This window comes from Aspergillus affinis (assembly GCF_023601865.1).
Source record: "Aspergillus affinis strain CMG 70 chromosome Unknown NODE_18_length_386147_cov_86_015627, whole genome shotgun sequence".
In the NCBI taxonomy this organism is placed as follows: Eukaryota; Fungi; Ascomycota; class Eurotiomycetes; order Eurotiales; family Aspergillaceae; genus Aspergillus; species Aspergillus affinis.
The window spans coordinates 116,079-182,680 of record NW_026515799.1 but is presented as its reverse complement, the minus strand read 5'-3'; the positions used below and the strand labels follow the sequence as shown (position 1 = coordinate 182,680).

The window sequence follows — 66,602 nt, the reverse complement described above, 5'->3', positions numbered from 1 at the left end:
TAATGTTCTGTGACTCTAAAGTAACGATAAACTTCCAACTGAAGAGCCTCTCAAGTCCTTTTCTCTCAGGATTCTTGACCCCCATAGCCATCATTGATATACGCAATTCGGCCGCTCTCACGTCTCTTGAAGCCCACTCTTGCTTCTTCAATTTGCTACATTGTCATTGTCTCAAAATCGTACATATATTTATCTCGGACAAACACACCAGCTTAAACACCAATTTATCAGCCTCGGTGGTGGTGGCTAAAATTAGCGCAAAGTATGCGAAGGCATATATTGAACAATACCTCAACCTGGACCATTTTGCGGCCTAATTAGGGCAGCTTGCCCTATAATGTAACCCAGAATCTCGGATCTACTATGTCATGATCTAGCAAAAACATGTACAAAAATGGAATGAATTAACTAAAACACCTGCCCAAACCAACACGGTCCGTCCGGGAACACATCAAACCCTGAATTCCACCTATGGAACGATGGCCTCATCATCACAGGACTAGTATCTACTTGACTTGAGTTGCATCACAACAAAGGAGTTACCGAGTCCGCTTAAGTCCCCACAGCCGGCACTCTCGAAGGATCAGATCATCAGAGGATTCAGAGTCAGATGACCTCACACTCAAACGCAGATGCCCAATACCGACGGAGTACGGAGTAGTATATCATACAGGAGAAAGACCCCATAATCACGACCCTAAGCGGTGGACCGCATCTAAGCATGGTCCGTAGAGCAATGTAGATGACTAAATGTCATGTCTGTCAGTGGCTGTCAAACTGCCAGTGTCAAGTACATACAGAGTCCCACTAGGCCCACTGCCCAGTTTGAAACGCTGGAGACCACTCGGTGAGGGTTGGTTTCCTGAGAAACAAGGTAATTCTCCATCGATCGCTAATGGCAACGTCAGAGATCAGTCAATCATTTTGTTATTTTAATCCATAGGAGTGGGGTGAGGGAGTGAGTATGATCCATTTTCTTGCAGCATGTAGTACGGAGTACTCCGTACATACTATCCATATACATACATAGTTAGGTAGTTATACAACCCCACAGTATTCATGATACAGAGTCATGGGTCCTCTCATGTCGATTTCATGACCAGCTGGTATCCATCACGCAACATCATGGTCGAAATATGAATCCGTAACCCCAACATCCAGGTATCTAGTTGTGGACGGTTTATCCTACGGTATGTGCACCACCTATTATCATTGCTGTAACTAAAAACTAGTAACCAACTACTGTACGTACGAAGCACGATACATAAGTTCCGGAAATTCAATCCACGAGTCGAACAAGTCCGCGTCAATCTGAGCCTTACTGGTTACTAGTGTTAAGAATTGCCAGCATGTTCCCTCGTTGGCGCGTGGGACATGCATGGTGCTAGTGTAACGGGGCCATTTAGGTAGTTCAAATGGACACGGTTGGGTGGGAATGCGCCAATCAGTTTATTTAGCGATCGTATACTTTCGGTACTCCGTTTCTACTGCCTAGTGGGTAAGTGGCTCAGTGGGCAAGTGGTTGATTGATTGATTGACTTGATTGATGGTTGGATAGCCACTTGGCCAGAGTGTCTTTGGCGGAGGACCGACTTACCTTCGGTGTACACTAACTAATGCATGGGGCCCTTTGATAAACATGCATATCTGAAAAAGGCCCGATATGGGGGGTAGTCAGATACTAGTTGGTACCAAGTCCTACGGAGTCGATAGAGGGGTGGATGGAGGGGTGGATGTCGATGAGATGAGGGCTGAGAGGATGTCTCGGGTCAGCACGGCGCAAGTGGCGCGCCTGTAGATCTTGTCGGGGATTAAACTGTCGGTTTTTCTTTTTTTTTTTTTTTTTTTTTTCAAATGGAGTCATATCTTGTCAGATTGAATAGGAATGTTAAATTAAGGGGGAGGCACAAGGGAAAGGTTACTCGTCAGCGTTGCATGTCTTTGGCTGACTGTATTTTGAATCAGCGCAAAACTCACTCAAAACCACGGAGTTAAGAAGGGGAGAGGAGCAGAGGGCACCAAAAAGGCCGCAATCTGTACGACGGACGCCCAGAAGAGGGGTAACTACTCAATTACATAGGGGAGGCCCCTCAGAGCCCAAGACAGCCCTAGTCAGTAGTCAGTCACCGTCGCGGAACACGGAAGGCTGCAGGGCGAACCGCAGTCACGGCTGGCGGTGCCCTTAAGACCGTCGAATAGGAACAGAAAGAAAGTCGGTTTGACCGCAGTCACTGCGCACTTCCTCCGGCGTAACTCTGTCTTTATTTTTAGTCTGAGCTCCATCGCATCCTTTTGGACTTTCAGCCGTCGCGAGACAGCTGAAATGCTGCTGACGGCACCCTTTAATTTTAGGGCTCAGGGCAAGGGCACCAGTCACGCGCACAGTTCCCCTTTCCCCTGTGCTTCCATTCCTTTTCTTAGGGTATTCGGTGCTTTCGCGTAAATCCTGGCCACTAATCATAGAAATCACACAGAATTGGACTGAATATTACGGGGTTCGTTTATTTTCCACCCATTCCAACCGACGCGATCGGCATGCGGCTGGCGACAGCACCGGAATCCCAGGCCCCGCGAGGAATTAGGAAAAGAAAAAGAAACAAGAATTAAATCAACCTTGTCGAATGATCAAAAATGCCTCGCCGAATCAGACGACCGAAACGGCATGGAATTCGTACCTTCAGGGCGGAAGTATGCAGGTAGACGAGTTTTTGGTCGAATTCCATGACTCTGGAGTATACCTCCAGGCATCCATGAATGGGTACATGAATGGGTACATGAATGGTACGGACCGGTGGGCGCGTACAGACGGGTCAGCGTAAGTACCGTACGGTACCGGTGCCAGTTCCACCAGACTGGATTGCTTGGGGAAGCAAAACAACAACAATCAGATGCGTCAGTCTAGATCGTTTCCCGAGCAAGGGATAATGAAAACTCTGCCGGTGGGACCTCAACAGTGGAGCTTCGGCTTGACTTTGATTTTAGCTAGCGTTTCTTGGTTCGCACGGAGGAAGGAGTCTAGTAGACTGGGCTTGGAGGTCTTAGAGCCTGAGACCAATCCGCGTCGGTACTTTTTGACGGTTTTTCAACATTGTGGTCGCTTTTTGAACGGGTCCGGACTCGTTTCTGGTTGATTAGCTGGATTTGACTTTAGCGGTTGATATCATCCCTCGTCTGTTAGTTTGGTGGGCTCGCTGGAATGACTCCGAACGGTGGAATTAATAATAATGCGACGCCATGTACGACGTCGCTGAGTTTCTCTTGGAAATCAAAATGAAGGATTAGGCGAGAGATCCAGGAGATGAAAAAGCAATAATGCCAAATATTTTGACGGGTCAGGGGCTCTTAGACTTTGACCCTAGTGTGTGATAATGACACCGAACTCTGAGCCCTCGTTCTCCATTAGGAGATTAGGAACCAAGGGTGGCTTTGAAGATATCCTCTCATCTCTTTCGCTCTTGATTTAATTTTGAAATTCTACGGTCTGCGAGTGTGCGTTTTACATTACCGCTTCTGGGAAATAGTGCATCGCGGCGCTCCTCCGTCAGCGATATCTCTCATGTATGTAAAGTCCAATGGACCGCACGATTGGAACCGGTTTTACTCGCTGCATAAATCATGTTCGGTTTGCTATTTGGATTGTCTTCAGTCCCCATTTTTCTCAGGATCCGCCGTTAACTCACTAAATTGCGGTCTGTCCATCGCCCCATCGCCGTTGGCCAGAGGGTGTGGTTGCTGCCCAGCAAGATGGGCGGCGATAAAGCCCATCCGACCAACTGTTGCCCAACAACCATGCTTTTTAGTTGATGACATCCGCTAGAAGTTTGATGCCATTTGCCATTTGGTTCCACTGGGACAGTAGAAGAAAAAAAAGTGGACGATGAGCTTGTTTACTGGCTTCCGGGTTAGAACCATGGAATTCCTGCGGGCTCATCCGAATCCAGTCCATGGGACCGGCCCTTTCGGTGGTTTTGTATACCCTCAATCCTCACCCGACGCAGGCAGTTCCTGTCTCAGGCTTTCGCCACGGCCGACTTGAACCCTGACTCAACACCATGGCTCTGATTTGGATATTTGGATCATCCCTTACTTAGTCACAAACGTGGCCAAACAAAGGTCTGACTCATCGATCGACTGTGCCTTGCCTTTCATCTCGTTATCCAAGTATCGGCGCCGCTCGCCCACCTTGTCCGTTATGTATGTCCAGCTGGTTGGTACCTGTTTGAAGCCGATAAGACACCCCGGAGGGGACGTAGAATATCCCCGGCGAATCTCCTCCTTCGGATCCGGACACTGCAGCCGGCGAAGACCCTGGTGTAGGGACATTGGGCCAATAGACTAATGGAGCTGAGGACGAGCCTTATCGATCTGTGGAGAGTGGTTGCGCCATGGAATTTCCCCCTGACGTAGGGACATGTTGAGGCCCGCTACTGGGCTTGTAGACTTCAGAGGGATCGTAGATGCTATCGCTGTGTCAGAAGGTATAGTGGGCTGTTGGAGTCAGTTGATAATCTCAGGATGGGAGGATTACGGGGTATGCCCAACAGGCGCTTAGACAGGACTGCGAGGAGGCGGTTTTTTAATTTCTTTTTCTTTTCTATTTGGCTCTGCTGCCTACGGCGTCCTGCGTAGGTGCATATATATGGCGTAGGCAGTGGCACAGCTCTGTTCCCCCGTACAGTCGAATAAGGCCTCGTCATGATGACTCTTTGTTTCTCATCTGGACAGATCCAATAAGTATACCTAGGTAAACCATTCGTGACTGCGAAGTAGATTAATATTGGCTGCGCGTTGGGCTTTCAGGCGAAACGGCGTAATTACTAGACCGGACGCCGTACGAACCGAAAGATACGCCCCCACAGCCCGACGTCCCGTGGTCTTTTCCAATCTTACAAAACCACCTCCCGCCTTCTTCGCTCCCTTCCATTTCCCTCTCTTTTCCTCTCCCATTTTTTTCTCACTCTCTCTCTTCCCTCTCACCCGGTTGGGGTTCATAAACAACCAGTCGCATTATTTCCTGGATATCTTGAACCCCTGGGTTTCGGTAGATCGAGCTCCATCTACCCCCAGGAACCGGTTGGAAGAGACTCCAACCGTCCCGTGGATTCTGGGTCTTTCCCAAGGATCCCTCTTCGCTACCAAGTTGCCTCCCGCATAGCCGCTTTGCTTACCAACTCGCGATCGGTGGACCGAACGACGTTCAAATGCACTTCCAGTACATACGCTCCTGTCCCTCCTCTCCCCTTGAATCCGTCCCGCGGTGACGGTTCTCTCTTCTTATTCCTCATTTCTTTTGATTTATCATCACTCCGATTTCGTTGTCCTTTGCATCGGCGTCGATCGGCTTGTTCTGAACGATATCCTGTATAATATATCTGGGTTGTTGCCTTTCTTCTTTTTGTGATATCTCTTTGCCGTTTTATAGCATTGCCTTTTTTGCCTCATCCGGGAAATCTGCCCATAAAAAGTCCTCGATTTCATTACCTTGTGATCTCTTCCTCTTTTCCAGCGTCGTGACGGTCGATTCTTATGCTCGCCTTGCGATAATGTATCATTATACCAGTCCACCTCCCGGGTGGTCTTTCGACTACATGACCTCTCCTCCGACCTCTCCTCATTATGCCTACTATGCCACGCAGTTCGCCAGTCCCTACGCATCCCCGCGCGGCCCGTCGAAGCGTCACAACCGCAAAGCCAGCTACGCCGGTCCCAAAGACACGGGAGGGTGGCATCCGGGATATGGTCCAGGTTTCTACGAGGCGATGCCCGAATATGGCACTCCGCCACGCAAGCACGAGCCTGTAAGTGCTTCTTTTGGTGGCTATCATCGTCGTCGTAGCACCATGTCCGGTGCCCCGGCAGATCCCTGGGACAACGCTGGCCCTTCCCCGTCCCCGTCGCCCTCGTCGCGAAGGAAATCCGTCTACGTGGATGTGGTTGACGATGTAGTCGAGGATGCGCCGCGATACGTTTTCCGCGAGGAACCCACCAGCAAACCTCGACGATACCCGTCTACGCCTCAGCGCAAGCCAAAGCCACCCACTGATCAATATTTTTACTACACCCAGGTCCCTCCTTCCTATGATGATGCCGATTCTCCCAAGCGGTCTCGTGCGCGCCGTCAGTCTACTTCCACGCGGACCCCACCCAAGCCCAAGCCCGCCCCGCCGTCCAGCAAGCCCACCCCCAAGGCGACCGAAGAAGACGCCGCTCGAGCCGGCATCCCCCCGGGCTATTCGATCAAGAACTGGGACCCCACCGAGATGCCGATCGTCCTTCTGGGAAGTGTCTTCGACGCCAGCTCGCTCGGCAAGTGGATTTACGACTGGACGGTTTTTCACCATGGCGCTTCTACTCCGATGGCTGACGTGGCGGGTGACCTGTGGCTGTTGCTGATCAAGCTGGCGGGCAAGGTGAAGCGGGCCGATGAGTGTGTGGATCGCATTCGTCGCCCGGAAGCGCAGGAAGTCGTGGAGGACTTCCTGGAGAGTGGTGAGCGGCTTTGGAGTCGCTTTAAGAAGTTACTGAGAACCTGTGAACAGTTTATGTGGAAAGCAGCCAAGCGTGAAGGCGGCAAGGGCTCTGTGTCGATGGGCCGCAACGCCGGATGTGAATTTGTCGAATCGATTTTCGGACGCGACCGCGAACTGGAAAACACGGAGAAGTTGATGAACAGCATCCGTCTATGGAACATGCGCTTTGACGCCAACTGCGAGGACATACTCCGACGACCGACCGCGATATAGATATTTCCGATATCCTTCAGTGGAACTCTAGAGTGAGACCTGACCAAACATCCAGGACAACCTTTTACAACCGATCTACCGACGGACGTGCGACCGACCGTCGAACCTTACAACATTTCAATTCTTTTCGATGCATTTGTCGACTTTTCATTTGAGCGCGTTTGGTTTGGCCATTTGGCTGGATTTGCTCGTTTGCGTTTGGATCATCTCGGCGACATGGGCCGCTATCAGCGCGGACATTTGGTTTCGCTTTGAGTTTTTACATTTCCTTTGTTCTTTTCTTGTGTCTGCTACCTTTTTATCCTTCTTGGTATGGAGAATTTTGCTTTCTTGCCCGGCGCTTGCTCTTCTTTTAGGAGTTTGCATTTTTCTCTTCTTGCAAGCCTGAGCCCTTTCCCTTATGGCTTTCTGTCTTTCATGATACCATTCTGCGAACGCATCTTTTAATTGCTTGAGGTCTCGGGATCGGTTGGTTTCATTCTTTCATTTAATATTTAATGTTTCCGCACAGTGACGTGCGACCGAGACAGCGTATATAGACCACCTACTACCATCGTCCGATAGACAGTTCAATTTATTTACTTTAGATTTGCCATACACCAGATTATACTAATGTAGTTACCAGCCTGATCGATCTCATCCATCTAAATATACGGAATACTCGGCTATCCCCGGCACCCACCCCACCTCCATCCAATACGATATACCTAGGTAGTGTAGGGTACCCTACATTAGGTGTGTGATTGTGATAGCCTAAACATCCCCTCAGCCTAACCTACCTATCAACTTCTATCTAAAGTCAATCTTTACCCCATATGACCTAGCTCTCTGCACCTAGTGCAGTAGACGCGGTTGACTCCTCACTTACCGAACGATGCAGAGTACGGAGTAACGTAATCGGACACCGAACCGCCGCTTCTTATCAAAACGCTCAATTTTCAACCATTTGATCAAAAACGAGGCAATTCAACAGTATGGAAGGCCTCTCTCGAGATAGGAGGCTAGCGCTCGCTACTGAGGCCTTTCAAAAAGGCCAGTTCTCCTCTTAATAGGCTTGCGCGCCGCTTTTGACGTCAAAATAAGCACTCTAAAAGGTCGCTTGAAAGGAATCAAATCGCGCAACGAAATAGGGGCGAATTTCAGAAAGCTCTCTAGTAATGACGAATTAGTATTGAAGCGAAAGATCCTCGATATGGACTCTCGTGGATACCCTCTTACTATTGAAAAAGTCCGCTATCTCGCAGAGATCCTCCTTGCCGCGAAATTGAAGCCTTCCGCTCCGAATAACGCCTTTATAAGCTATCGCTAGGTCAACCGATTCATCAACCGCCATTAAGCTGAATTACAGTCAAAATACACGAGGCGATACGATTACCACCGAGCGAAATGTGAGGGCCCCAAGATTATAAAACGCTGGTTCGATTTGGTGCAGAATACCATACAAAAATATGGGATTCTTGAACAGGATACTTATAATATGGATGAGACGGGTTTTCAAATGGGGGTTGCCTCTACTGCAAAGGTTGTATGCGGCGCAGAATCACGAGAAAGCAATGCAAGATCAGTGCAACCAGGCAATCAAGAATGGGTCACGGCGATTATCACGATCAGCGCCGCAGGCGTCGTTTTACCTCCACAAATCATCTTCGCAGGTAAAATGCAGCAACAGAAGTGGTATGAAGATATTCCCGAAGACTATCGGGTCAGAGTGAGCGAGAATGGATGGACGAATGATAAACTCGGGTTTGAATGGCTTCAATTTTTCGATAATTTCACTTCTTCAAAAACGGCCGGTCAATATCGCCTTTTACTGCTTGACGGCCACGGGTCCCATTCAACGCTTGAATTCGATCAACTTTGCAAAGAGAAAGACATCATTCCTTTATACATGCCGCCTTATTCTTCTCACAAATTGCAACCGCTTGATGTGGGCTGTTTTTCGCCGCTAAAAAGCTACTACGGCCGGCGAATTAGCGACGCTATACAGAACGGTATAGAACATATCGATAAAAGCGATTTTATTAATCACTTCAAGCGTATATACAGTAAGGCCTTCTCTGCGAGCAATATAACAAGCAGTTTCGCCTCTACAGGCCTCATCCCGTACGATCCAGATAAAGTGCTTTCAAAACTGAAGCCTTTACGATCTTCAACGCCTCCTCCACCTTCAACTTCATCGGCCAACCAGTCCATGTATCTCGGTAAAACGCCCGTGAATTTATATCAACTAAATCATCAAAAAGCGGAGATTCAATCGTTGCAAGAATCGGGATTATCATCGCTTATTGTGGACCAAGCGCTTGAGAAGGTGTATAAAGGCACGGAGATGGCCATGCAGAACGCCGCCCTACTTCAACAAGAAATACGCCAGCTTCGCGCGGTAGAACAGTATAAAAAAGGCAATAAAAAGGCCTCACGACGATATCTTCAAGAAGGAGGCACTTTGGCCAGTCAAGAGGGGCGGGAAATTGCGAATGAAAAGGCCGCTGAAGAGGCGAGAAAACGAGCTGCTCAAGGGCCTACAACACGTTGGCCATCGCGCTGTAGTAACTGCAATCAGGAGGGTCACAATCGTTTTAAATGTCCTGCCTAATTAGAGAATAGAGTCTGATTCATTTTTATTGCATTTTTCGCATTTTCGCGCGTTGAAATCGCTTCATTTTTGATCAAGTTGTTGAAATCGAGCGTTTTGATGATGAGGGGCGGCAGGTGACCGGCGGTTCGGTGTCCGATTACGTTACAGTGTAAACACTAGACAGTAAGGTAGGTAGGTAGACTCGGATTACTGTCCTGTATGTATGTACATACACTGGTCATACATATGCCATGCTGGCGTTGGCGGTGCAGGTGCATCTTGCTGCAGTAGTGTGTGCACGTGCACGTGCACGTGTGTTTGGTGTACAGCGTCAGCATGGTATTGTCTTTGTTTGATGGATGGTGGGTGGGAGGTGGGTTATGTACTTGTAATTTAACTTATTGGGTATGGTGTATATGGATCTGCTTCTTTCTTGGTGGAGGAGTACCCGGTACCAAACAATATCCATGTAGATAGTAGCTTGGGTGTTGATGACGTGGTTGAGTAACAGAGGTAGTATGCCCATAGATAGATGTATGCACGTACCAGGTACCTGGCTTTTGGTAGATAGCTATAGGAGCTACTATTATGCGCAAGACACAGACTTCATATCTAGTAAGGTAGGCGTACATAAAGTATTGGATGTGTTTGGTTAATTAGGTGAGGCGGGTGGGCGTCTGCGGGGTTATCCCTTACCCTACCCTACATATGTACATCGTATGCATGTACATACCGTATGTGTGTGATGGGATGTGATGTGTTCTTGTAGGGTAGGCTAGGCTGCCCTGGGTAAGAATAAGGTAGGGTAGAAGTGGGCTGACCACGTGGGTGATTATGTTATGGGACATATATTAACTATGCTATGCTGCGTTAGGAGGGCTAAGGGTACCTACCTTTAACTACTCGGTAGTTGGGTCGTTATTACTTATTATTAGGTATCGGTATTATAGCTTATTGTAAGTTTGCTCATAAGAATTCAGATGAAGTCGAGGTGCTTTTATTAATGCGATAATCTGCCCTTAGAAGGATGTTTTGAGAGGGGAATGTCTATTGAATAATTTTACAAAGTTTTATAATGTCGCTGTATAGCCAGCTCCGATCAACTCCAGTCACTCTGGCTGCGAGTTCGATACCATCCTGCCCCGAAACCTCCCCTTCCTCGCCGTCCTCGACCAGTCCAAATTCAGTGACCAGTTCTTTTCGCAGAGGAACCTCTTTCATAAAGCAGGCAATGGGCACTGCAATGACAGTAAAAGCAATGAGAACCTGCCAAGACTCCTTGATGCTTGTAGTGTAGATGTTGATGAGCTTGGACTTCGTCGTAGGGTTGTTATCGAATGATCTGATGAAGGCGGCCGTTGCATGCTCATACGCTCCGCCGCGCCGAAGCTGCTCCCGAATCGCCAAATCGCTGACTTTATGCAGCAAGGAGTCGACACGCGAGTTGAATATAGCTGCGGGAATGGCTGCGCCCCCAAATAGAACCGAAACTCCGAACGAAGGCCCAGCTCGCTGTAGCGATCGCAACGTCGGAATGGGCAACGGCGCCTGGACCGCGGGGAGCGTCGCAGTCAAAGCCAATCCGCCTCCAGTACCGCAGATCAATTGGAAGATAACCCATTTCACCGTGGACGAGTTTCCGTCTAGGAGCGTCAAGCAGCCTACTCCAATGGACAGCAATGCGTAACCGGCTACCATTGTCGGCTTGTATCTGCCAAATTTGGCTATTACCAGGCCTCCGGCAATATCGGCGGGCATTAAGGGAATGACAATAGCCAACAGGTTCACGCCGGACTTGAGAGGGCTGGCCTCCAGAAGAACCTAGAAGTAGACAGGCAGGAAGAAACTGAGCCAGCTCATCTCGATGCCATGAAGGAATGTCAGGATATACGATGAGAGGGAGGTGCTGTTGCTGTAGAGCCGTAGCGGCATAGTCGGCTCGGGGGCGTAAAAATTCTGATGGAAGAAGAAAACGACGAGATCGACAATGCCAACGAGCAATGGGATGAGCACGCCACGAATCCCAGGGGTGCAATGTACCACCCCATGTCAGGGCGATGAGGACTGCTACCACAGCTCCTGTCAAGAGTAGGTTCCCTGAGAAGTCGACTTTTCTGAGGCGAGTGGTCAATGTGCTTTCGGGTCTGTAGTGGATTCGCCGGAAGAGCCACACCAAGATCAAGGCGGCGGCGCCAATGGGAAAGTGATGTAGAAGATCCATCTCCAGGATGTTTCAGTGACAATGACACCTCCAATTATAGGACCGATGAATGTTCCCATGGCGAAAGTGCCCATGACAATCGACATATAGAGCTGGCGATCGCGCAGCGGCACAAGTTCGGCTACAATGATGTCGACCATGACGAATAGGCCACCTCCTCCCATGCCTTGGATCATGCGAGCAGCAATCAGCATGGGCGTGTTCTTCGCGCCACCGCACAGGCCGCTACCGAGGGTGAAGAGGGCGATGGACAGCAACATGGGGAGACGACGGCCAAAAATGTCCGAGGCTTGACCGAAGAGTGGCTGCATCGCTGCCGTTGTGAGGAAGTATCCATTGATGGCCCAGATGTACAGGGCCCCGGCTTTGAGGTCTGCCGCGATTATGGGTAAAGCCATGGCTACAACTGAAGTATCGAGTCCTGCGAGCAAGATGGAGAAGCAAAGTCCTGGGAACACGGCCCAGAATCGCCAACCGTGGGTTCCATGTCGAGGGGTTGGAGAAGAGGATGCCATGGTGGATAACCCCAGGGTCTCTGCGTAAAGATATCACGCTCTATTAAAAGGGCTCACTCGAATAGCGCGGCGTTGATCGATTTATCAGGCAAGACAGAACTAGAAATGTATGAGCAGGGGCGGCAACGAAGCTTTTTAAATAGTGCTGCAATCCGTTCATCACGTCGGGCAATCGGGCTTCTCGGATTTCTTTGCGTTGGTATTTTTCTGTCACCCCTCCTGCACTACTCATGCTGCAGGATTAGACCTGTATCTACATGACTGGGTTAAGAGCCGCACAGGTACCCAGATGATCCAGTTTACCCATACTACAATAGGCAGAGGCAATGGATGCCCTGGCCTTTGTATTTACTGTACCTTGTCCTAGTGATACATATCACTTAAATATCAAGGTTCTATTTGCATGAGTAATCTCCGACGCAAACTACAACTGTCTTACAGCTAAAACCGGATCATTTTTGGCCCCAAACATACCGCGGACACCAACACCATTGAAACCAATTACAAGGGAGGTATAACTCACTACCATATAGAGCTAGCCCACCAAGGACTAATTAACCTACCTAATGAAGAGAAAACTCAGGCTTGTTGTCTCGATTGCAGAATGATTTCCTAGGTTGCAAAAGTTGAGTTGGTAACTAGTTAATATTTACCAACAGTCTAAACCAATAATCTAAAACAAAAGAGAAAATCACTGTTAGATCTCGAATAACCTTTATAGAACTATTTTTTTATTTGGTTACTACTTACTAGCCATTGTGAGACTAATAAATTTGAGATCTGATAAGATTATACAATCTTACAATTGTATAAGATCTCAAAACTTATATACTTGATCTCTTTTCAAATATTCCCTCTTTGACATAGGCGTAGCTAAATCATATCAATCAGTTACTCCTAGCCCCGTCCCCTACTCCATAATAAGTTGGTGAAAGTAGATATTTGAGATGTTTTGATCGAGGCGATGGGATGGATATAGATACCTTCTGTGTATATGCATGTCTGAATGGGTGAGATGGTAGGCAGTTATATTGAAGGTGTCGGTGGATGTAACTATAGTAGTTTATAGTCAGCTTGTTTCTGATTTTGAGTTACTGTGCCTATCTAGTCGGAGACTCGGAGTTGCCTAGATTGAAATTTAAAAATGTTATGGAGTTAATTTTGGGCAAGGTCTTCTACCCGCCATTGTGATACATCAAACCTTTTGTAGTTTGCAGGATCTCTTAATTTATATTGGGTAATATGAAGTAGAAGGGTGTTCAAGCCGTGTTCGTGCAAGGGAATTGGTAAGGACACCCCAACTTTTTAGTAGTTAGTTAACGGCACCCCAGTTGATTAGTTGGGGTGTCCTTACCAATTCCCATCGAATCCGTGGAAATCACGTAGCAGAAACCAGTTGGGTTCGACGCGCTAAAAGCTGACATCGACGCACTAGTCTGCCTCAGGCAACAAGCCGGGTGGAATTTGGCCCGTGCCCCAAATTCCACGTGGAATTTACATGTGTATCCATTTTACTGTTTTATTGTTTTCAATACCTTTACCATCGAATCTACACACATTATAAACAGCTACCAAGTGGTTGTCAAGTACTTTGGGAGCAGATCTTCGAGATTGGGAGAAAAGGAAGCTGAATTCCCATAGTGAAATTCAAGGAATTTACTGTTATTTAAATATTTTACTTACTAGCGGTAAAAGCAAATTCCACGTGATCAGCTGACCCGCGGGTGGCGGGACCCGCTTTCAATGTCGATGCCACCTGCCCTCTCATCACGTTAACGTTAATTCAGCGCTTTAGTCATCCCTGCCAAGCCCCCCGAAACTGCCACATTGAGCTAGTAGAAAACATCACATGACCGGAAGATTGGCACGTGCTGCTGTCTTTCCCCGCTCATTTTCCATTCAGGCTCATCCATATTTCAACATCACCTCCATCGACTCCTGCGGTGTTCACAATGTGGGAACCAGTGGCTCTCCCCTTCCAGAGCTCCCACCCTTTGCCTACTCTACCTACAATAGATGAAATCCGTGCTTGCACCAATGTTCTGTGGGAGACCAGGGCCTCCAAAGTTGTGGCGGTGAACAACGATATTGTTGTGAAATATGGATATCGTGTAGAAACCTGGGAAGGCCAGGCTTTAATTTACCTTGAACGACACGTCCCAGAAGTTCCGGCCCCTCGCCTGTATGCGATGTACTACGATTCCGAGCAGCTTATCTTGATCATGCAACGCGTTCCCGGGGTGCAGCTGAATTCCATTTGGCCATCATTGGCGCCCTCTGAGAAGGATGATATTATCGCCAAACTCCAGCGAGCATTCGACGCAATGAGAAAGGCCGAATGTCCATGGCCCGACTTCTTCGGAGGCTTAGATGGGGGCGCCGTACATCACTACCTATTCTATAGCCAACGTGGCGATGAGGGATTTCTCGGGCCTTTCTCCGGCGAACCTGCCCTCGTTGCGGGCCTTGTCGGGAATTATAGAGCCTTGGTCGAAAACAATAAACACCCAGACTACAAGGCTCGCTTTTACGAAAAATACCTCCCTCGCGTTCTTCAAGGTCACCGGCCCACACTGACGCATGGGGACATTCAGCAGAAAAACATCATGGTCGCGGAGAATAAAAATCGCCAAAACGATCAAGGTGGGCGATCATTTGACGTCGTACTCGTCGATTGGGAGAATTCCGGTTGGTTTCCTGACTTCTGGGAGTGCTTTTGTGCATCTTGTCCCCTACATTTCCAATGGGATGAAGACTGGTCCTGGCGAGTCCAGGAGTTTGTTCAATTCTGGCCCGCCGAGATGTCCATGATGCACCTGGTTGACAGGGATTTAGGCTGGTGAAGTACTCTGGTATGTTTAGAACGAAATAGATGAATTTTCTTGAGCACGCAGGAAAAAAAACCAAAACAAAACAAAACAAAACAAACGACATTCTAAATCAATTTGCAAAACCTTCTCCCAATGGTGACTGTAACATTGACAAATCGATGCTTCAAATTGAGTTATGTAAAATTCCTTCGCGACGCAACTTCGGAATCGCAATCTGATGTGTCCATTCATTACACTTCATGATTGGCCGTCGTTGTTCGCCTGGCCCGTAAAGTTCCCCATTCTGCTTCGTCCAAGTAAGCTTATTCCAGTGAGCTGGATCTTTGGTCCAAAAGTCAATTCCCTGCTGCTTGGTCGGTTTGGGCAAGGCTTCCAAGATACCACGTATTCTCGGAAAATCGGCTTTGCGAACCCATCCAATATCCGTGGTTCTGTGAAAAAATTTGGATGCTCCAGGATCATAGTCGGTTTTAACTTCGAACCGCATGCCGCTGCTGGCGATGATGTCGCCGGTGACGTGAAATAGCGATCCTTTGAGAGCCTTCGGGTTTGTTTCAACGAAGATACCTGTGTGGTATCGCTTGGGAGGGTCCAGAGGATCGGGGGCGACTGTGTCGAACTCTGGCGTGGAGACTTTGTACCATTCTTCCCCTCCGTGAGCGCGGGGAGGTGTTGTTCTAGGTGTCGCCCTAGGTGCCGCTCTGGGTGTCGCTCTGGGTGCTAGGGCCGAATCACCGTTCATGTCGGTCCTTCCCCGAGAGCTGGGGGGAGGTGCTGCTCTCGGCGCTACTGCAGGTGCTGGTCTGTATGCCCCTCTGTATGCAACCGCGGGTACTACCGCGGGTGCTGCCGCTGGCACTGTTCGAGGTGCTGCCGGCCTGGGTGCTGGCAGGGGCCTGCGCTGCACGTTGCGGGATCCTTTCTTGTCGAACATGTTTGATATTTAGACAAGGAAGTAAGAAGAGTATAGCGCTAATGAAAAATAGAGTATGTCAAAGTATGAAGACACTAGATAGTGAAGATATGGTTGTTTCACTCAGGATAAAGATAATGAGTAGTGATCTTTCACTCGCAATTGAACCGATATCATCTGCCTTTTATAACTCAAAATCTTCGTTCAAATTGTGAATGGAAGGTTATGCTTCGACTTAATCCCTGAACATGAGATATTTCAATTATCATCTCGCGCGCGCCAGCTGAGGAGTCAGCAAGCTGAAACAAAACAATTGGACAGCAATTCGTGAGGAATCTCAAGGAGTACCTAAAAATAATCACCGTGGCATTCCTCAAATGTGTAGAAATTATAGTGTCGTAACAGTTGATAAGGCTGAAACAAAGCAATTGGATGACAGTACAGCCCGCGGGCCGCCATAGCCAATCGTTTAGAAATATTTAGCGCCCGTGACTGTTCTACTCCTTTGCATAGCTCGCTATAGGGCATGAGACTTTCGAAGAAGTTTTACTAGGGATTGCGTTCCAATGACCAAACATTGCGGCGAAACAAGTCGTGATAAGCCCTTCACTCGCAATCGCTCGTGCCAGGTGCATGGCAGCGTCACCATGAAGGCTCAGAGGCACTTGGTTATTCGCTATCAGCTTCCCGTAGCCAAATGCAATGTTAGTATACGGTCATAGAGCGCATAAATGAGGGGGTGTCCTCTCGGCAGGCCTATCAGGGTTCAATATTGCGCATTTACGCATGATAACTCAAACAATGATCATTCGTGGCCGCTCACCATGCAGCCTTGGAAGAGTCACCGAGGTGACAACACGGAAATAAATCCTGAGACTCATGTTACTGGTGACGTTGCATGAGTTATCCATGGCAATGACTCAATTAAGGTATTGCTTCAGCCTATTCACTGAAACAAGACAGAGTCGGTCAAGGTACAGCTTATTGGTTCGCCTAATAAAAGAGCTTCGCTGGCATATGCTTCCTGTAGTATTTCTAATTCCGCAGCGGCTATTTTCTAGGGAAGATCGATACGCCCGTGGTGAACTCTTAACATTGTAATTTCCTGGTTGGGGCTTCGACATGCCTATACAATCGCTATCCATATTATAATTAGCTCCTATATAACAACTGTGCGGTTTAGAGACACATAAGGAGAACCCCGTATCTAGTGCATGGTCCGCTTATTTATGAGTTGACGGTCCAACACCGAACATTGGAAGTCAATAATCAGGACCCGGCGCAGCTTATCGCTCCACAGAAAATTATCTTCCTGTTCCCTCAGCTCTGCTGCACGTCTTCGCTCAGCCTCGAACCATTTCCGTACTTCCTCCGCTCCTAAAAAGAGCGCTTCGTGGTCTGGTGAGCTGCTGTTCGCCATAGCTCTATAGCAGGACCAGGAATGGTGTTCAACCGTTGATGTTAAGGTGGGGATGGTGCGCGCTGGAAGGGGGCAGATGTCAGCTTATAGCGGCGGTCGGTCAAGGCATCTTCCGTATTATTTTGTATACCCTCCGGCTAGGCACTAGATACCCTCGGTGTATAACTTCGCGGATAAGTATAGCCTAAGCCCTTAATAGCCCTTGCTGGTCCTAATAGAAGCCCTCGTGAATTATAGAAAATAGAACTTCGCCTGTATCACTTACAGTAAAAAGAATTATTGCTCTGAGTAGGTGATGCTTTGTTCAGAATATCCTGGACCCCGTGGGTGGACATCTTCTATATTTGGTTGAATACGCTATTCCATGTTCTGTAGACATCGTAGGTTGAAAAAGGCAGCCATTTGGAAGTCGTCTATATAATGACTCATGCTATTCAGAAATTAACACTAATTTGCTCGTCACTGCACAGATAATGTGTTTCGGCTGCCTTGCAGAACAACTCATACCTGCATTACCCCGCATTCTCGCTTTTCACTCACTTAATGTATCCTCGTATATCAAAAGTCTCCTAGCCTTATAGATGATACAACTCTAACAGCCAAGACTGAATACGAGCCTATCTAGTCTCTTCTAGTAGCATTCACCGAGCACGAGTGCCCTATTTGTAACTTGCATTGAACCATAATCTAGAATGTCTTTATGATACGAAATTCCGTCCGGTAACCTAGTAGGTACATAAAGTAGAAGAAACCTAAATCAATATCACATACTCAACACACCTCTCCCTTTCCGGTAGATAAGCACCACCATCACCATCAGCAAGGCCAAAACCAAAACCAAAATGTCCATCCCATTCTTCATCATCGACGTCTTCACAACCACCCCCTACAAAGGAAACCCCCTCGCCGTAGTTCCAACCTTCGACTCCCCCCTCTCCACAACCCAAATGAAGCTCCTCGCTCGCCAGTTCAACCTCTCCGAAACAACCTTCATCTGCCCCCCAGCAACCGCCCCCGCCACCTACCGACTCCGTTCCTTTCTCCCCAATGGCGGAGAGGTCTTCGGTGCCGGACACAATGCTATCGACGCGTAGTGGTACATCGCCTATTCTGGACTTCTGGAGAGCGGGAGCGAGAATGTCGTCGATGGTAAACAGAGCGTATATCATCAGGAGCTAGGGGGCGTGGTCTTTCCGGTTGAGATCACAGTGTCCCAGGAGAAGATCTGTATCTCCATGCACACCCCGCAATTCTTGTCTCGCCATCCTGACCCCGCTACCCTCAGCGGGGCGTTAGGTCTTGAATTATCTGAGATTGGATTTCACATCCCTGGTACCGATACCTCTGTGTCTGAAGCCCGTGTTGTAACGACCTCGCCGGCGCGTCATCTCCTTGTCCCGGTGCGCGACGTGCAAGTTCTCCTTCGTGTGCGTTTCTCAAGCGAGGCGGTGGCGACGGAGCTAGAGAAGACGGAGAGTTGGAATAGTGGTGTTTATGTGTTTGCGCCGGGGCCAGGCTTTTCTCCTGAATCTGTTGATCAAGAGCTGTCGGGTGGGATGAAAGTTCGGCCGCGTTTTGAGGCGCGGTTCTTTAGTCCGGGGATGGGCGCTGAGGATCCGGCGACTGGGTCAGCGGCGGGGCCATTGGGGGCGTATCTTTGGGAGAATCGGGTGGTTGATCGAGGAAGACTGGATTGGGGTCGTGTGGAGGTTGAGATTGTGCAGGGACGAGAGAAGAGAGGGAGTGTTTTATGGAGGTTCGGCTGGAGGTGGAAGGGGGCCGTGCGGTGGAGGTGGTGATTCATGGGACAGGGGGTTTGGTTGCGAAGGGAGAGGCTGTTGTCCCTGGGGAGGAGGTCGAGTTTTGACTGTGTTCTTGTTGGTTATTTAGGATTGAATGGAGGGTTTGAGGACTATATTGGGATGATCACTGGTGACTGCATGTAAGCAGACAATATGTTTCTATAAACAATAATGACGAGAGAACGAGATGCGTTTGTCTTCTCTATGAAGGGTAATTAGATCAATAGTTACAAACGGATGTTGAATTGATAGAAGAGAGTTTACTGTGTACCATGGCCCTCCACGTGGGTACACGTGGAACCCCTGAAATTGGTACAGAGCTATGCCAATTCTTCGGATTAGCCCTCCAAAAGTTGAAGTTGAAGTTCGTTCTAGTGCTTACTTCCAGCTGGAAGGTGCCTGGAACTGGTTCCCTTGTTTTCCAAAACGGTATAAGTGCCGAAAGAAACCAGGGTCGACATTTTGCGCTTTTTATAGTAGTGCATCCAACCAACCTACCTGAACAGATCTAGCTGATATCTTTTTTTATATTCTTGAACGCTCAAGAGCTTCCCATTGCGGTTCCTGTCGTGCTTCAGTGACTGCACAGGAAAGGGGTAAACCAACGTGCCCCCCCCCCCCCCCCCCCGGAAGCTTACCTTGATAGGACACGGATGATGCCATCGCCAGGATCAGGGTCGTCAATATTCTCCGAGGAACCAAGCGCGATGCAACCCGGCTTCAATGAACTGGCTTTGCATAAGAAAAAGAAAGGGTAAACCTTATTTTCGCCTTCTGGAACTAAAATTGCCCCATCGCGGCCACATTCATAATCAAGGCTTTTAGCGTGGCTTGCCTCAATTTCAACCATTCTGGTGGCAAGATAGTCTTCGTTTCTTTTGGATCTGGGTTGTTCCTGTTGGGTGTAACATTAATGTCTTTGCATGGTATCATCGAGCGAGACTTTCTGGTTGTAAAGTTGTAGGCGTTGTGGTTTGAGTTCCAAGGGGAGCGCAACTTTCCGGTTAATATCAGCGACCATAGCGCTGCGGCGATTCTGATAGTCTGCCATCCTTCGGGTAAATATTGGGAAGAAATTCCCCCAGGTGTCACTGGTTCGCGGTTCATGTAACCATACTTCTTTGGTTGAAAGGATTCGGCCTGAAAAATGGTTAAAGGAACCAATGGGTTATTGTGGCGACGTGGGGAGGATACCAAGACGACTTGGGATGCTTGCTTTCAGCTAAGAGGATTGGCTTCTCGGCTCAAAATTAACCAACTGTTGTATACGGAGTTTGTTGGGAGAGAGTAGACAGAATCCAGCCAATGTGTAGTTGGGGATTGTTTATCTTGCCCTGTAGTTCGACCGGAGATCGTAAGCGCATATGCGATTTAGGTTCGTTATGACGCCTCACTTCCCCCCGTTGACAGATGCATGGCCAGACCCAAACAATTCCATACTCATATCCTGTTTCCTTGTTATATCAAGGTTTTTCCAAGGCATAAATCAATTCCCTCAGGCGTTGAAGACGCATCTGGAAGTCTTTAGGGCTTGCGCGGGATTAGTCATTTGGCAGTAACGTCGTTCTCTTTTGCTCTTCATCTTTCTGCTTTTCTTTCCTCCCCCCATCAATTTCCCATCAAGAAGTTACGATGGAATGTCATATCTCTGGGCCGATCGATAAGTGGAGCCTTCTGTGGCTTGAATTTTCATACTCCGACGTTCGCTTTGAGCCAGTCGCCTGTCCAGTCTTTTAATATTGCCACGCCGAGTCGTTCGTTGACTTTCGAATAAATCTCAAATAAATTAATTGCGAAAACCAGGATTTACAAAGGGATCGAGCGCCGTGAAGACGGAATCATCCTAGGCGCCGATTTCGAAATGCTGTTAGGTAAATTAAATTGGAGAGGGGAAGGTTGGGAATAGGCCGGATCGCGTGATAACCGACTATAATGAGGCCAAGTATTCAGGCCAGTCTGCCTGAGTGCTCAGGATGCTGATAAGCATGCAGCAGATATCTTAGTCTCCTGAGCACACCAATTGCAAGGAGCCCCAGGCTGCACTACTAGCGTTGCATTGCATGACATGGCCAATGATGTCGCCATTTACCCTGGACCTTGTCCTATAGTCTAGTGGTCACTCCGTTCTGTCGCTGCGCTGCTCTATCCCTTCCAGTGCACTCGGTGTCCACTTTTGCCGGCGCGGGAAGTCCGAGTCGTTCTGGCCATAGCTCAGTGAAAGTGAATTTATTATAAAAGACGCTCGTCTCATTTCTCACTTCTCGCTGTTTTGCTCCCAGATCGACAGACCTCTTTCCCAAAATAAACATCCCCTGCGGGTGATTCTTCCGTCAAAAATGTGTATGTCTTCATCTTGCACTGAGCGTTCCCCAATGACAATGACTGACTTGGAGGATTATGGATATTAGCAGCGCTTGCTACCGGGGATAAAGCACCTGTCGACTCGACAATCACCTCGACAGAGGCAGTCGAACCGGCTACCAGAACTTCTGTGACTGCTGATCCGGAGAAGAATGCCTACGAAATCACGGCTTTGAGTTCGGCTGACAGTGATGAATATCCCGCTCCCACCGAGGATGAAGCAAAGGTTCTTCGCAAGGTCGCAGGCAACCTGCCTCTTGTATCCTTTTCGCTGTGTCTGGTCGAGTTCGCGGAACGTGCATCGTACTATGGAGCAAAGACCGTCTTCTCCAACTTCATCCAATTCCCCCTGCCTGAGGGTATGCTATTCTTCCTGGCGTTTCGCAACATTGACAGTAGCGCTAATCAATTGCATTGCAGGTGGCAATGGAGCTGGTGCTCCTCCTCGAGGCACCCAGAAAACAGCCGGCGCTTTGGGAATGGGCCTCCAAGCTAGTTCTGGACTTACCTTGCTCTTCTCCTTTTTGGCTTATGTCCTCCCTATCATTGGTGGATGGTAGGAAACCCCAGTACTTATCAACCGACAGTAGATCACTAATACATGATAGGTGGGCCGATGTATACGTCGGTCGATACTACGCCATCTGCGTCGGCGTGGGAATTTGTGGTGTGGCTCATTTGATTCAGATCTTCGGCGCCCTACCTTCCGTGCTAGCAAGAGGGACTGGAAACTCTGCTCCGCCATTTATTATCGGTCTGCTGTTGCTGGCAGTTGGTGCGGGTATCTTTAAGCCTAACATTGCACCCGTTGTTCTCGACCAAAACCGTCACCAGAAACCCTATACCAAGGCCCTCAAGTCAGGCGAAAAGGTCATCGTGGATCCCGAACTGACCAGCCAGCGTACGATGCTGATCTTCTACGGGTTTGTCAACATCGGTGCCTTCTTCATGCTTGCCACCACATACTCGGAGAAATATATCGGCTTCTGGCTTGCTTTCTTGCTTGCCGGTATCATCTACTTCCTTCTCCCCATCCTTCTTTTTGGGGTCTACCGGAAGACATACCGAACGCCGCCCAGTGGACACTCCGATCTTGGCAACGCATTCAAGATTATCGTCACAGCTCTTCGACGCAACAATTTCAAAGTATGGAAGAAGGATTTGTTCGATGCGGCCAAGCCCAGCGTTCTCGCGGCTGAAGGCATTCACGTCAAATGGTCCGATAAATTGGTCGACGACGTGCGCAGAACTGTCGGTGAGTACCTTCCAGACCCCTATTGCAACGCTCCCTCCGCTGTATGTACAGACCTAACCAATCACCAACAGTGGCCACCGAAATCTTCTTCTACTTCCCCATCTGGGTCATGAATGACGGCGGTATCGGCTCCGTGTCCTCCAACCAAGGCGCCTCGATGGTGACCAACGGCGCGCCCAACGACCTCCTGAGCAACTTCAACGCCCTCACCATCATCGTCTCAGTCCCCTTCCTCTCCTACGTCTTCTACCCCTTCCTCACGCGCCACAACATCAAATTCGGCCGCATCAGCCGCATCACCTGCGGGTTCATCATCGCCGCCATCTCCGGCCTCATCGGCGCCATAGTCCAGTGGCGCGTCTACAAAACCTCCCCCTGCGGCTACCAAGCCTCCACCTGCGACGACGTCTCCCCGCTCAGCATCTGGTGGCAAATCCCCAATACCATCCTGGGCGCCTTCTCTGAATGTCTCTGCAACGTGACCGCCTACGAGCTCGCCTACGCCCGCTCCCCACCTAGCATGCGTGGTCTCGTCATGGCCATCTTCCTGTTCATGAACGCCCTCTCTAGCGCTTTCGGCGAGATCCTCATCCCTGTCACCCAGGACCCCTATCTCATCTGGATCTGGGGTGCGCCTGCCGTCGCCCTGGCCCTGCAGACTATCGTCTTCTGGTTCCGGTTCAAGCATCTGAACGATGACGAGTACATGATTGACGAGAAGAATTATGAGCAGGATGATACGGCTGCGATTGTAAATGAGACGCGCGATGAGAAGAGATCGTGATTGCTTCCGATTCGGGTTTGATTTTATTTGATACCCTAGGTGTTGTTTGTTGGGAAGGTTAAGTGGGATGGATGGATGCCTTGCAGAGTAACCTATTAGCTCGATAATTATGGCTGGATTGATTTCTGGGCCTAAAGGTCGGATAGGACTCAGTTTATTTAATGGAAATGAGATTTGTTACGCTGATTGCTTGATTGGTTGATTCAAATTGCAAGTGTAAACGTGAATGGAATAGTATATCGTATAAATTCGATAGCCTGTTATCATCATACATAAATATTTACATGCAAGTTCAGATCTCGGGATTCTCTTGAAGAAAGAATATCAGGGAGTCTGATATAGATAAGTATAGTTATGGGGTCTTGTGGTGTGGGTATCTTGGCGTATCTCTTTTCTAGGTATCATATACATTACACCTCTTTCCACTGGGAAAGGGAAGGGAAGGAGAGGGGTCATACGACCGCATACTCTCCCTCGGCGCGCTTGGCCTGCATCACCTTGTGCCATCGGAATCCTTGTTCCCTCGGAACGCCGGTCTGCGGGTAGGTTGAATACACGGCACCTAGGGGACCGGTATAAGCGACAGGGTATGCGGCTGAGGGATCATCTTCAAGCTTAGAGAAGGCGGGACTCTCGGCCCAGATCTTCTCTAGGAGTTCCAGACATGATAGATTGTTGAGGAATCCCGAGTCTTTGGATATGTCTTTACAGCGCCGCTGGATGACGGTGCGGTGGCTTTCGAGCACACTTTCGGATCCGACGATGAAGAGGGGCCAGAGAAGGTAGACGTCGGATTTGACGGCGAGGATGTGCCGCATCGTACGGTGGACAATGTGTTGGATGCGCGGGTTGTGGGATGGGATATCTGGGTAGGCGAGACGCTCGGTGTAGAGAATCGCGGCGTGGCGGAATGCCTCCGAGGTGTGATACACGTCGTCCAGATTCTCGGGTGCCACGGTGGAGTTGGAAGATGGCGATGAAGGCGGCGAGATGTAGGCCTGGGTTATAAGAGGAGCAGGCACAGCCGCAGGTTCGAAAGGCCCTTGGGATCCAGCCCGGTGAGAGGGAAGGCTCCATGATTCCAGTTTTTGCCGGTAGGAGAACCATTCGGCCCAGAAGGCCGGGCTCAAGGCTCGTCGCTCGTTGTCACTCGATCGTGGTGGTACCGGTAATGGAAATAGATACGGTTGGTTTGCGCCAGATGCATTGAGCATCGAAGGGTCTGAGGGCTGATAGACCATCGATGGCGGAAGCGTGGTCGATGGGACATACACCTCAGGCAGCGCAGGGGCATGAGATTCCTGGTTCTGACTCAGCATGTTCAAGCGACCTAGCTGCGCAATCAGCTTGAAAAGTCCGGAGTCACAGCCTGCGAGATTCTCGAGACCCCATTCTCCGTCAGAGGCCGTGGCGATGTCCAAGCAGGTGCCACGGAGCTGCACCTCACGATCGTTCGTCGTGGCTGTCATGGTATCGTACCACGTGAACATCCGAATGAACCATTTTAATTCCTCCGACACTCTAGGAGAGGCACGCAGCCTGATGGCCAACAGCTTTGTCACCCCGGCGAACTGGGTTTTGAACTGAGCAACTCCCGTGTCGCAGACATGGAACAAGCAAAGAATCAGAAGGGTGGCGAGGACCGAATCAGAGAGTCTCTGATGCGGATCGGCCAGCTCCATATTCAGTGCTTTGACCGCCATACACCGATGATATTGTTCCTCTTGCGCGGATCCTACCGATGCGGAAGTGCCATATTGATCCCCTAGAGCTTCGTCGGTCAATGCCCGAAGGGCCAGTGATGACATCCGGGCAGGCAGGGTTCGTTCGGTGGACATCATTCTTCGCTCGCGTCGCTGTCGTATGTTGCTTGTCGACAGAGTGGCAATCGCTTCTTGTAGAGATGTGCTCTCCTGCGCTAGCCGCAGGACATGGGTGCGAAAGGGATTTGTAGGGCTATCGAAGGCAACGATCATGGGCGCAATGACCTCGGCGTAGTAACTGATCAGGTATTGCAACCGCGGCGTACGTCCAACAGAGCGTGCTAGAAGCAGTTGTGAAAATGACGGCGAATGGGAGGTGCTAATCCACGAAGGACTTTTCCGGCTCGTTTGTCTTTCCAACTCTTCACGGCCCGCTTTCGTTTCCTGGGTTTCTAAAGCCTGTGATGCTGTGGGCCACTGCGATATCTCTGATGTTGTGTGTATCTGTGCTGGCAGCATGCCAATCATAGGGGGCGGAATTTGTGGGTTTATCACATCCTGTGCGGCTCCCATTTGCTGATAGTACGGTTGGTTCCACAATTGGTGACCCGGAACATATGGAGCCGGTGAACCAGGCCATGGGTGACTTTCAGGCAACCCCGTAGACCCCGACGTATCGCTGACGGCATCGGATCGTGGGGATGATTGCTGTTCTTGCTGAGACCAGGGCACTGTCGGTGTGGCGACGGAGGAGAATCTTTCGGAAGAGGGGGCTCTCGTTGTCGCAGTCGGGAATTCCGAGTTGTCAGATTGCTTTGGGGAGCCAGTCGAGCGACGAGAATTTGGCGACTTTGAGGCTGGCTGGGACCCCGTGACAGGTAGCGATAGGCCTCGGAGCTTCCCGCGGCTTGCGACGCCGACACCCCAGGTCAGCGTGGTTTTGTAGCCTGAACACTCTCGACCAAGAGTAAGGCACTGGGAGCAGTACGGCCGCCGACGGTCGCATTTTGTGCCTTCCCGGGCACAAGTGAAACAATCATCGGCGGCGCCGCTGACCACCGTTCTCTTTCTTCTTTTCCGGGGAGCATTTTCCGACCCCGATGGTGCTTTGCGGGTTTGTGCTTTGGTGGTGGGTGCCATGTTCCGGTCCGTGTCAGGCATGGTCGGAATGTTATCCGAAGGCGTACAAATGGTCGTAAGCCAGAAATGCGGAGAGCTGACCGGCGCTGCGGGGTCGCATTGATAGTAGAACGATGGACTCGTCAGCTGCAGGGGGTTGAAATTAAGAATGGATAGAGGAGACAAAGAACGACGGAAGCGGCGGTGAGGGGGCAGAGAAAGAAGAAGAGAAAGAGAAAAGAGGAGGGAAGGGAGGATGTGACGATGAAGTACAGTAGTTAAGGAATGGTCGAATCACAGGTGATCGATCCAAGTCCGTTTGGTGCTAACTGCTCACATAACACGCGAGTTGGAGAGAGCACGATAAGCGACGATCCTTGCGGCATGTCCCGCCCGTTTAATATGAATTGATTTTATTCAGCAGAACCGGAGGGAATTGGCAGCCAACGGGTGCGGTGGAAGAGGAATCCACCCGAGCATGAACCAGACTTGGCTTGAAGTCTGGCCGGTGGAGAAAGAAAGATCATGGTCCGGGTGGATAGCGAATTGTGGATAGTGGATGGTTTCCGAGGAGAGAGACGGAGAGAGCGAGAAGGGCAACACCGAGAAAGAGAAAAGAGCGAGAGACCGGGAGGATCACGGGAAATCCCCCGGTTGAGCACGTGTCGCCCGCTTCAGCCACGACTTTTAACCTCTTGTCTCAACAGTTAGCTCCGTACGGCGTAGTTGACTGTTGACTCGCCGTTGAGGCCGTTCTGCTTTCCAGCAGGCCGATACTTTTGCGCAGACGGCGCAGTGTTAGACCGACAAGTACCCCGCCTGTTTACTTTGTCCTTCGTCCTCGTCACGAAGTCCCATGATTACTTCCGCTCGGCCTCATTTTCTTCGGTCCACCGTAGCACTTCCAGTCCTTTCGTCCCATAATTTCCTATCTCCGTGCCAGGCAAACTCATAATGACCACCGCGATGGGTCGTTCTCAAACTTACTAGTTGGTAGTCGAGGTTAATTGTGGGAAGCAAATTGCCTCCGAAACCTGACGCCGGTCATTGGGCCAAATGGCGGGAACTAACGCCGCTGCCCCATCGGTACTTCGGAGGCTGCGGCGGGTGCAGCCACATTCAGGTACCTGCCCCGGTAACTTGTTCATCCAGGGATGGTCGGCCTGGATCAACGTCCTCATTCCGCCACGGGGATTGGAGAATTGCTGGGGATGATGGGCGAGCTAGCGAAAGTTTCCTCCTGCTCCACGGTCCACCATGTGTCTCTAACTCTCTCGGTGTAGTCTCGATACCTTTGAAACCTTCCTCGCCTGCCGATTATGTCCGAGTATATCCTGTTCTGGTTGATGCTAGAGACCTGGTGGCATGCATTTCTATGGAACAGTCGATCACAGAAGAGATCGCCCTCGTCAGTGGTGCTCCCCTTTCATCTCCCTTCCGGAAGGGAAGAGAAGTGCGAACCAAGGAGCCAAATCTCTCGCTGGATGGTACTTTGTACTCCGGTGAAGGTCCTTGCAGAGATGACTAAATTTAGAAGCGGTCAGATTCTGCCGAGTACCAATTCAGCGAAAAGACGAGATGACGAGATGATGACCTTACGCAGTCCAGAACATTCCTGTCGAGCTTCTCACTCCGTGTTCTACATTCCTACGATCAGCTTTAATCTCTATACGGAGTATTTCTTGTTCTACTCAACCACAGAGACCACAGTGACCGCCGCTTATCACTCCCCCGGTCATTGGTCTCTTAGCTTCTCGGATCGTCGCTCTGGGCCTCGCGCGGAAAGCGTCTCCTGAGTCTCGCTTCTCATTTCCTGCGCATCACCCCCAGGCCCGGCCTGTCATGCTGCTGAGGAGTCTCTGATACTATTCTGACTTTTCGATCGGACTGGATACTCGCGTGGTCACTGTCGTCCAACCTGATATCGAAGCTTCATGCGTTTTGTCCGGCGCAGCCGAGCCAATAACAAACACACAGCTCTTCCTCTGCCGGCAGCTTAACGTCCGCATTGCCTTAGCTCTGTAAAAAATTTTCCCCAGACCCTGAATTCGGGCCCCCGAAAAACATTTCGCGAATAATCCTGCCATGCCGGTTCTACGACCGGGCAAGTTGAGGACCATCCTCTCCATTGCCGGCGCATTGATCCTCATTTGCACCGTCTATTTCAACTGGACCCCCACTCCAAGTCCAGCCTCCGTCGTCCCCAGCACGGCCTTCGAAGTCCCCCTCACCGAACGCCAGCACGTTTTTTGGAAAGTCCTCAGACCGATCCTCGAGACGCACGAACCGAAATGTCCTTCTCCCAATCAGCTGCACCCCGTCGGCGCCATCGGTTACAATGCCACCACGACCGACCCCCGACCGGACCTCGTCGAGCTCGTCGGCGATAATGACCTGACTATTTTGGAAGAGGCACATGCAAGCTACGTCCAGAATATTACCGAGTCGAAGAAATTGCGCCCGGTCCATTCTCCGGGGACCCGTGGTATCGTCTCCACGGCCGGGGGCTCTTATCTCCCGGTCTTTCTGTCGTCGCTACGCATGCTGCGCCGCACGGGGTCCACTTTGCCCGTGGAGGTTTACCTGAAGGATAAGACTGAATATGAGAAGAAGATCTGCGAGGACCTGCTTCCCGAGATGAACGCGCGGTGTTTGGTTCTCTCGGATGTCGTCGGCACAGACGCTATCGAACACTACCAGCTCAAGGTCTTTGCGATTCTATTCTCGTCCTTCGAGGAGGTCGTTTGGATGGATGCCGATTGCTTCCCGCTAGACAAGCCCGAGATCTTGCTCAATCACGAGCCGTTCCAATCCACCGGAATGGTCGTCTGGCCCGACTTCTGGACGTCCACGGTCTCGCCACTCTACTATAACATCTCCCGGCAGCCCATGCCGCCCCTGTCGGAGCGACAGTCCTCGGAAACCGGCGAGATCCTCATTTCGAAAAAAACACATTACCGCACGCTGCTCCTAGCCGCCTATTACAACTACTACGGGCCGTCGCACTACTTCCGCCTTCTGTCCCAGGGCGCCCCAGGCGAGGGCGACAAGGAAACCTTCCTGCAAGCCGCGTCCGCGGTCGGCGAGCCGTTCTACGCCGTCAGCGAGCGCGTCCAGGCCATCGGCCACCCGAAGGAGGAGGGCGGCATTGCCGGCTCGGCCATGGCGCAGTCGGACCCGATCGCCGACTTCGCGATGACCAACCAGGGCAAATGGCGAGTGAAGGATCCCGAGGTGGACCGTCCGCCGCGCGTGTTCTTCATCCATGCCAACTACCCCAAATTCAACCCCGCGGAGGACGTCTTCGGCAACAAGTGGGAGACGGCTCCTACCCTGCGCCCCGACGGCACAGACGGCCGTGCCTGGATCGTGCCGGAAGAGGCGCTGAAGCGGTTTGGATCCGACGCGGAGCGCGCCTACTGGGAGGAGATCAAATGGGTCAGCTGCAACCCCGAGATCGAGTTCAAGACGTGGGCCAACAAGCCAGAGACCTGCGAGAATGTCGTCGGCTACTGGCATAATGTGTTTGCGGAGCCGCATGACAATGATCCTAAGTTCTTCGAAGAGGGTTGATCAATTTGACTCTTTGACGTCATGAACAGAAGACTGAACCAGCATCAACTAACCCTACCACCCGAGACCCCCCACATACACACATCCTGAACTTGAACAGCTGTATAGTGGATGCTACCAACACTGGGCCCTGCTGCCTCCAGTGCATGATCTGCATGCCGATTACGAGACAACGACCTGGAACTTAAGGTTACCCGAACATATATTCTTTTTCTGGTTTTGCATTCAATATATAATACTTATAATCCGGACATAGACCGATCAAGCCAACCATTCTACGGACTATATTTTTTTCTCTACCATCTAATCAACTTAAGACATATTTCAATCCAAAAAGAAAGATCACATCAAATAGTCCATGGACTCATAGGTTTCATTCCTAATAGTTAGCAAGCTAATAATACATAAATGCTAAAACAATGCCCCGAAACCGAAACCGAAAAAACCCAAACTCATCAATCAAGCAATCAATGAATCAGAAATCAGAAATCATATCATATCTCATCACCCGGATGTCATGATTTAATTTATTTCTTGAGACCCTTCTCGCGCAGGCGCTGCTCATCCTCGAGCTGGAGCTCACGGTCGATCTTGGCTCCCTTGGAGGGCTCGTTGCCGTGGTTCACGGCAGGCTGCGTGGGGTTCTTCTTGCTGAGCTCGGCCTCGGGGTCGTAGACGCCGTTCTTGTAGTTGCTCGGGTCGGGCTTGCTGCCTTGCGAGGCGAGCTTGTTGGCGATGGAGCGTTGGTCCTCTGTTGGATATTTGTTAGCATCGCTCGTTGTGGATTATATGAAGAGAGGTATGTAACGAGAGGAAGGAGAGGGCGCAGGTATGAAGGGGGGTCCTAAGGTTGGGAAGAACATACTAGAGTCAAGGTTCTGGTGGCTACCAGGTTGACCCTGCTTGTAGTCAGGGCGGCCCTGCTCGGACTGGGGAGCAGTGCGCTGGTCACCGTCCACGTAGAGGTTGCTGCTTCCGACGGAAGATTGGCCCTGAGTTCCAGTCATGATGGCAGATGGAGTTGGTTTGTTGTTTTGAGTTGGAAGAAAGGAAGAAGACGGGTATTGGAAGAGATTAGGATGATTAGGAATGAAAAGAATATGATGAAAAACTGTTCATGGTTGACCAGGAGAACCATTCTTATACTACCATCCAGAGGCGGATGTGATGTCATGGCCGAGTCGCTGAGATCATAGTGGGTCGCAGCGAACAAGGTCTGGGTATGATGAAAAGAATGAGGTTATGGTGGGGTGGAGGATTATGGAATGCTAGGGATTTGTTTCTAAAAGATCATCGGAGTGGAGGTGTGTCTCGATCGATCGATTTGGTTTCGGTGAGGTTGGAGGTTGTTGTTGCAGTACTGAGTGGTGATGGTAACTGTACAGAGGAGGTTAGGCTAAGTTTAGTGTTTAGTGTCGTGGAAGCCGCCGCAAAGTGTGATCTGTGCTTGTCCAGGCGCATTGGGAAACAGACTTGTTGGCCAAATCAATTTGATGTTCTCATGAATTAATTCTATTACCAATGGCTAAACCCCCTCTACAAATGCGCCATCTCCTTTCCGCTCTCCGACCACAATTCAGGGCGCCCTGCCGTTCTCACGATGTCCGTAATCGGAGGCTAAATTCAACTGCATTTCCACGTCCAATCCTCACCTCTCATCCTGAACCTTTACGTCAACCCTCGATTCTTCACCACGCCTCAAAACCTCACACCCAATACACCCACAGTATGTCCACCGCCGCCTTCCCCGCCACCGACCCCGTCGTCGAACCACGCTTCCAGCAGCTCTTCGAATCCCTCGAATCCCGCTTCCAAAGCACCACCTCGTCCCTCCCCTCCGAGAAATGGTACATCCTAGCCATCTCCACCATCGTCGCGGGGCCGGACCCCGAACGAGCAGACCAACTCTACCTCTACCTCATCAACCAGGAACCCTACCGCACCGCGCTGGCCCGACAGGCCCTCGTCCGCCGCCTGCGCGAAGCGCTCTTCAAATCCGTCATCATCGTCGGGGTCTGCAAGCCCATCGAGGCCATACTGGCCATCGGCAAGCTCGAGCGTCCCGAGGATAAAGATTACAGTTTCTCGCGCGAGGACTGGCAATGCGATCAGGCGAACCATGAGCGCGGCACGGCCTGGCTGGAGCGTCTGTATGCGAGAAACACGTCCGGCACGTTGGATTTGTTTGCGGCGCATAAAGACTTCGCGTGGTTGTCGAAGGAGATTACCTATGGGTTGTTTTTGTCGGATCGGCAGGCCCTGGATGATTTAGATACCCAGATGGTGGTGCTCCCCGCGATTATGAGTCAGAATTTGAGGCTCGAGACTCATTGGCATATTCGGGGGACGAGGCGCTTGGGGGTGAGTAAGGAGGATGTGAAGATTGTGTGGGATGCCGTACAGTTGGTGGCGGAGTTCTTTGGGGGGAGGCTGGATAAGGTGCCGACTGTTGAGCAGGTCGAGGACGATGTTTAATTTGCGATCTCTCTCCCTCTCTCTCCCTCTCTCTACATGTGTGAGGTGGATATATATACTGGATTTCCTGGCAAGTGGTATATAGATAAAAGAGTGGATTAGCTGGTCTATTACATTCTCTGGACATTATTGGCATTGTTTGATGAGATGAAGCATATTCCATGATAAACATAAACTGTCTCCCGAGGTTAACATTCACAGTCAGGCATACAAACGATGTAGATGAATCTTTATGCGCCGCAAACTAATCCAACGTGCCGCAGCCGCTACTGGGCTCGACCATCAAGGTCGATGGCAAGGAGTCGGAGCAGGTGGTCAAGTCGCATGGAGCTAATGATATGCGCGGGCAAGCGTTAGACTAGAAACAGCCTCGCAAACAAACGGTATGTCAGATAAATTTGCAAGCTCCGTGCATCCTAATTCTTTTTTTAGTTGCTTATTGGCTATTCTATCGCGTAATAGAATTTGCAACAAGAATGGAGTTGGTGGAAGAAATCTTGATGACTATACTATACGAACCGTCGACCAAACAAGCTTCACTCACTGACAATACTCGCATCTATGAGTCGTTGGGATGACCGATACAACAACGCACTACAGGTAATTTGTATATGCTTTTCATGGCCTTTCATTTAGTCGATTGTAATGCTGGCATCATCGATATGTCATTCATGAAGCAGTCTGTTACACTTCCTGGTCTCTTTCTGAAGTTCTCCAACATAGGTGGCTTTTTAACCTTAGCGCTTTCTTGCATTCGTCAAATACTGTATAAGCATTCTAATCAAATTTGAGTAATCGCAAGCGGGTTCAAAATTAGATTGACTCCTATTGCATTGCACCCGATGTCTAACCATGAGCATTCATCGCTGCTGCATCTGACTACATCTGCATCTCTCCATCTCTCCTATGATCTCGATATCCCGATAAAGGGTATAAGTAACCCTCTCCTCCTCCTATCTAACTTCCCAATCCCATACTCGAAAGCAAATCAGCCACACAAACACCAATCAATACTTCACCACAAGATATATCATTTATCTCTTCTAAACCTCAATCAAAATCAACATGAAGCTCATCTACCTCGCGGCTCTCCTCCAACTCCCCGCCCAACTTCTGGCGGCACCAGCAGTCCCAGCCCTAACTGATCTCGAAACCGATTTCGAAACCGATTTCGAGCAGCAGGACTATGTTCTCCGCATCACCGAGGTCTTCGAGCAACCAAGTATGTGATTCCCCTACTGGAATCCACCAGCCAGGTAGCTAGTTGCGTTATTCTAACCGAGACGGTGAATTCAGGACATTGCCGCAAATACCGCCAGCGCTGTGACAAGAGAGATGGACATCCGCATTGCTGTAGGGGATTGTACTGTGCTACCCATGATCATCATCATGAAGGTGTCTGTTTTTATGATAGACAGGATCTTTGAAGGGCTTTTTGGGAGCGATTTGGGGGGGTGGCAGGTTTTCAGGCTGTTATGAAAGGCATGGTGTCTGTTTGAGTTGTTCGAAGATGTCATGCTGGGGATGAACTTGTCTCGATCCATGTCTGTTCTTGGTTGGAGTCGTCAAGGGCTTCGTATGCAAACAGTGTGTATACAGACTCCGATCAATATATATCAGGAATAACAGCGCAAGTTGACGTGGAAAGAGGCAATCGTGGTGTAGTATCAGGACTGATTACCATTATAAGATAAGAGTAAGACACTTATTTTACTCCCATGTAGTAAATGAATGAGTTTATAGTTATGATGCGTATATTCCCAATCCTTCCCTCCAAACCATACTTCAAATAAACTCCGCGGGGACGTTCAAAAACGGTTAGTCCGCCGAGCAACTTTTCCTGCCCGCCGACGAACAAATCCAACTGCAACCACTCCAACAACTCACTTCAAATCAATCCCCAACAAATATCCTAATCTCTCACACAATGGTTAAACGCAAGCAACTCAAAGACGGCGACGTCGATATGGCCGGCACCGACCCGGCCGTGGGCGGCGACGAGTCCGACGAGGTGTGTGTTCTTCGAACTTTTTCTTTTCCCCGCCGCATTGGGTACCGGCATCGAGATAGGCGAGTGAGTGAGTGACTGACCGGCGCAATACCAGGACATTGACATGGTCAATGTGGAATTCGAATGGTTCGATCCCCAAGCGGTGGATTTTCACGGCATCAAGCACCTCCTGCGCCAGCTCTTCGACAACGACGCTCAGATCTTCGACATGTCCGCGCTATCGGACTTGATTCTGTCGCAGCCGCTACTGGGTTCGACCATCAAGGTCGATGGCAAGGAGTCCGATCCGTATGCTTTCTTGAGTGTGCTGAATCTTCAGGAGCATAAGGTACCCTCGCCTCCTTCGTACCGTTCTTGCTTGCTTGCTTGCTGGGTTAGTGACTAACAATCCGCCCCGCAAATCCAGGACAAACCCGTCATCAAAGACCTCACAACCTATCTCCACCGCAAAGCCTCGACAAACCCCTCCCTCGCGCCCCTCGCCACCCTCCTCTCACAGACCCCGCCCCCGGCCATCGGCCTGATCCTGACGGAACGTCTCATCAACATGCCCTCGGAGGTCGTGCCGCCCATGTACACGATGCTGCAGGAGGAAATCGCCTGGGCGTTGGAGGAGAACGAGCCGTACAACTTCTCGCACTATCTGATCGTCTCGAAGACGTACGAGGAGGTCGAGTCGAAGCTGGACATGGAGGATTCGCGACCGCAGAAGAAAAAGAAGAAGGCTGGCGAGACTGAGCGATTCTTCTTCCATCCTGAGGATGAGGTCCTGGAGCGTCATGCTCTTTGTGCCGGGTCTATTGATTATACACATAAGCATGATGATGGACATTCGGATTCGAAGCGCGCATTCCAGGAGCTGGGCATTCGCACGAAGGGGAGCTTGATGTTGATTGAGGGGGGGAAGTTGGGGGGCGCGGTTAAGGATATGGTTGATTATTTGAAGCCTCCGGTATAGATTTGGGGAAGAATAGATCTATCAGGAATCTTCCTTAAAAACAATATTATGACATGTTCGGAAACACGGGATGGTTATCATTTGACTTCAAATTAATTTCTAGCGTCAGGTGTATGCGGGAAGGTTGGATTCCCATTTATTTATGATTCTATTCCCGGTTGTCCTGTGTCTTCTATTTGGTCCTTTGTGCTTCTTGGTGTTTACAATCGTGACATCTAGAATAATCGTGCATTACCGTCATAAAAGCTCTCCCGTGTTCACTCCCATTGGGTGCCCTTCAAGCGCTGCATGAGGTAGTCAACTTCGACGACCTTGGTCAAGGGGATGACATATTCCTAGACAGATCAGCACACCATTCATAGAAAAAAGGAACACGGAGAGACAGATAGGGGAGAGAGAGAGAGAATACCTTATACATAGCCACAACAGCATCGACATGAATCTTGGGCGCCTCCGTCTGAAACGCGGGATCAGTACCATACGTCCTGGCCTTCAGCGCCAACCGCTCCAGAACCTTTTGCTCGACCTTCGCATCCGTAATAGCATCGTCGATACCCTTGCGATCATTCTCCTTAATCATCTTGACGAACCGCTCCGGTTCCTTCTGGAACTTCGACTCCGCGACAAACTTCCCGAAATGGATGCGTCGCGACAGCGCCTGCAGGCAGTTCACGTCGCACGTCGCCGCAGACCCGTAGTTCTCCTGCGTCTCGCCGCGGTCGGCGCGTCCGAACCCCGGACACACAGCGGGGAGGATGTCATTGATGTATCGCGTCTTGATGGTCTCGTTGACGTTGACGTTGTTCGCGTGCAGGATCTGCGGGTATTCTAGCGGTGCGAGGATGGGCGTTTCCAGTGCTTCCGGGAAGAAGGGGTATTCGTCGGGGGACTGGTAGCGGCGGACTCGCGACTGGATGCGCTCCTGTTCGCGGAGAAGGTAGTCGAGCAGGGTTAGGTCGCTGTTGGGAATCTTGACCCCGTCGGGGACGTAGATCGGCTGGTTGAGTGGGAATTGGACACGCTCGATGAGGTGGAAGGTGATGGTGTCTTCGAGGCGACTGTGTAGGTTGGGTGTACCACACCCCCTTTGCTTCCTTTCCCCCCGCGACCCCGCGGAAGGAAGGGGGGTGGGATTTTGATTAGTTTTAGTTCATTGGGATCAGAGTAGATCGGAAATTGAGTGGTCGGGTTTCAAGCCACCGGGAGATTTGGGTGTAAAGGAGGATTCAAGTACGAAGGGAAGATGAACATACATCAATTGGAAGCGAATATTGGCCAGATCCAAGGCCTTGGAGGCGTCTGAGAGATCAATGGCGGTGTCCATGGTTGCACGGACGTCCTGTGGGAAATTGGACTGGGGCTGTAATGCTGTATACAACTGCAGGGGTAACACTTTCTTTCTCTGCTGGAGGAACTTGCAGAGGAAAAAAAAGGCGGGAGAGATAAGCGTAGAACTAAATAGGATTTTGGAGACAAGTTCGGAGCTGCAAAAGAAGATTTGGCCTCAAAAGTTTGGCTCTCTCTGGCTTTTTGGTTCTGGCTCTGTTCTCCGGACGGAGTGGGCTCGTTATGTAAAGAGAGAACCACTGGTCAGGGAAAAGCGCTAGCCCGCCGATCTCTGGAATGATTTGAGTTGATGCGAGTCGTGGTGCTCGATCCGGAGAATATGTTGGGTCGGATCGAGACCGCCTTTTTGAACGAGGGGACGTGTGGTCTCCATCTGGAGAATTGAGTCATACTGGTCGATTTGTATACGGCGTCATTCTTGGGGGATTCCGGAGTACAGTAGGTGGTTGCTGCAGAACTGCTGCAGAGTTGCAGTCTCGTACTCCCAGAGCGTAAGTTGATACAGCTGGATACCGCTGGTAAATTACCGACGGCAGAGGTCAGGTGAATGCCGGTATTGTGACTAGGAGGAGAGGTATGTAAGTCCCAACAGTATAGTTAGAGCATGACTAGGTAGGTATGAAAGAGTCAGTTGACCACATGGAGAAAGTATATAAGGGCCAGTGTTTAACATTCCCTTTTATTCTGGTAGGAGGCCACCAAGCGTAGGTAGCTTCCCTTGCATCCTCAATCCTCAATACTCAATATATTGATGGCTCCCTCTTATCCTCGGTAATGTGACGGCGGTAATGCCAGCGAAACCTTACGTCTGCTTGCCATCTTCTCTTCTTCCCTGCTCCAGCCCAAAGTCGAACTACCCGCAAGATTAATTCTCTCCCTCCCCCGAAGAAAAGCCACCATCTCTCGTCTTCCTCTCAACCCCAGACCACGTATGGGCGTCTAAAGACTCATCTCGCTCTTCTGCTCTCATGGACAGATACCGCCGCGATGAGTCCCCTTCTGGTCTGTCGGACATAGTCGAACAAGACGGTCTTCTGGGGACCGGCCTGACGGTAAGGCCTTCATGAGCTTCTGTTTCTTCTTCTTTTGCTTTTTGGCCCTAGTGCTTGGCCATTCAAGCTTCACGCTGCTTATTTTTTACATTACTATCGCCCTCTCAAACATAAATCTCCCAGAAAACCAGACTCTCGCTGATATGCCCTCTTCTTCCTCCCACAGACCCGACATATCGAAGCTTTCGGTCGGAAAGTCACCACGACCGCCGGCCACTTGATGGGCCCCAACGGCGAGACCTCCGGCGGCGGTCACTACCACAATGCCATGGCCGACATCCAGCGCGAGCTCCGACGACCGACCAGCCAGCGCAAAGTCTTCTCTCTGACCCAAACCACCCCGACCGACCTCGTCCGCTCCAAGCTGTCAACCTCCGAAATCCAGTCGCGTGCCATCTCCTCCCTCCCCGACGACCTCCTCGCGAACATCCCCGACGACGCCAGCTCTTACTCCCTCTTCCAGGGCTTCCAGGCCTCGCAGGACGACCAGGAATACCGCAAATCGCATCGACGGCGCTCCTCGAAAGGGAAAAAGCTGCTGAAGGATGGCGGTGACCGGGCGGCTTTGCCTTCCGCTCCGGGCGACCTGAAGAAGGAGCGCGAGCTGTTGGCGCGACGGATGGATCTGATGGGCGTGCGCAAGAACATGTGCAGCTCGGAAATCCACGAGATCGACAACAAGATCGCAAACCTTCACAATATGCGCAAGATCGTTCTGGATAGATTGGCTGGGTTGGAGATGGAAGAGGCGGAGCTGGAACATGAATGTGCGTTGGACAGCTTTTCTCCTCTGGTCATAGCAGTGGCCGTGCTCGCAAGAATGTTCTGACCGTGGACTTAGTGACCGAGATCGAGAATAAGCTCGAAGATACGCAAGAGGAACCGCCCCAAACGCCGGCGCAACCGGTCACCCCGGCTTCTGTGGAAGGGAACGAGGGCTCCGTGGCCTCGGAAGATCCGGCGATGGATGCGTCGTTCATGTCGGAATCGATCTATCAGAAGATTCCTTCGCCAAAGAGTATAAAACAGAGATCCATACGTATGTTTCTGCGCGTGGCTACATGACAAGCAATTCACTGATTGTTCGGACCAGGGAAACGATCTATGCCAATTCTGCACGAACACTTCGCCCCCGGCTCGTTGATCAAAGAAATGCCAGCACACTCCGACATGGTCACCGCCATCGATTTCGACTATCCGTTTGGTACTATGATCAGCGCAGCCTTAGACGATACCGTACGGGTTTGGGACCTCAATGTGGGCCGCTGCACCGGGTTTTTGGAGGGGCACAACGCCTCGGTTCGGTGTCTACAGATCGAGGATAACATAGTTGCCACGGGCTCTATGGATGCCTCCGTCAAGTTGTGGGATCTGAGTCGCGTTCGGTCCGTGCCTCGTAATAACCGTCTGAGCCGGGGTGACGACGGCGCCTCCCAGGCATCGCACTCCACCACCCTGGAGGACTGCCATGTGTTCTCGCTAGATGCACACGTCGACGAGGTGACCGCCCTCCACTTCCGTGGGAATACGCTGATCTCGGGCTCTGCGGATAAGACGCTGCGGCAATGGGACTTGACCAAGGGCCGATGCGTTCAAACACTTGACGTCCTGTGGGCCGCGGCCCAGGCGGACTCGCTGGGAGGAGATACTCAGTGGCGACCGACCGGCCGAGTTCCAGATGCGTCTGCGGACTTTGTGGGAGCCGTTCAATGTTTCGATGCGGCGCTGGCGTGCGGCACGGCCGACGGGATGGTCCGCCTGTGGGATCTGCGGAGCGGACAAGTGCATCGGAGTCTCGTGGGCCACACCGGTCCTGTTACGTGCTTGCAGTTTGACGACGTTCACCTGGTGACGGGAAGCTCGGACCGAAGCATTAGGGTATGTTTTCATTTTCTTTTGTCCTTTACATTCTTTTTCCTGATACTGACGTCATCTAGATCTGGGATCTCCGAAGCGGATCCATCTACGACGCCTACGCCTACGACCACCCCATCACCAGCATGATGTTCGACGCCAAACGCATCGTTGCCGCCGCCGGAGAGAACGTGGTGAAGGTGTACGACAAGGCCGACGGGCAGCACTGGGATTGCGGTGCCGGCGTGGGCGCCGACGACACGGGACCGTCTCACGCGACGGTCGATCACGTGCGACTCAAGGAGGGATTCCTCGTCGAAGGCCGCAAGGACGGCATCGTCGGTGCGTGGACCTGTTAGACAGCGATGATTTGCATGAGGCCGCGGTCATGGGCTAATGGATTTGTCTATTTCTCTCTTTTTTTTGTATATTATTTATCATTCATACTTGGAGTTACGATAGAAGCGCCGGGATTGCTGTTTTGGGGGGGGGGGGGCAGCTGTAAATGAAGCCTGTATGAAATATGAGTTTAAGTCAAGAATAGAAATCAAAAAGAAGACAAGGAACGATAAACACAAAGACTCGAAGTTGAGGCAAACGAGACAAACGAGACAAAAGAGATAAACACCTTCCCGATTGGGGTAAATGGCGGGCTGGTACGCGACCATGCCTAATCGGGACATCTCCCATTGGCCGCCCGGCTGGAGTTACCGTACCGTACCGTATGTCCTTCTTCTTGTCAACCTCGTCCAGCCAGCTGTGCCATCTTTGAGAGACTCTTCCGCGCGCCTGAGGTTCTCGTTGGGAAAAGCATCCCGCCTCGTCCTCACACTCGACTGAAGACTCTCTTGCGTCGCGTCTGGACATCGGGGATTGTTGCGCGCAAGTCCCGCCTCCCTCGCTGCATCCGCGTCTCATACGCGACGTGCTCCCTGTCGCGCAGGAGGAATTGAGTAGTATTGACCGACCTACCTGAAGTACTGGTCGGATCTTGTTCCGTCTGAAGACATTCAATTGTGACCATTTTGCTTTCTTTGACTGGAGATCCTGAAACTTCGATTCTCAAACTGCACTTTCTTTCATCGCCAACACAAAGGGAGCCAATCCGTGGCGGTCGCGACTTGGTTCTGCCATTGCTTTCTTTCACCTTTACTTCATTCGAGGTCGAGCAAAGGCCATTGCAATTCTCGCCAAGGACGAAAGGGCAATTGTCACGTCCTACTTGCAAGAACCTAAATAGGTCCTTTGCTTGTGTCGAATCTTTCTTTTGCTTCCGTCCATCCATCCTGGATTTCACTTTCCCCTTCACTGTGAATTCATGTCGATTGTGTCGCCAAGCCAGACCGTCTAGTATTCTTCCTGCCTGAGGCTCAACCCTGGGGATCGCATATTCGTCTGAAGAGAAGCTGAAACGGGAGTTCTATTTGTATTCAAGTCCCGCCCTTGTTCGTTGTTTGCATCATTGCAAGACGTAGGTATCCGTGAATTCTTTGCTAGGGTTTCCAGGTTAACCCGTCATGACAGGACTGAGAACTTCACACGTTTCTGGCTGCTACTTAGCTTGCAGAACAAGACACCGCGTGTATCAACGGGAATATGCCTCCCAAGAAGCGCACCTCCACCCGGCGTGCCGGGGCGTCGGTGGCCCGGCCGACTGGCAAACAGCCCTACATTTTAAACGCGGCCGCGACGAACCCCGTCTTGCCGGACATCCCCGCCAAAAACTCCTTTGCCTACGGCTCGTCCACGACGGCCAATCTGCCGCGCAAGCTGACCGTGCAACCTAAGCGCGGTCTCGCTGAGATCGCCAAAACCATCGAAGAGGGTGTGAAGCAGGCTGAAGATCGCGCGAACGAATCCACGGGGACCAACACTCGGTCCCAACCAAAACCCAAGTCTCCCAGCCCAGAGCCGGTTCGAAGATCGATGCGTGAGCCGACGCCAGACCAGCAGCTCTTCGATGGCTTGCGCGAAGCTACCCAGTCTCCTAACTTTCCGGATGATGTGCAGTCGGGTTCCACGCCTACGCCGACTCCGCCTATTCCGCATACCCTTTCTACGGTGTCCAGCCCTACTCAGAATTTCGCTCGTCCCACAGATTCGCTCTATCCTTCGCCCATGATGCGTTTCGGTTCCGTGGCTCCCAATCTCAACGGTCTCAGCTCACCTCAGTTTCAGAGTTCACTGGACAACGAATCGGTCATCTCGTTTAGAGTCGAGCGCGACATCCATGAGGATAACCTGCAACGAACGCGCGGGGGTGCTTTTCGGGACGAACTACAAGGGCAAAACATCAGCGCGCCGCCTCGTAGGTTCTCAGGCCTTGCGTTCGCTAATGAGATCATCGAAGAGGAAAGCGAGCCTCCAACTCAACTGTCACTCTCTCAACCGCGCTCCCCGGAAGTGGCCCCTCCACTTAAGCCCGAGCCTGAATCAGACCCCGAGCCGGAGCCCACACCAGAACCGGAACCATACCTAGAGCCAGAGCCAGAACCTGAGCCAGAACGTGTGCAAGAACCCGAACCGGTGCCCGCACCTCCTGTACAGGCCGAGCCTCAACCGCAGTCCGTCTGGGCCGCAGCAAAAACTATCATCCCTGACCGCATCGTACGAAGCGTTTCGCGCGATCCGTCAATACAGGCCTCATCGAAACTGGCATCCTCATATCACCAAACCATGTCGCCTCCCCCCATACCACCGCTGTCGCAGCAGCCTTCCCACCACTATGAAATTCCCCTTCCCTTCACTGAGTCGCCGCTCAGGATCTCCAAATCTGCAGTGCGAACCGTCGTGGCCTTATTCTTAACCGCCGTCTCCATCCTCACCATCATGAACACCTCGTGCTGCGTCGGCTGGCGCATCCCGTTTGGCACACCGTCGGACCTTTCATTCAACGCCAACAGCTCAGAATCTGTCAAGATGCTGACACACCACGTTGTGCGTCTCGGGAACGAAGTCTCGTCACTATCGAAAGAAATGCAGATGATCAAGTCCGAAGCCCCCCAGGCCACCACGATTATTGAGCGCGTATCAAAACAGGGGCCGCCACAGCACCAAGACCTAATGAGAACCAACTTCTTCACGCTCGGGATGGGCGCCATCATCGACCCCTACTTGAGCAGTCCCACATACTTCGCCAAGAATGGCTACTTCAAGAAATCGTGGACCTGGATCCTGCAGGCGAGGTATGGACGCCCATCGCCACACATGGAGGCCTTGTCACCCTGGGAAGACGTCGGCGACTGCTGGTGCAGCGCCCTCCGCGAAAACGGTATGTCACAACTCGTCGTCGACCTTGGCCGCCCCGCCGTGCCCCAAGAAGTCGTCGTAGAACACATGCCCCGCGGCGCCCTCGTCAACCCCGAACGAGCCCCCAAGGAAATGGAACTTTGGGCGCAATTCGTCTTCCTGGAAGGAGAAAACGCCCCGAACACCTACCTCTCGCGCGAGGGCGACACTCTCCTCGCGAACGGCCGCACCCTGCACGAGAACCTCATGGAACCGCTCCGTTTCGCGTACCGCAATCAGCCTGATACCGCCTTCTCTGATGACCCGCTCCTCGGATCGACTTTCTATCGTATCGGGACCTGGATCTATAATGCTGAGGCGCCTAATAATGTACAAAAGTATACTCTTGACGCGACGATTGATATTGCTGGTGTCAGGGTGAATAAGGTCGTGGTGAGGATGAAGTCGAATTGGGGATCTAATGAGACGACTTGTCTTTATCGGGTGCGATTGCATGGGCATTTATAATTTGCTTTTTTACATGTCTTCTTGGCTTCGCTGTTTTCTTTGTTTTTTTTGGGCGTTCGTTTGATGGCCAGTTTATATTTCTATGCGATGGCGTCCGGTTAGGGATTTTGTCTGGTCTGTCTGGTCTGTCTGGTCTGGTCTGCGGTTTTAACACTCACGCACATGGGTTTGCCTCAGCCAGTCAGTCAATCAGACAGGCAGGCAGACAGACAGACAAGATAGGCAGATATACACGGCGTTAACTTACCTTTATTTTCTGTCCTTTTTCTCGTTCTATTTCTTTTTATTTCCTTTTTCTTGTCCGTTCTCATTCGAACCTCCTTCCTTTATCGTCATGTTATCATACCATATCATACCAGAAAGTCGGACCGGCGTTCGGAGCGTCCTTCAATTGAATGTATTCTTAGTTAGTTCTTTAGTTACATACCTAACTAGCAGATAGATAGATAGAATTACAGAACGAAAGGAAGGAAGAAACAATGTGTCTGTGCATCCTGCGCTATATAACTATCCTGCATACTAGACACTAGATACTAGGGCTGCGAGCCCATGGCCAGATCGGCGAAAGCAAATTTGCCGAATACATCCAGGCTAGGAAAGTCCAGATCAAATTCCATATCTCCCCAGTCAAAATCTAGTGTTGGTAGCCCATTCATCGCATCCATTCCGGTCATGACGAGCTCGGGCGATCGGTGGGTCGTAGACGCCTATCTGCGTTTATCTACAATGTTGAATGGGATGTTTGGATGTTTTCTGAACGTGGATAATCATCATCATATATACCTTGTGAGCATCTACCCTAAAATGACAATAGATGCGCATTTATGGGAAGACCCTGGAGTTCATAGTACCTTCCTCAACCTCCACTCCCCCAAGAATATTAACATGAAATCTACCAGCGAAAGCTTTAAATCAATTAACATTTGTTTTACATTTCTCTTTATATTTTTTCGCACTTGATAGCTTTTATTATTTCTCAGTACCAGATTATAACTATTCCTTTTATATTACAGCGGCATACATACCTTCCTCATGGATCCTGGGGGTGTCCAGTCTGGAGACCTCTCGCTCTTTATAATAGGAAAACGTGTCTCCTTTCCCGGCATAAGAGGGGATATCACGTTGGTCGTGTGCGGGTATCAATACTTTGTTGATTCCAAGGAACTGGTCGATTTTGTCCCGCAGATGTTTTCGCAGCCCCCGGGTCGTGGTCGTCAATACGATGGTACACATTATATGGGGATATTGAATTACAGTGGTATCTGGAAATTTGAGGAATCAGCCGAAGTGAGTCGGTGTATATTGTTTGATATACTTTTGATCTAGTCTGAGGAAAGTGAATTTCACCAGGAGACGCCTTCCTCGCAAAACCTGGACGAAGCAGCCGAGGCCAAATATTTCAAGACATTCAATGGGTTCTTCTCCGTGGTATATGATCGGCCTTGGGATTTTCAGAGCCTGGCCCAACTGCGTGACGTTTATCGTCTCTTTCGCAACTGCGACTCACTGGGCCGGTTCTCAGAGTACTTGAGCTCCAAGTTCGTCGCCAAAAACCAGGGTCTACTTGGTACCCTTTGCGAAGACATTATTGACAACATCAAAATGGCCGAGGACACACGCAGCCTATGTTTATATGACGAATGTTTTACCTCGTTAGCGGGACAACTCTTCAAGCGTAAGCACCTATATCAGCTGGATGCCGTCATGAGCGCCTTTCAGCTGTCGGATGCGTGCAAGGAAATAGAGAAGAGGTATCAGAGCATCCGTAGCTGGAAAGACCGGCTATCCGCACTGGTCAATTCGCTACTGTGCGACGAGAGCGTTCCAACCCCCGTCTTAGAGTTATTCATCAAAATTGTTGATTTTGACACCATAATAGACGTGGCTAAGCATGAGGGCCCGAGTTACTGCCGGGTGCTCAGAACACTCGTTGTGGATATGGAAGAAAGCCTGGCGAAAGATGGCATAGTAGATCACGAGAAGATGGCTCCCGTGCGCGGGGAGTTGATCGCTTGCAAAGACGATATCGAAACATTGCTCGAGAATAAGTCTTCGTATCATGCTGAGTCCCTCGACTTCTTTACTTGCATGTCGCCTCAGAGATATCCGTGGCGTATTGATGATTGAAATATGTGTTAATTATTATTATTAGTCTACTAGCTTTCCAAACGACCTCTTCTCGATGGTGTGAAGCAATATTATATTTGATGTGATGACAGATACTAGTAGTGACTATGAGACACGCCAAAAATGAGGTAAATATCCATTAACTAAAAAGATGCATGAAAGAAAGAGAGAGAGAGATAAATTCTAAGAATCAAACTCCGCATTCACCCACCCCGGCATCCTTGTCCTCCCGCGCATCCATCCCCCAAAGCAATGTAGACACGCAAACACCCCCGTCCCTGCACACACCGTGATCAGGGCCTGTGTGGTGAAAGTCCAGATCCACCTGGTGGATGAATACCAGGGGGATATGAAGAACTAGACAGACAAGGAGGTGGGTTTGTTACGTTAGTCTTTGGGTCAAGTCGAAGAGAAGAGGGTGTCTTGAGGGAGGAGGACGTACCGGGTTCACAAACGCGCTGAGATTCAATACCACAGCGTAGAATACCACCACGCTGGATGATTGTAGCGGATGGCAGTCGACAATGTAGGCGCTTGTGATGGTATTGCCGATTTGGAGGCCTGAGGCGACTTTGCTCGGTGAACCATCCCATCTGATGTTAGTTTCTTTTTTCTTGTTGATCCATCCCATCAATGTGAGAGTATATGAACAACACACACATGCATCTGGTAAACGAGGCTTGAACGCAAGGGGAAAAAGAACAAACATACACAAAAATAAGCCCACCTGCCCGGTCACCCAATGCCAATTCCTCTCAATACTCACCCCCCAAACAATCAACCCGACACCGCTCACCACGACCGCCGGATATGCCATCCACAGCCTCATTTCAGGCACGCGGATGCCGCCGTTCCGTGCACTCAACACACGCATGAGCCGATCGCTTAGCCGGCCGGAAAGGAACGCCTCGCTGATCACCGTCCCCAGCAACAGGCCCAGGAAGAGCAGGCCCTGGATTACTGGGGGATGGGACTCGTAGGCGGCTGGCATCATAGTGATGATAGAGAGGATCCACCAGTACCAGGTGAAGGAGTAGCCGACCACAGCGAGGACGATGACGGGGAGGCGGAAGGTGAGCAGGAAGCGGTGGGTTGCGGACCAGGGGCGGGGGTGGTTGAGGCCGGGGATGGGGCGGATGTTGAGGATGGGGAGGGTTCGGGTTCGGGGGATGGGTTTTGCTGTGGTGGTGGTGGTGTTCGTTGCTATTGGGAGCGTTGTAGATGTAGATGAAGAGAAGGGGGGTTGCTTGTTCTCTTCGAGGGATTGGAATGTAGAATCAGATGAAGAAGGAGGGTGTGTGAGCATGAGACTGCGAGGGTAGAGTGTCTCTGGCATGAAAAGAAGCTCGAGGATGAGGAGCAGCGCGAATAAAATGGCTGTAAACCAATTGATCCACGCGGCACTGACGAGGTTGAGAAATCCGCCGACTTCATCATGTTAGTTTCATGTCCATGCAGATCGATAAGTGTATAGAAAACGTACAGGTAGGGCCTAGCAACAGTCCGGAATCAATAGCAAGAACCCAAAGCCCTAGTTTCTGGCCCCGCTCATAGTCGAAGAACAGGTCGTTCACTGTCATTTATCAGCGTCCTCTCAACATACCCACACAACTCCAATCGCTCTAATGTATCACCCACCCACAGCCATGCCCACCGTCGCTCCCGGACTCACTCCCAACCCCTGGAAGAACCTCGCCGCCATGTACCCGGCATACTTATCAGCGACTGCAGCGCCGATACTCGAGACGAGGGAGACGACCGTGCCAATTATGAAGATGATGCGTCGGCCGTAGATATCGGCCAGCGAGGACCAGAGGAGCGGGCCAACAGATAGGCCCAGAGCGGGTATGGCTACAGTCCAGTTGACCTGGTCGTAGGAGATGTCGAATTGGGCTTGAATGGCGGGGAAAGAGGGGACGGTGGTGGTAGTGATGTAGGTGAAGAGAAAGTATCTGGTCTTGTTAGAGTGGCTGCCATTTGAGGTTGTATATGTTCAAGTAGGGCAAAGGGTGGCCGGGTATACTTGAGCATCACAATTCCCAGGATAGAATGCTTTCGCACCCAGGACCAGTTCAACGGATCTAGGGGGTCAGAGGTGGGCTGTGGGTGAGTTTTGATATCATTCTCTGTCTGAGGGACATTGGCACTGGTTTCTTCGAGAGGTGCAGGCTGCTTTTCGTCGAAAGGGGATGCCATGGTTGAGATGTATACAGAAAGCGCATACTACTTCACCGATAATGACCATAGATATACTCTACTACTTTACATACACATAGTATATAAACCATTCTCTCTTATCAGTACAGTCTGCCATTGAACATGGCAAAATTCAATTCGCTGCATATAGAAAAACCCGCGAATCATACGGCATGGCGATATCACGCTTATCGCCAGCCTCAGGCATTCTATTAGGGCTTCTTTCTCCGTATGTGAGCAAGTATAACCCACGACTGGGATCACCAATAGAAACACCGCCTACTACTGATAAGGGCTGATATTGGCAATCCTGGGGAATAATACGTGGATCAACTCGCATTCAAGACGTCTGGTTAGGGCTGCCGCTGTCATCTGTGCCTTGTGTGCGACATCAGCCAGTGGCTCTGTATTGACTATCGCGACAGAATAACAAGAATATACCAGATCTGTGCAGTATAAGAGACGTTATCTTAACACATATTAAGTGCCGATTGTCGAATGCCAGTCAAGATGATGTACCGAACCAAGCGCAAAGCCAACCCGGTCTCTTTGTTTCATCTGCAAAACAGATCCTTACCCGAATAGGTTACTATTCGGAGAAGCTCGAATGGCTGATTCCGCTGTATCAGAGCTGATAAGAACCCCAGATCTGACCGGTTACTTGATGCCTTGCATACCAGTTTGTCATGAGTTTATGATTCAATTCCTATCATGTCTGTCAGTGTTCTGCCCGTTTAGGCATACAGATGGAGATTTGGTTGCTGCGCGGCGGCCCATGTAGATTAGAGCTACAGGTAAGCTCACAGAGTCTGCGGTCGTCTCCAAGGTTGCTGGATTGTGCAGGGTATAGACTAGTATATAGGTATGTAGATGAGCCGGCTATACCGTATGCAAGAGAGTTGTTGCGATTCAATTCTTTCGATTCAGTTTCTACCATTCCAGCCGTTACAATGTATGAACGATTCCCTCACGATGCCACCGACGAGCCGAACGAATATACATCTCTCATCCCTAAACCTACGGGTGAGCCTTGTGGGCAAGATTGCGACGAGGACCATGTCGCAAGACTGTATCTGAGAGAGTTCTGGCATCTGTTGAAAGATTCTATCCCGGTCATACTAGCCTACACACTCCAGAATAGCCTACAAACTGTATCAGTTCTCGTCGTCGGCCGCTCGTCCGCAGAGAACCTCGCCACTGCCGCCTTCTCGTTGATGTTTGCTATGATCACGGCCTGGATGATTGCCCTCGGAGGAACCACTGCTCTCGATACCCTAGCGTCCTCGTCCTTCACAGGCAGCTCGAACAAGCACGACCTAGGCATCCTGCTGCAGCGGGGGTTCTTTGTCCTCACCCTCTTCTACATCCCCGTAGCTATTCTCTGGGCCTGTTCGGAACCGGTTTTCTTGCTCCTCGGCCAGGATCCACAGCTCTCCAAAGACAGTGCGCGATTTTTGACCTGCTTGATTCCTGGTGGGCTGGGATACATCTATTTCGAGTTAATGAAGAAGTATCTGCAAGCACAGGGTAAGAAAATACAACTTTTTCTCCTCGGTTGAACTCACCGCTAAATTTGCCCCCTCCTGTAGGTATTATGCGCCCCGGCACCTATGTCTTGCTGATTACATCACCTCTCAACGGACTACTTAATTACCTTTGCTGTTACACCTTCCAGATGGGACTATTGGGCGCCCCCCTCGCCACCGGTCTCTCCTACTGGCTCTCATTCGCCCTGCTGGTGCTCTACGCCCGGTTTATTGCGGGCTCCGAATGCTGGGGCGGCTGGTCGCGCGAGTCCCTCCAGAACCCCGGCCCTTTCGCCCGACTAGCTATCCTCGGCGTCATCCACGTCGGTACAGAATGGTGGGCTTTCGAGATCGTAGCACTGGCCGCCGGGCGCCTAGGGACCATCCCACTCGCCGCGCAGAGCGTTATCATGACCGCTGATCAAGTGCTCAACACCATCCCATTCGGGGTAGGCGTGGCCACGTCGGCACGCGTGGGTAACCTTCTCGGATCGCGAAATGCCCGGGGGGGCGCGAGAGCGGCCAATACGGCGGCGTGGCTCAGCATGGTCCTGGGAGGGGTGGTTCTGGCCGTGTTAATGGGGACGCGGGACCATTTCGCGCGAATCTTCAACTCGGACGAGCGCGTGGTGCGACTGACCGCTGAGGTGTTGCCGTTCGTCGCCCTGTTCCAGATAGCCGACGGCTTGAACGGGAGCTGTGGTGGCAGTCTGCGTGGGATGGGTCGGCAGCATGTGGGTGCCTTGGTCAATCTGGTCAGTTACTACGGCGGCGCGTTGCCCCTTGGCATCTGGTTGGCGTTCCATGGCTGGGGACTCAAGGGCCTCTGGGTGGGACAGTGCATCGCGCTGTATCTGGTGGGGGCGTTGGAGTGGACGATTGTGGGCTGGAGCCACTGGGAGAAGGAGGTTGATCGGGCATTCCTTCGGATGGATGTGAGTGAGCGGGTGGGCGTGTAGGCAAGGGGTAGACTTCTCTTTGTAGTGACTGAAATAGGAAGCTGGCAGGAGACGCAGTGTTATCTTGGCTTATGTGCCCTAGACGGAGTAGCCGAGATGTATTTCCGAGGACAATTCTAGATTGCATGCATTCATTGAGTGGAGAGAAGAGAAGAAGAGACGAGAAGATGACATCAAAGGGAATTTAGGGCAAAGATAACAGATCAGAGATAAGAGATAAGATAAGCCCTTTTAGTCTCTCCGGTGGCCTTCCCTTTTGGGCGAGGCTTCTCTCCGTCTGTTGCCCGAATCGAGTTGTCTCTTTCTCTTTCTCTCTCTCAACCATCACGTCTAGATTGACTTCTATCGATGTTCAGACTGGGTGTTTTTACTTGGAAACGATGATGTCCGATTACTCGGTGGAACGTGGAGGGGACGCTCGCTGGTCGTACCGAAGCCATTCGCAGCCAGAACTATAAATGAATACTGTCCCTTCGATCGGATCAACTTCAGTGCATCTTCTTCTATAGCAATTCATCAAGCCATTCACCATCATGTTGACTAAATCCACTCTTCTTGCCTACGTTGCTCTGGCATCTGCTCATAGCAACCTTCAAACCTCAATGTCTGGTCCCCATCAATCCTTATGGTACAATACCCTCCCCGGGGATGGAGGAACACAGGTATGTCTCCCTCACATCGCAAGTCATCAGCAGCTAACGGTACAGGCCGACTCTGTCTTCTCTGGTATCTCAACCTTTGGTCGTCTTCCCTACTTCCCATGTCTCTCTAGCGAAGCCGAGAAATACGACATCGCCTTCATAGGTATGTCACATTCCATGATCTCATTGCTATATACATTAACATAGCCTGATTATAGGTGCCCCCTTCGACACCGGCACCTCCTATCGTCCCGGTGCTCGCTTCGGACCAAGCGGTATCAGACAAGGTTCCCGTCGTCTCAATCTCTAGTATGTCGTGTCTCCTCGGGTGTATGCTCATCTGTCGTCTTCAATCAAGGCTCACGCAAATTGGCCTTCAGCGGCGGCTACAATGTCCCGTTAGAAGCGAACCCGTTTACCAGCGACTTGAGAATCCTTGATTGCGGTGATATCCCGGTGACTTCGTATGTCCCCTTGTTCATTGTAATTCTCCTGTGCTAACAAAGCAGATACGACAACGCCTGGGCCATCCAGCAGATCGAAGAGGGACACAATAGCGTCCTCATGCGCAAGCCCTTCACCGATGCAGACTCCTACGGCTTATCGAAGGCAGGCAAGACCCTGCCGAGAATTATCACCCTTGGAGGAGACCACACTATCACATTGCCCCTGCTACGGAGTATCAATAAGGCATACGGCCCCGTGACTGTGATTCATTTCGATTCTCACCTGTAAGTCTGTCTACTGTATCTCGTGTCTATGTCTAACCACTATGGCAGAGACTCCTGGAAACCTAAAGTCTTCGGCGGCTCCCCGAGTAAAGTAGCATCCATCAACCACGGCACCTATTTCTACCACGCGGCGATGGAGGGCCTGCTCAAGAACGACACGAACATCCACGCGGGTATCCGCACCACTCTTTCCGGTCCTTCTGACTACGAGAACGACGGATACTGTGGATTCGAAATTGTCGAAGCCAGAGAGATCGATACTATTGGTAATAGCCGTGGTTTCGCTACATGTACACAGCCAGCTAAAAGAACAAATTAGGGACCGACGGCATCATCAAGAAGATCAGGGACAGAGTCGGCACCGAGAATCCCGTCTATCTCTCGATCGATATCGATACACTCGACCCGGCCTGTAAGTCTTCCTCTTCTACTATCCATCCTTATACTATTCAAAACCATTCCGACCTAACTGACTCTGTTCTTCACAGTCGCTCCTGCAACCGGAACCCCCGAGACGGGCGGCTGGTCGACACGCGAGCTCCGAACAATCGTGCGCGGCTTGGACGGATTGAACCTCATCGGCTCTGATATTGTAGAAGTTGCCCCTGCTTATGATACTAACGCTGAACTGTCTACTATGTATGTCTTCTTTCCCCGGCGGCCCCTTATTCTGTCTCTCTATCTCAACTTTATAATTTATTAAATAATTTTATATCATACGCTGACTATTCAATACATCCAGGGCCGCTGCCGACGTTCTTTACGAGATCCTCACAATCATGGTGAAGAAGGGACCATTGACTGTTCCGGAAAAGACGGACTTGTAGGTGATTTACCTTCTGGGTGACTTGAGTACCTGGTACCTAGATCTACATCTCTAGCCATGACTTGATATACATCCGTATGTATGTATGCACAACAACTAGCTAGGTAGCGGACTAGGAATAACTATCGACGGATTATTCCATTTCTTCTTCTTTTCCAATTTCCTAAACCTAACTATAACGAAAGTCATTGAACGCCTCATTTATACAAAAAGATTATTTCAAGCCAATCCATCTGATTCTCTTTACATTTACGTATAACGTTACCTACCCGACCAAACCAGAAACATCATTGATAGAATATTCAACATCGTAGACAAACGCAGGTACTGGGTGTCTAGTATCTAGTATGCAGGATAGCTATACAGAGTAGGATGCACGACATACTATTTTTTTTCTTCCTTTCATCCTTAAGTATGGAATTAAATACCTAAGCAAAAGGTAAGGTAAATTCATAGGACGCTCTGACGCCTAGGACATAAGGGACGCGCTAAGCTAAAGGTTCTAAATATAAAAATAGTTTAACCAGCTTACTATTCCTCCTCTAGCTAGAACTTCCCGGAATTATACTATAAAACATGGGGGGGCAGCGAGTTATCCAACTTTATAGACTTAAAAGATCTTAAAAAGTAATTTCTACATGCGCGTAGTCGAGCAGCCTTGTGTATATGGCTTATATCTTACATATAGCTAAGCGGCGGTATCAGATAATTATACACCAAAAGATATGCAAACCAAGCAAATCAAAATTGACCAGTCAACTTATCCGAATCCCACTACTACCACCTCACATCCTCCTTCCCCCCCCCCCCCCAAAAAAAAAATGGAATTCGACCCCATCGCCGAAAAGAAACAAGACCAGAAAGCCGCCACCTAGCTAAAGCTATGGTCAAGCCGTCACCCCGTCTCAGCATGTCTCTGGAAATCCGGCACGTTCAGCATATGCTATCGTGTACGTTACGCAGCTGCCTACGGCCTAAAAGAGCCGGATATCATCGTCCGCTTCGCAGCCCTCGGACGGGCCATCTTACAGAGAGAAAGTCCAAACTGAAGTCTCCACGATGGAGTACCTCCGTAGGACCATGTCTATCTCGGTTCCTGAGGTCTTCGGGAACGGAATTTGCTGGGCTGGTCCGTATATCGTGATGGAGTTTATCGATGGCATGCCTTTGTCGGAATTGCTTAGAGATCATGCACGAGGTGGAGATGAAGAAGGTAGAGAGTCCGCGAATTAGCGATTCAAGTTTAAAGCACGCGTATCGTGAGATGGCGGCGGTGGTGCTTGAACTGTCGAGGTGTGAATTTGACGCGATCGGTGCGATTGAGTCTAAAACCGACAATGGGAGTGGGAATGGCACTGGGAACGAGAACGATCCTATATTTACGATATCCCGACGCCCTCTGATCTTCAACATGAACGAACTAATGGCATCAGCTAATCTCCCCGACCATGTATTCCCTCTACCACGACACACCTTCTCCCGCTCAATCGAGTACCTCAAAACCCTCGCAACGCAGCACCTCTTGCACCTAAAACACCAACAACGCAACAGCATCACCAGCCCCGACGACTGCCGCAAAAAGTTCACCGCACGATGTCTCTTCCTCGACATCGTTACTAACAAGCTACACCTGAATTCCTCCAACTCGGACTCAGAAACTAGAAAATTCAAACTGTACTGCGACGACTTCCGACCCTCTAATGTCCTCATAAACACCCACACCGGATACGTCGCCGGTGTAATCGATTGGGAATTCACATACGCGGCGCCCACCGAATTCACGACCGTAGCGCCGTGGTGGCTATTACTTCAAAGTCCGGAGGATTGGGAGGATGATTTATATGAGTTCCTTAATCGGTATAGGCCGAGACTTTGTCTTTTCTTGGAAGTTCTGAAGGACAGGGAAGATGAGTTGATTGCACAGGGGGAGCTCGTGGAAGCGTAGCGCCTTTCCCTGGATACGGAGCGGTCGATAGAAGATGATGGAGAAGGGGCGGGGTTGTTTTGGATCTGTCTGGCAGCGAGATATAGTTCGATTTTTGATGAGGCTTATTGGTCGTTTCTTGATGGGAGGTATTTTGGGGAGTTTACTTCTCTAGAGGAGAGAGTGGGCTTGTTGAGTGAGAAGCAGCGGTTGGAGATGGAAGAGCTGGTGAGGGAGAAGATGGAAAGCTGTACTGCTGGCGAGGGGGAGGAAGGATTTGAGGATCATTATCCGATTGATTGGTTGCTTGAGTTGTAGAGTTAAAAAGTTATGGAGAAAGGTGTGAGCGCTGCTCTATGAAGTGTATGGTCTATGGCTTATGTTAAATGACTGAAGTAAAAGTAGTTAGATGAATATACTGTAGAGTAAATGATAGATTATCTCCCCAGAACCCAGAACTCCCAACCATAAAAAAAGACCAATCCATGTCTAACCCATATATCCTAGAAATGTATGCAATATGTAACATCAAAATGAACCAACCCACCCAAAGCACCCAAAAGATACAAGATCGTAAGTGAAGAAGCAATACCTGAAAGAAAACCAGGAAACGAGGCAAAAACGCTAGAAAACAGATAATACAAGATGAGTTAAGATAAGCAACTATCTCAAATATCCGTCGACGAAGAATCAAGTCCCATGAAAACTTTATACAACCGTTTACTTGCCGCCGGGCCGATACGGGAATCGGTGAGAGCGCCATTCTTGTTGGCTGATTTCTATGATAGAGTCAGTCAGGTGTACATTTGGGATGATGTAGACTTAAATGTACGATATAGAAGGAGAGGGATTACCTTTACATCCTCCAACAACCCCGGACCACCTCTTCTCATGCCCTGAACTAGATCCAAAACACTCGGATACCGGACCTCAATGCCATACGCCATGGGAGCAGTGACGCGATGAACCTCCTGCAGCATTTTGACAAAGGTATCGGATTTGGTATCCCCAGGCTTCACCTGCCCCGTGTCCATACAAAATGCAGCGTCGCGGCCCTCCATCATCTCGTGTCGGTACGGGACGGTGGAGACGTGTTCTGTGAAATTCTTGATCCACTCAGCGGATTCTGCGGCGGCGGCGGCGTGGTGGATCAGACAGGAATGGGTGACTTGGAGTTGAAGAAGGGCGTCTTCCACGGTGTCGTCGTCAACCGGGGGTGTGGTTTCGGGTTTCCTTGCGGCCTTTTTCCGCCCTCGAGAGGAGGGTTGTTGAGAAGAGGTCGTTTCTTGCTCCATTTGACGACGCACTTCGGCGACGTAGGCTCTGTTGCGGGAATTTTGGTTCTTGCGCATCCAGCCGGTGAGACCTTCAATAAGGTAGATGGGCTTGCAGCCTGGGTAGGCGTTTTTGAGTTGTTGAACGTGTTGCTCTAAAGTGATTACTACTGCTGCTGCTGCTGTCTCCGCCGGTAGGTCGGGTGATACAGAAGTATACTGCGTTGCAGGTGATGCGATAACCAGGTCAACAAACTCCTGCGCCGTCAAAAGAACAAGCACCTGCTCTTCCTGACGAATGTGAAACGCACACGGCTCCCAGTGTCCCGCGGCATCGTTATATCTCGCCTTGACCTTCCGCCTCCAGCGCACAACATTCGGCATGGCGCTCGTAAAGTAGGTCAATTCCACACCGAGCTTGCTCATGAACTCCGCCATCTGATTACCCACACTCGTGCCTTCCAGACTCGACGCCAGATCGACGATCATCTCCGGCGTGGACTCCTTCTTATCGACCTTCAGCTTGTTGACCTGCGCGATATCCGCCGCAAGCTGCTTATCACGGGCCTTTTCCTCCTTGAGTTTCTGCTTCCGCTCTTTCTCTTGCTGTCGATCCTGTTCACGCTGCACCTTCGATGCCTCCCGCTCTCGCGCTCGTGCGTCTTTCTCCCCACTCGTAAGTTTGGTCGTCGAGGCCGTCGCCTTCTTCCGTCCTGGCCTCCGCGGCTCAGCCACTTCATCCATGATCTCCTCGACCTCGACCACATCCCCCCGGCCGTTTTTTCCTGTCCGCATTGGCATCGGCATCGACTTCTCAGTCTTCGACTGAGTCTCCAAACTCGCTAGGAGATTTGCCGTCCTACTCGATAGATTCGGGCCCCGTTCGTTATTCGTAGAGACGTCTCGCGATGACCCCGCCTTGCTTGTTGCTGTTGTTCTTGTTGTTGTTGTCATCGCCAATAATTCATTCAAATCCGGGATCGCAAACTCATCGCTAAATGGCTCGATATCGTCTTGTTCCAAGCGTCGTCGGTCTCGGTGGACAGGCGCATTGATATTGTCGTGATCGTCACCACCAGGTCCACCATAATCATCCCCATCGTCATCGTCAATCGTCACCGTTTCCATCGTAGTCCTCGTCCTCGTCTCCGTCCCCCTTGTCCTATTCCCCCCATTGTCCGGCGCCGAAGAAGTGAAAACAATCGGATCCGACTCGCCATTCCAAGCCGGAATATCTCGAATCGGCCGATTCACCCTCGGTGCGGGGCCTGGATCTACATCTAGATCTGGTTCTAGACCGGGTCCCTCCGAAGACAGTGCCGGCAGGGACGAAAGGAAATCTTCATCCGAGAATAAGAAGAGTCGATTGCGAGAGGGGTCAGGAGGAGGAGGACGTTGATGAGAAGGCGGCGGGGCGAATGGGCTGCTCTGTCGGGGAGATCGGTGTGTAGGTTTAGGACTCCCGTCGCCGGGGTTCTCGTCCTGACTTAGACGTCTTCGTTTTGAGGGGTTCTCGGCGTCGATGTTCGTGTCGATGTCATCTGTGAATGCGATCGGGGAGGTATCGAAGTCAGAGGAGAGGATGAAGTGCGAGGAGGGATTGATGGCCGGAGTGGGAGCGGGGAGTGAGGGAGGGCCTTGTCGCGCTTGAAGAGTCGTGTGTTCGACCGGAGGGGGAGGGAGAGGAGATGGCGCTGCTGGTGGTGGTCTTCGGGAGGGTTGAGGAGGTCGGTCTTGCGGGTGGGGAGGGGTGGAGGAGAGCAGGTCGATGACCTCGGGCATGGCGCCTATTTCCCACCAAGAGGGACGGGTTGTTTGAGATTGGTGATCGGGGTTGATGTCGGTGATGGAGTGCGTGAGGCACGTGTCGAGTCGCGACGTCACCGCGCGAGCTGAGCGCGAGGTCACGTGGTGATATGGATTTCTACACCGTAATTATAGTGAAGCGAAAGCAAGTAGAATTGACAAATGACAATTGCATAAGAAAGGGGTATAAGTAAAGAAACAATTTACTCAGAGAACTCTCAAAACCATCGCTAGAAGCATCGCGAGCGCAACGCCCAACAAGGCCAGAATCACAAAGACCTGCTGGAAGCCACCAAACGGCCGTCGTTCGCTGCCTAGCATCTCGCCGATTTCCTCCTCCAGACTATCGCCCATGGCCGTGAGCGAGAACTCATTTTCCACGCGCTTCTTAGCTGCGACAGACATGCGGTCCAATTCCGTCTGATCCATACCGTATAAAACCTTGTCCATCACCGCTGTCCAGTCGGCATCCACCTTGGCGTCCCGGAGCCAGCCTGTTTCGCCCTCGACGATCGTCTCTAAGGGACCGCCAGTGTTGGATGCCAGGACGGGGATCCCAGCGCGCATCGCCTCCACGGGGACAATGCCGAAGTGCTCGTTGATCGGCGTGTAGAGGAGCAGTTTCGACTGCAGGAGCAGCGAATCGCGGAATGCGGTCGGCACGGAGAGCAGAAAGAGAACGTCGATCGAGTCGGGTATCGAAAGCGCAGAGATGACCGTTTTCGACGTAGCCGTCTGTAGCCCCAGACCGGTGGCAAGGTCATCCAGTTCTTTGTGATACTGCACATTCTCTTGGACTCGGTTGTCGTAACCGCCTGTATTCCACATTAGCCATAGGACAAACAATACACGAACCTGGTAACCAAGTCCAAAATAGCAGGAGAAAGAGAGAGAAAAAAGGAGAAACTCACCAGCAATTACCAACCTCGTCCCCCTCCTCTTCTCCTCCCCAAGGCCATGATACGCGCGAACCGCCAACGCCATATCCTTCTTCCTCTCGAATCGGTTAATACTCAAGAGAATCTTCTTCCCACCCCAGAGCTTCTCATCCCCCTTCCCCACCTCTCCATTCCCATCCCCATCACCACTCCCAGCATCCGTGTCAACGCACGGATAAACAACCCTTACATCTCCCAACGACTGCAACCCAAAGACATCGCTCACGACACCGCGCGTGAACCGCGAGTTCGCAACGACGCGATCCGACGCGCTCAACGCCCACCCCTCGAACCAGTCAAACGGACACCGATAGAGCAGTTTAGCCAGCCGAAGAAGCGAGCCGCCCTCGTTGCGTCGCGAAAGCAATTGATCGGGGAAATGGCAGTAGAAGAGAATGCGTTGGCGCGAAGTCCCTTCCTTCTGATCCTGATCCTGATGCTGGTACCTGGGTCCGAGGGTCTTCAAAAACGGCACGCAGGCGGGAACTTGGTCCACGATGAAGATGGTATCGCGATCATTCTCCTTCTCCTTATCCTCATCCTCATTCTTATCCCCATTTCTAGCTCCAGACCCAGTATCACCGCTAGATAAATCCCCTAAAACCTCCTTCGTCAAATGCAACTGTCTCAAAATCGCCATGAAGACATGAAACCGTCCCCCCAGATGAGCCGGAAAGACCGTATTCCCACGGACGCGAACATCAAGGGTCCCGTCGCGGGCCTCCTCAAAGCAATGACCCGTGTCGCGGTGAGACGTATAGACTGTGACGCGGTGGCCGCGGGACTGCAGGGCGAGGGCGACGTCGATGATGAGGCGCTCGGCGCCGCCGATGCCGAGGTCCGGGTGGATGATGATTACATTGGAGGGAGGGAGATCGGGCATCCTGTCTCGATCAATTGGGGAGGGATCGTGGTTCTGGTGAGGGTTGAAGAGGACCGGTGGTGGTGGGGAGCATTTCTTGCTCGGTGTTGGTGACAGATAACTTAATCGGGGAGCTAGCTTGGAGGTGAATGAGACACGCGGCCCACAGTTATCGGCGTCATCACATGACGCATCCACTATGGAGTCGGTATGGAACTATATGCATGTCCTTTGACATTCTAGGTCGATTCTATTCAGGTCAAGCACAATTTCTTCGCATGAGTCTACCATTACACTACATTGCTAAAGACATGCAAAACCAACCAGCTATTGTTCATATGTATGTACGCGTCGATCTCTATCACGGAATCAGACCAAAACTAACATCAACAATTGGTATCCGCAAATATACTCAGCAACGAAAGAAGAGCAATGCCAGAAATATGGTCAACAGCAGAGACCGGAATTTTTGAACTCGGCCGAGCAATAATGTGCACCATTCAATGAGGAAACGACAGGGTGATCGGGTAAAAATGTACATAGATGCACAAATCATCAGCCAAGACTAATAATTATTCCACCACGCAAGATAAAAACAAGAAAACCAAATCGCAAAAAGTCATAATGCAAAAATCATAATAAAAACGAGCAGACAAAGCGCAAAGACAATCAAAAGATAAAAGTCCAATACACAGATAAAGGTATCAACGAAGCTAAAAGGGGGAATCGACGTCAAATTCATAATACAGGGAAAGAAGCTGAACATCGTGTCTTAGGAGAAAGGGTAAAAAGAAGGAAGGGGAGGAGACACAGGGGAGAATAAAGGATGAGGATGGGGGAAACAAGAGAAGAAGAAGAACAAGGCGACAAAGAACATGGCGTAAGGACTAGAAGCAGTTGAGAGTGCTCTTCTTTTTCTTCTTGTTGAGGGCGTTCATACGCTCTTCCAGCTGGGCGCGAGCAGCTTCGGCCTCGCGACGAGCACTTCTCTCCTCTTCGACAGCCTGAAGCGAAAGGCGCTGGGAGTTGCGTTCTTTCTTCAAAGTACCGAGTTCCTCCTCGAGCTGCCACGCCTTCTTTTTCCAGGCCTCGCAGTCGGATTTAACCTTGTTGCTCTGCGCCTCGAGGTCCCCAAGGGCTTCCTCTAGAGTCGCAGTGAGCTGCTTCTCGGCATAGAGATGCTTCTCAATCGTGCGGATCCGAGCCTCTTGATCCTCAACAACCTGAGTACTGACCAGCTCCTTGCTAGTATGGCGCGAGCTCGGTGGTGAAACGCTGCCGTTCGTAGCAGCAGCAATAGTGGGAAGAGGCGGTAGTGGGATAGCAGGAGGCGGAGAAGGAAGAGAAGTAGCTGAGGAGCTTTTTCGCAAGTTCGAAGTAATGGAGCTGCTGCGGTCGTGCGAACTTTCCGAAGTGTTCTTGATTTGAAGCTGGATGTAGGTTAGTGACGCTGCCTCCGCTGGCGTTGATGATTGCATAACTTACCTCGAGTTGCTCGATCCGCACCCGGTAGGTTTCGATATCCTTCTCCAGAACGACAATTTTGGCCTTGGCGTCCTCCAAAGCCTGGTCGCGCTCTTGTTGGATGACAGAGAGACGATTGTGGTGTTGATCGAAACTGCTGGTGATCTGCTCTTCGAGTTCTTCCACGAGGCGGACACTTTTCTCCCTCTCGGCGGTGATCTCTTCAACAAGCGCTTCCTTCTTCTTGACTTGGTCGTCCTTCTTGCGAAGCGTGTCTTCAAGAGTAGCAACCAAGAGAGCCAGCTCGTTAACCTTGCCTTCCTTAGCCTCGTTGCTCTTGGTAAGCTCCTCCAAGCGGGTGGAGTCGCCGCCCTGGGCTTCCAGCTGCTTGCGAAGCTCTTCGTTCGTGTCGAGCAGCTCAGCGTACTTGTCGGAGAAATGCTGCTTCTGGGTCAAGATGTCTTGAATCTGGTCGGCGATGTTGTCCGCCGTGACGTCGGAGTTGATGAGTTCAGAAACCATCTTGAGTAATTTGGCCAATTCGTCGCGCGATTCAGCGATGTCAGTTCTCAGAGTCTTCATGGCCTCGTCGTGCTCCTTATTCTTCTCCGCCAGTTGCAATTCATACCCCGCTTGTGCGGCAGCGGTAGCCCTTGCTTCAAGCTCGCTTAACTCGTGTCGGTGAGACTCTTGCAGAGCGTCCAAGTTTTTCTTGTGAGACTCGACGAGAGCCCGATGAGAGTCGATTTCACGTTCCAGCTCGGAGATGCGGGTCTGGTGGGCTCCAACTTCGGTGCTCTCATTATCCTTGGCTGCGAGGAGCTCCGACAGCTGCTTCTCGGCCGCGCTGTGCGAGTCTTCCAGCAAGGCGATTCTAGCCACGTGGACGCCGGCAGTCTCTTTGTGCTCGTCGATAACACGCTTTAGGTTCTCCACGATATCCTGTTGCCGGGCTCTCTCGCCGTCCAGCTCCCTGGCGGTGGTCTCCTTCTCTGCGGTAGACGCCTCGTCGGCAGCCGTCCGCTCGGAGCGCATGGCATCCACATTCGCCAATGCACTGTTGAGTTCGGCGAGCGTGGCACTGAGCTGCTGCTCAGAGGACTGTAGAGAATCCACGGCGGTCTGGTGCTTGTTCTTCCATTCGCCTAGTTCGCCCTCGAGGAGGCTGATCTTCTGGTACTGCTCCTCAGCACCGGCATCTTGAGACCGAGCGGCAGCCTCTTGGCTCTTAAGAAGACCCTTCAACTCCTGGATCTCGGCAAGAAGCTGTTTCTGGCGGGTTTCGTGCACGTCCTTGAGCTCATTGATGATACCCTCCTGCTGCACAACTTGGTCGCGCAGCTGGGACACCAGACCCATGTCCACCGAGGAAGCGCCCCCTTGCAAACTAGATCGCTCTCGAGTCAGGCCCGAGATGATCGTCGACTTCATCTCCATTTCCTTCTTCACGCTCTGGTTTTCAGCCTCCAGCGACTGAATGCGCTCCATGCGGGTATACAGCTCATGCATTGCCGAGTCTAGGTGGACCTCGAAGTTCTGCATCGTATCCGGTCGCTGGTCGAATTCGTCGTTCGCAATGTTGCGCAGAGCCGCCAAGGAACGCTGAGCGCGGTCCACAGTCGATATGAGACTCTGGCTGGTCTTCCTCCGAATGACCGGCGATTTGATTCCCGGCGTGGTGGGCGGGGAAGTAGACTTGGGTCGCTGGATTTGGGCTTTCAGAGACTCGACGAGATTGAGAGTAACTTCGTGCTCGCTCTGCAGTTCGGCGTATTTCTGAGTCATAATGGTAACACCCTCTTGATGTTCGGACAGGAGCTGTCGCATGTGCTCGACCTCCTGAGGGCTAGCCGCCGAGGATTCTTCGATGGATTCTCCCGTGGGAGAGTCAACCTGGCTCGGTTCCGAATCGGGCTGGGTCTTGGCATTAGACGTATCCTGTGAAGCAGCAGGCTCCCCGACCAAGGATAATTCCGATGAGAGTGATTGCGAGAAGGAGTGTTGTGTTCCAGCTTTCACATCGGGAGCCTTGCTGCTTTCCTCTAAAAAAGACACGGGACGAGACGCGGTGGTGATTGGGGTGACGAACTGTTGCACGCTCGACGCACGATGACGAGCCTCGTCGGCAGCGTCCTGCTGCGCCTTCGCCAACGCCTTAAGTGCCTCTTCATATTTGGTTTCAAGGAGTTCGTAGTCGCTGAGCGTATTTTCGTGCTGCATCCGCAGGTCAAGCAGTTCCTGGCTAACGGTGTCGAGTTTGTCGGCCACGACGTTCGATTGCGTGGGACTGGGGGTTTGTCTCTTGCCATCGGGTGTCAAGTGGCTCGTTGCCTTCTCCAGAGCTTTCAGGTCCTCACCAGCGGCCGCAGCCTGTTCGGGTTCGACAGCGTTCTCTTCCTCGATTTCTGGGATCGGCTCGACCAGTCCCTCGTCTGATTCGGGGATGGCGGTCTCAACAGCCTCGGTCAATACGTCAAGTGACGTGGCCCTCTTGCGCGGGTTGTAGGCGCCTTTAATGACCGGGGTGGGCGATCCGTTTTCGGCTTCCGTGTCGTCCTTATCGCCATTGGGTTGAACGTGATCCAGTTCATAGAGAAGGTTGTCCAGCTTGCCTAGGCTGCGCTGGCGCTCGATGACATTTTCCAGGCGTTCCACCTCGCGCTGCATGAGCTCCATATCCTGGTCCGCTTCGGCTAAACGTTCTTCCAACGTGGAAATGTAGTCTTCGCAGTTGGTTTCACTATCACGGGCTCGGCTCAGCTCCTTCCGCAGCTCGGACACGATCGCCGCCTGCTTTTCCTCGCCCGAGGACTGGCCATCCAGGCGGGATTCCAACTCATGAAGGTATGTCTCGGTGCTGGTCTCTCGGTCTAGTAGCTTCTGCACGCGGGCTTGAAGTTGTGCATTGACCGTCTCGACGTAGGTGCACTTCGTCTCCCGCTCGAGAAGGGTACTTTCACTCACCGACAAGGACGATCGAGTATTCGACAGGGACGATTCCAGACTCTGGATGGTCTTCTCGTACTCCAGGACAACCTGCTCGACAGACTCGGCGAACGAATGGGACCGTTTGAGTCTCTCAACGGAGCTTTTGCCGACCGCAGAGGCGACGTCGTTGGGATCCGTGTTACTGGGTTGTTCGGAATCTCTGGCCAGCTCGGCAACCAGTTTGGCGTGGCGCTGGCTCAATGCGTTATAACTTTCCTGCGAATCCAGCAGCTGGTTCTGAAGGTCGATTTCCCGTTCATTCTGGCGCTCCCCGCGCTCCTGCGGGGCGGCGTTGCGTCGGTCATGGTCCTCGACATTTCGCAACTGCTGTCGCAAGAAAGCCACCTCCGCCTTCAAGCGCTCGATGACCGCATGCTTGTCGCTCTCATCGGCGATCTGCTGGATGCGGGGCTTACTTTGGATGGCTCGGGCTCGTTGGGCGTACTGCACCGTGTTCAACGTTTCGCTCAGGTGGAATTCGGCCGGCGTGACGCACGCAATCATATAGGTGTAGGCGTTCCCGCCCAGCGAATCTTGCAGGAGACGGGTGAGTTTCGAGTCCCGATAGGAGACGTGCGAGCCCGCGTTACGAGACGAGAGTTGCGAGATGACCTTGCCCAAAGCCGCGAGACCGGCGTTGATGGAAATACCCTCTCGGGCACGTTCACCCGACGCTCCGGTGTTCTTCAACCGCTCACTACCAGCCAGATCGACAAAGTGCAGTTTACTATCGACGGTGACCGACGCATCGGCACCCGGGAAGCCCTCTGCCGGCATCGACATCCGCTTGTCCTTGGGCGTGGCTACTCCGTTTGAGGATTTCTTTTGAACGAGGTTCAAACTGAAAACGGCATGCGAACGAGACGACTTGGCGTTGATAGCGGTCGAGTCGGTCTGTCGAATCGACGAACCAAAGTTCAATGCGCCCAAAAGGTCCTCAATCGAGGTGATGTTCACCTGGTGCAGGCCCGTCAGAATGATGCGGCCCTTGGTATCCTCGCGAATGGTGACGGTGCTGCGATCGTTCGTGGGGGTCGAATCGGGCAGGAGAAGGTCTCGTAGTTGTTCATTGTAAATCTGCGCGCCAGCCAGTCAGAACCACAGTCTGGTCACGATCACTCAAGTCTCCCTACCTCCACATAGGTGGCCTTCAGCTGCCAATTCTTATCGATGCTTTGTTTTCCGAAACTCGACGCAGAGCCAATCGAGTACCGTGCGGGAGTGCGAAGGCCCGTCGAGCCGTTACGAATGTGTTTTGAGGGGCCGTCCAATTTTTCGAAAAGCAGCTGCGCCGCACGGGGGATGATTCCTAGTCCAGCCGACCCCATTAGTCAATCCGACTCGTTTGAACAGCACTCCGCAGAAAGATATCAACGTACCCATCGCGTCCGACTTGCTCTGCTCATTCGGCCCCGAGGTACCCATGGTGTAGGATTTTCCGGCACCGGACTGGCCGTACGCCAGAATGGAGACATTGTAACCCTGCAGGAACGAATTGACGCTGTCGCTCAGGTACTCCCAAATACCGTCCTGATCTATCGTCTCGGCGAATACCCGATCGAACACGAATAACTTGCGACCCTGCGGGACATCGACTGCCAGGCTGGTTGGCGTGGTGACGTGGACCATGGACTTTTGGAAACGTTGCGGGATCAACTCGTAGCCCGGGTCGTTGGGCCTCAGAGGCGGTCGGACACGGACGGCTACATAGTTGCGTCAGTTAGCACATGGCGATTTGTCGACGAGAGAGATCGTGCAGATGTAATTCTTCCACCACCGCGATCGATCTGAAAAAAATCGAAGAAAAAAAAAAGGGGGGGGGAAAGAAGGGAAGGGTGAGGTGGTCGTGGTAGCAGTTGCGGTTGCGGTGTAGGACGTTTCGCCGATGAAAATACTCATTCGGAACCCAAAACACCGCGGGAAAATAAAGACGAATAGAAGATAAACATACCAACTTTGACGGCAGTCTTGCCATCCTCGTCGGAATGGCGACTCCCTCCGCCTTGTTTGGAGCTCATGCTCAAGCGACTGGTGCTTCTCGGAGTGCGCATGATGGCACTGAAGGGTCGCTGGGGGGCACCCGTAGGCGACGCAGGCGGCGAGCCCGTCATGACCCTTTTATGTGATATCTGGCCGCAAACTCAGTTTTGGGCGAAATGATCGACGTGGAAGTATGGAAATGGACAGGTTATGGTTGGTCAAGGAATGGAGGAGGCAGCGTAAGGCATCAGCGGTGAATGCGGTCAATTATTGTCTTGTTCGTCGAATTTCTTTCTATCGATGGGGTTGGAGGATAATTTTTCGATCCTGGTGGTATTCCTTCCTGTTTTGGTTTGTTTTTTTTTTTTTTTTTTTTTTTTTTTCTGTTTGGTTTCTCTGATTGCAAATTTAGTGAGATTTTTTTAGGGGAGTCGCACGATATTGGCGTCCGGCGGTAAAAGGCGAGAAATGTGAGAAATCCCCTGAATTGTCAGACAGAAAGGACAAGGGGAGGGAAGGGAATGAGGAATTAGGAATTAGAAAGAGAGATTAGAGGGGATTAGAGAGAGAAAAAGGAAGGAGGAAACGATGAGAGGTATAAGACAACAACCCATGCAAGAGAAGGTGGGCAAGAAGAGAGAGAAAGGCGAAAGAGAACATAAAAGTTACGGAGCAGCGCAACTCCTGCTCAGGCTATCGCGATGCTCTCTGGACGTTCTCCTGAACCCGCACTAAAGTTCATTGGTGGCATCAAAGTTCAAGCGAACCGGAGGCTGTTCAAAGTGGAGGAGGCTAAGAGGCGGGGCGTAATTAACCCAGGAACGCTCGCTTCTTATACTTAATTACTTTTACGGAGTACAGGGCAGATAGAAGATAAGGTCCTGGGTGCCTGTACCGTACTTCTGTCTGATCATCAAATCCCCGAGATCGCAGTAAAGGCAGGTCCCCAAATATTGGGCGGCTTAAAAATAGACGGAGGAGAGGAGAACATCTGAACAGCATCGCCATCCACGGTCGGTTGTTTTGTGACGACGCCAGGGGAAATTGGAGTCAGGCCTAGGCCCGGATCGGCAAACTGGGCTGCCCTTTCCT

General features: G+C 51.1%; 22 protein-coding genes across 22 annotated transcripts; 13 read left to right on the top strand and 9 right to left on the bottom strand.

Annotated features, from left to right (window-relative positions):
* Positions 1-5,588: 5,588 nt before the first annotated feature.
* Positions 5,589-6,743, top strand: KD926_003600 (uncharacterized protein; the record flags this gene model as incomplete). Its single annotated transcript, XM_053097611.1, has 1 exon — positions 5,589-6,743. One exon carries the CDS (start codon positions 5,589-5,591, stop codon positions 6,741-6,743), a length of 1,155 nt encoding a protein of 384 aa, XP_052958430.1.
* Positions 6,744-8,220: 1,477 nt separating this feature from the next.
* KD926_003599 (uncharacterized protein) lies at positions 8,221-9,336 on the top strand (the record flags this gene model as incomplete). Its single annotated transcript, XM_053097610.1, has 1 exon — positions 8,221-9,336. The coding sequence occupies one exon, from the start codon at positions 8,221-8,223 to the stop codon at positions 9,334-9,336; it is 1,116 nt and encodes a 371-aa protein (XP_052958429.1).
* Positions 9,337-10,365: 1,029 nt separating this feature from the next.
* KD926_003598 (major facilitator superfamily protein) lies at positions 10,366-11,076 on the bottom strand (the record flags this gene model as incomplete). Its single annotated transcript, XM_053097609.1, has 1 exon — positions 10,366-11,076. One exon carries the CDS (start codon positions 11,074-11,076, stop codon positions 10,366-10,368), a length of 711 nt encoding a protein of 236 aa, XP_052958428.1.
* Positions 11,077-11,496: 420 nt separating this feature from the next.
* Positions 11,497-12,054, bottom strand: KD926_003597 (uncharacterized protein; the record flags this gene model as incomplete). Its single annotated transcript, XM_053097608.1, has 1 exon — positions 11,497-12,054. The coding sequence occupies one exon, from the start codon at positions 12,052-12,054 to the stop codon at positions 11,497-11,499; it is 558 nt and encodes a 185-aa protein (XP_052958427.1).
* A 1,952-nt stretch (positions 12,055-14,006) lies between these two features.
* On the top strand, positions 14,007-14,897 carry KD926_003596 (uncharacterized protein; the record flags this gene model as incomplete). Its single annotated transcript, XM_053097606.1, has 1 exon — positions 14,007-14,897. One exon carries the CDS (start codon positions 14,007-14,009, stop codon positions 14,895-14,897), a length of 891 nt encoding a protein of 296 aa, XP_052958426.1.
* A 151-nt stretch (positions 14,898-15,048) lies between these two features.
* On the bottom strand, positions 15,049-15,819 carry KD926_003595 (uncharacterized protein; the record flags this gene model as incomplete). Its single annotated transcript, XM_053097605.1, has 1 exon — positions 15,049-15,819. The coding sequence occupies one exon, from the start codon at positions 15,817-15,819 to the stop codon at positions 15,049-15,051; it is 771 nt and encodes a 256-aa protein (XP_052958425.1).
* Positions 15,820-18,060: 2,241 nt separating this feature from the next.
* KD926_003594 (PhzF family phenazine biosynthesis protein) lies at positions 18,061-19,017 on the top strand (the record flags this gene model as incomplete). Its single annotated transcript, XM_053097604.1, has 2 exons — positions 18,061-18,276; positions 18,343-19,017. 2 exons carry the CDS (start codon positions 18,061-18,063, stop codon positions 19,015-19,017), a joined length of 891 nt encoding a protein of 296 aa, XP_052958424.1.
* Positions 19,018-21,356: 2,339 nt separating this feature from the next.
* KD926_003593 (putative MFS peptide transporter) lies at positions 21,357-23,420 on the top strand (the record flags this gene model as incomplete). The annotated part of the gene is made up of 5 exons (XM_053097603.1): positions 21,357-21,360; positions 21,429-21,740; positions 21,802-21,937; positions 21,990-22,636; positions 22,708-23,420. The coding sequence occupies 5 exons, from the start codon at positions 21,357-21,359 to the stop codon at positions 23,418-23,420; spliced, it is 1,812 nt and encodes a 603-aa protein (XP_052958423.1).
* A 452-nt stretch (positions 23,421-23,872) lies between these two features.
* Positions 23,873-26,284, bottom strand: KD926_003592 (uncharacterized protein; the record flags this gene model as incomplete). The annotated part of the gene is made up of 1 exon (XM_053097602.1): positions 23,873-26,284. The coding sequence occupies one exon, from the start codon at positions 26,282-26,284 to the stop codon at positions 23,873-23,875; it is 2,412 nt and encodes an 803-aa protein (XP_052958422.1).
* Positions 26,285-28,327: 2,043 nt separating this feature from the next.
* On the top strand, positions 28,328-29,815 carry KD926_003591 (alpha-mannosyltransferase; the record flags this gene model as incomplete). Its single annotated transcript, XM_053097601.1, has 1 exon — positions 28,328-29,815. The coding sequence occupies one exon, from the start codon at positions 28,328-28,330 to the stop codon at positions 29,813-29,815; it is 1,488 nt and encodes a 495-aa protein (XP_052958421.1).
* Positions 29,816-30,342: 527 nt separating this feature from the next.
* Positions 30,343-30,822, bottom strand: KD926_003590 (uncharacterized protein; the record flags this gene model as incomplete). The annotated part of the gene is made up of 2 exons (XM_053097600.1): positions 30,343-30,566; positions 30,681-30,822. 2 exons carry the CDS (start codon positions 30,820-30,822, stop codon positions 30,343-30,345), a joined length of 366 nt encoding a protein of 121 aa, XP_052958420.1.
* A 721-nt stretch (positions 30,823-31,543) lies between these two features.
* On the top strand, positions 31,544-32,290 carry KD926_003589 (uncharacterized protein; the record flags this gene model as incomplete). Its single annotated transcript, XM_053097599.1, has 1 exon — positions 31,544-32,290. The coding sequence occupies one exon, from the start codon at positions 31,544-31,546 to the stop codon at positions 32,288-32,290; it is 747 nt and encodes a 248-aa protein (XP_052958419.1).
* Positions 32,291-33,355: 1,065 nt separating this feature from the next.
* On the top strand, positions 33,356-33,617 carry KD926_003588 (uncharacterized protein; the record flags this gene model as incomplete). Its single annotated transcript, XM_053097598.1, has 2 exons — positions 33,356-33,512; positions 33,574-33,617. The coding sequence occupies 2 exons, from the start codon at positions 33,356-33,358 to the stop codon at positions 33,615-33,617; spliced, it is 201 nt and encodes a 66-aa protein (XP_052958418.1).
* A 600-nt stretch (positions 33,618-34,217) lies between these two features.
* Positions 34,218-35,259, top strand: KD926_003587 (protein-transporting protein BCP1; the record flags this gene model as incomplete). The annotated part of the gene is made up of 3 exons (XM_053097597.1): positions 34,218-34,301; positions 34,396-34,629; positions 34,708-35,259. 3 exons carry the CDS (start codon positions 34,218-34,220, stop codon positions 35,257-35,259), a joined length of 870 nt encoding a protein of 289 aa, XP_052958417.1.
* A 257-nt stretch (positions 35,260-35,516) lies between these two features.
* Positions 35,517-36,583, bottom strand: KD926_003586 (chorismate mutase ARO7; the record flags this gene model as incomplete). The annotated part of the gene is made up of 3 exons (XM_053097596.1): positions 35,517-35,594; positions 35,669-36,317; positions 36,513-36,583. 3 exons carry the CDS (start codon positions 36,581-36,583, stop codon positions 35,517-35,519), a joined length of 798 nt encoding a protein of 265 aa, XP_052958416.1.
* A 991-nt stretch (positions 36,584-37,574) lies between these two features.
* Positions 37,575-39,871, top strand: mdv1 (WD repeat-containing protein; the record flags this gene model as incomplete). The annotated part of the gene is made up of 5 exons (XM_053097595.1): positions 37,575-37,658; positions 37,825-38,425; positions 38,500-38,697; positions 38,752-39,536; positions 39,596-39,871. The coding sequence occupies 5 exons, from the start codon at positions 37,575-37,577 to the stop codon at positions 39,869-39,871; spliced, it is 1,944 nt and encodes a 647-aa protein (XP_052958415.1).
* A 1,237-nt stretch (positions 39,872-41,108) lies between these two features.
* KD926_003584 (uncharacterized protein) lies at positions 41,109-43,268 on the top strand (the record flags this gene model as incomplete). The annotated part of the gene is made up of 1 exon (XM_053097594.1): positions 41,109-43,268. The coding sequence occupies one exon, from the start codon at positions 41,109-41,111 to the stop codon at positions 43,266-43,268; it is 2,160 nt and encodes a 719-aa protein (XP_052958414.1).
* Positions 43,269-44,300: 1,032 nt separating this feature from the next.
* Positions 44,301-45,395, top strand: KD926_003583 (uncharacterized protein; the record flags this gene model as incomplete). The annotated part of the gene is made up of 2 exons (XM_053097593.1): positions 44,301-44,555; positions 44,619-45,395. 2 exons carry the CDS (start codon positions 44,301-44,303, stop codon positions 45,393-45,395), a joined length of 1,032 nt encoding a protein of 343 aa, XP_052958413.1.
* A 190-nt stretch (positions 45,396-45,585) lies between these two features.
* KD926_003582 (putative MFS transporter) lies at positions 45,586-47,591 on the bottom strand (the record flags this gene model as incomplete). The annotated part of the gene is made up of 6 exons (XM_053097592.1): positions 45,586-45,752; positions 45,838-45,889; positions 46,162-46,823; positions 46,879-46,968; positions 47,034-47,347; positions 47,419-47,591. 6 exons carry the CDS (start codon positions 47,589-47,591, stop codon positions 45,586-45,588), a joined length of 1,458 nt encoding a protein of 485 aa, XP_052958412.1.
* A 950-nt stretch (positions 47,592-48,541) lies between these two features.
* KD926_003581 (uncharacterized protein) lies at positions 48,542-54,219 on the top strand (the record flags this gene model as incomplete). Its single annotated transcript, XM_053097591.1, has 14 exons — positions 48,542-49,118; positions 49,181-50,052; positions 50,586-50,738; positions 50,784-50,880; positions 50,936-51,026; positions 51,098-51,181; positions 51,227-51,448; positions 51,497-51,714; positions 51,768-51,860; positions 51,937-52,087; positions 52,191-52,271; positions 53,167-53,224; positions 53,283-53,403; positions 53,459-54,219. The coding sequence occupies 14 exons, from the start codon at positions 48,542-48,544 to the stop codon at positions 54,217-54,219; spliced, it is 3,579 nt and encodes a 1,192-aa protein (XP_052958411.1).
* Positions 54,220-54,866: 647 nt separating this feature from the next.
* On the bottom strand, positions 54,867-59,099 carry KD926_003580 (GDP-Man:Man(1)GlcNAc(2)-PP-dolichol alpha-1,3-mannosyltransferase; the record flags this gene model as incomplete). Its single annotated transcript, XM_053097590.1, has 4 exons — positions 54,867-54,977; positions 55,053-57,396; positions 57,577-58,093; positions 58,190-59,099. 4 exons carry the CDS (start codon positions 59,097-59,099, stop codon positions 54,867-54,869), a joined length of 3,882 nt encoding a protein of 1,293 aa, XP_052958410.1.
* Positions 59,100-59,965: 866 nt separating this feature from the next.
* KD926_003579 (kinesin family protein) lies at positions 59,966-65,641 on the bottom strand (the record flags this gene model as incomplete). The annotated part of the gene is made up of 5 exons (XM_053097589.1): positions 59,966-60,508; positions 60,564-64,607; positions 64,664-64,839; positions 64,910-65,233; positions 65,482-65,641. 5 exons carry the CDS (start codon positions 65,639-65,641, stop codon positions 59,966-59,968), a joined length of 5,247 nt encoding a protein of 1,748 aa, XP_052958409.1.
* Between the last annotated feature and the right edge of the window lie 961 nt (positions 65,642-66,602).